This window comes from Impatiens glandulifera, chromosome 9, assembly GCF_907164915.1.
Source record: "Impatiens glandulifera chromosome 9, dImpGla2.1, whole genome shotgun sequence".
NCBI classification, from domain to species: Eukaryota; Viridiplantae; Streptophyta; class Magnoliopsida; order Ericales; family Balsaminaceae; genus Impatiens; species Impatiens glandulifera.
In genome coordinates this window covers 29,603,539-29,674,050 of record NC_061870.1, presented here as the reverse complement: position 1 = coordinate 29,674,050, position 70,512 = coordinate 29,603,539, and the positions used below count along the sequence as shown (strand labels likewise).

General features: G+C 32.9%; 8 protein-coding genes across 8 annotated transcripts; 5 read left to right on the top strand and 3 right to left on the bottom strand.

Moving 5' to 3' along the window:
• Positions 1–2,387: 2,387 nt before the first annotated feature.
• LOC124914340 lies at positions 2,388–10,119 on the top strand. Its single transcript, XM_047454865.1, has 11 exons — positions 2,388–2,542; positions 3,508–3,914; positions 3,992–4,128; positions 5,428–5,541; positions 5,647–5,730; positions 6,192–6,359; positions 7,462–7,594; positions 7,726–7,889; positions 7,968–8,094; positions 8,480–8,533; positions 8,617–10,119. Exons 2-11 carry the CDS (start codon positions 3,603–3,605, stop codon positions 9,790–9,792), a joined length of 2,469 nt encoding a protein of 822 aa, XP_047310821.1. The 5' UTR covers positions 2,388–2,542; positions 3,508–3,602; the 3' UTR covers positions 9,793–10,119.
• Positions 10,120–10,733: 614 nt separating this feature from the next.
• On the top strand, positions 10,734–16,120 carry LOC124915140. The gene is made up of 15 exons (XM_047455804.1): positions 10,734–11,020; positions 11,439–11,533; positions 11,638–11,751; positions 11,866–11,970; positions 12,093–12,167; positions 12,429–12,541; positions 12,691–12,819; positions 13,572–13,640; positions 13,828–13,915; positions 14,014–14,085; positions 14,175–14,275; positions 15,020–15,137; positions 15,394–15,453; positions 15,540–15,650; positions 15,738–16,120. Exons 1-15 carry the CDS (start codon positions 10,921–10,923, stop codon positions 15,846–15,848), a joined length of 1,461 nt encoding a protein of 486 aa, XP_047311760.1. The 5' UTR covers positions 10,734–10,920; the 3' UTR covers positions 15,849–16,120.
• Positions 16,121–17,064: 944 nt separating this feature from the next.
• Positions 17,065–20,870, top strand: LOC124913951 (potassium transporter 4). Its single transcript, XM_047454396.1, has 9 exons — positions 17,065–17,421; positions 17,498–17,738; positions 17,836–18,081; positions 18,369–18,419; positions 18,516–18,776; positions 18,910–18,962; positions 19,031–19,145; positions 19,245–19,499; positions 19,579–20,870. The coding sequence occupies exons 1-9, from the start codon at positions 17,365–17,367 to the stop codon at positions 20,664–20,666; spliced, it is 2,367 nt and encodes a 788-aa protein (XP_047310352.1). The 5' UTR covers positions 17,065–17,364; the 3' UTR covers positions 20,667–20,870.
• A 653-nt stretch (positions 20,871–21,523) lies between these two features.
• Positions 21,524–27,238, top strand: LOC124913813 (probable magnesium transporter NIPA8). The gene is made up of 14 exons (XM_047454231.1): positions 21,524–21,778; positions 22,113–22,387; positions 23,440–23,527; positions 23,653–23,714; positions 23,813–23,898; positions 24,007–24,080; positions 24,900–25,002; positions 25,149–25,277; positions 25,367–25,466; positions 25,550–25,669; positions 26,206–26,296; positions 26,373–26,442; positions 26,568–26,652; positions 26,729–27,238. The coding sequence occupies exons 2-14, from the start codon at positions 22,295–22,297 to the stop codon at positions 26,948–26,950; spliced, it is 1,323 nt and encodes a 440-aa protein (XP_047310187.1). The 5' UTR covers positions 21,524–21,778; positions 22,113–22,294; the 3' UTR covers positions 26,951–27,238.
• Positions 27,239–27,333: 95 nt separating this feature from the next.
• On the bottom strand, positions 27,334–28,575 carry LOC124913814 (WD repeat-containing protein LWD1). The gene has a single exon (XM_047454232.1). The coding sequence runs from the start codon at positions 28,509–28,511 to the stop codon at positions 27,477–27,479; it is 1,035 nt and encodes a 344-aa protein (XP_047310188.1). The 5' UTR covers positions 28,512–28,575; the 3' UTR covers positions 27,334–27,476.
• A 2,148-nt stretch (positions 28,576–30,723) lies between these two features.
• LOC124913689 (alpha-mannosidase At3g26720-like) lies at positions 30,724–42,891 on the top strand. Its single transcript, XM_047454102.1, has 30 exons — positions 30,724–31,106; positions 31,192–31,275; positions 31,355–31,443; positions 31,609–31,783; positions 31,965–32,084; positions 32,246–32,329; positions 32,460–32,531; positions 33,459–33,572; positions 33,715–33,815; positions 33,904–33,997; positions 34,080–34,247; positions 34,348–34,431; positions 34,516–34,581; positions 34,675–34,731; positions 35,217–35,436; positions 35,564–35,700; positions 35,973–36,041; positions 36,171–36,230; positions 36,328–36,399; positions 36,803–36,850; positions 36,923–37,042; positions 37,181–37,246; positions 37,328–37,440; positions 37,507–37,591; positions 37,673–37,786; positions 37,868–37,957; positions 38,078–38,125; positions 38,213–38,281; positions 38,363–38,589; positions 42,688–42,891. The coding sequence occupies exons 1-30, from the start codon at positions 30,903–30,905 to the stop codon at positions 42,701–42,703; spliced, it is 3,066 nt and encodes a 1,021-aa protein (XP_047310058.1). The 5' UTR covers positions 30,724–30,902; the 3' UTR covers positions 42,704–42,891.
• Positions 38,660–39,412, bottom strand: LOC124913688 (rRNA-processing protein CGR1). The gene has a single exon (XM_047454101.1). It carries the CDS (start codon positions 39,349–39,351, stop codon positions 38,770–38,772), a length of 582 nt encoding a protein of 193 aa, XP_047310057.1. The 5' UTR covers positions 39,352–39,412; the 3' UTR covers positions 38,660–38,769.
• A 14,473-nt stretch (positions 42,892–57,364) lies between the features above and the next one.
• On the bottom strand, positions 57,365–61,566 carry LOC124915139 (protein argonaute MEL1-like). Its single transcript, XM_047455802.1, has 21 exons — positions 61,400–61,566; positions 61,162–61,311; positions 60,938–61,071; positions 60,756–60,865; positions 60,564–60,667; positions 60,333–60,471; positions 60,123–60,239; positions 59,927–60,034; positions 59,799–59,858; positions 59,578–59,697; positions 59,312–59,483; positions 59,115–59,236; positions 58,855–58,992; positions 58,633–58,775; positions 58,483–58,545; positions 58,339–58,402; positions 58,108–58,243; positions 57,945–58,018; positions 57,760–57,854; positions 57,654–57,685; positions 57,365–57,564 (listed from the first exon to the last, which is right to left on the bottom strand). Exons 1-21 carry the CDS (start codon positions 61,549–61,551, stop codon positions 57,365–57,367), a joined length of 2,433 nt encoding a protein of 810 aa, XP_047311758.1. The 5' UTR covers positions 61,552–61,566.
• Between the last annotated feature and the right edge of the window lie 8,946 nt (positions 61,567–70,512).

The following is a 70,512-nucleotide window of genomic DNA, read 5'->3' as shown; positions in this document are numbered from 1 at the left end:
TATCATTGTTAATAATTAAATTATGGAATAACTAGAATATTGATGATTTTAATTATCAATTCTCTGAAATTTGATTATAAAAATATTTAATGACATATACAGTTAAATTATTGACATAGACCTTGTTTATTTATAAATCACACATAAATAATAAGTTAACTGAATTTGAAATGTTAAGATATAATCTCGTTTAAAATAATAAGAAATCCTAAATAGTAAGATTTGAAAGATGTCTCAAATTTCAATTGACCAAATAAAGAGTCTAAATTTAATGCTTTTAAATAATATGAATCCACCAATCATAAAAATGTGACATTACCTTTATTTAAGGAAAAAAAATAAGAATTTAAGAATTATGAGAAATACAAACTAGAAGATGAGATAAAAAAAATTGAAGATATATTAACATTTAATTAATAAATATATAAATTTAAAAATAAAAATTAACTAGATTATGGCTAAATGAACTATTTTTTTTTTATAGTGTTTAGGTTTAAATGATTTTTTATTAATACATACGTCTAAGTAATCTTTTCCTTTTGAGTTCATTTCATTTTTTTTAAACCCATTCAAATCTAATTTGTTTATGTTATCTATTATTGATGATTAATATGATAGACACTATTAAGACTATTAAAATTTTGAATTGAGTGTTAAAATTTCAAGATTTCACGATTTGATAAGGTTGACTAGTGTATATAAAAAAAATAATCTTTGACGCAAATATCATGCACAAAATGCTGAGGAAACAATTAACAAATATTTGCTATTTTGTTGTGATATCTGTGGTCAATCCATACATCTTATAATTTTATAATCCATATATACATAGTCAAAAGTTAAAACACTTTCTAATAAATATTAAAGACAATATTAATACGAAGGCCCAAATACCCCCACTATACATGATGTTGTTAGATTACTTCATAATATATGGGTATTTCAAAAGCCCATAATTGTCATTAAAAATGATAATATTTTTTATATTATATATTTGTTAGCTGTATTATTTTCTTTAATTTAATTGATTTAAAATATTTATAATTTGCAAAAAACAATAAGTTATTTTATTTTCTTATTCTTGTTATATCAAATCGAATATTAACATGTTATAATTTTTAAAATACACCATCTTTTTTTTATTAAAAAATGATAATACAATTAGACTATTGAGTTCACCAAATTAAGATAACTTAAATATATATATATAGACTTAATAAAATATTTTATTTTGAGTTAGATTCACCAGGTATAACTCTGAAATAGACCCGTATCTACTCATTTTATATATATATATAGAATCGGTCCTGAGATTTTTAGGCCTATTTAAATTTAAATTTTGGGCCCTTAAAATAGTATTTTTTTTTTAAATTTTAATTAATAAAATAAAATATAAATAATTAATATATTATAATACGAGACTAAAAAGGAGATAAAAAAATTATTTTTATAATATAAATTTAATATTATAGGAGAAAAAAGAAGAAAAAATAATATTAATAAAATAATATTATTAAATATAAAAAAATGGGGACCTATAAAAAAAATAAAAGTGAAACCATATGCAAGTGCATTTGTTGCATTACTTTAGGGCCGACCCTATATATATATTCATAATAATAATAATAATAATAATAATAATAATAATAATAATAATAAACTAAAATTTGGTATTATTATTTTACCAAATTTTAATATAAGAAACTAAAATTATAATCACCATTCTCACTTTAGTTTAAAACAATCTAAATAAAAAATTAAATATATAATATCTGGTCTCTTAATAACTGGACCATCTGACCATTAGAGGCCCAATTTAAATTAATATTTTGTGTTAATTTTTGAGATTGAATTAATCAACTCATAATATATTCTTATTACTTCTTAATTAATTAAACAACTAATATTATTATATCAGTTTTGGGCTAAATAAGTGGGCTTATCTAAATACATACTTTCCTCTAATCTATTTATGAACCATCATTTAAGTTATTTTAATATTGATTAAAATCACACATATTATCTATAATCTTTTACTTTATTTTCCAACTTTAATGGGGTATATATTAATATATTTTCAAAATAACATGCCTTATTAAATACTTTTTTCTGTTAAAAACCTTGGTTTTGGTAAAAATTGTTCGAAGTGATATCATGATCTGTTTTTATTTTTTCCATATTGAGCTAATTTTATTATTTTTTTTATTGTTTTATTGTTTAATAAATAAATAAATATTCTTACAATAACAATAATAATATAATTTACAATAATTATAAAAAATAAATATAAAATATAAATAAAATAAGTGGGTATTTTCTATTTTGGACCTTAATATTATATTAAAGAAACAGCCCTTGAAAACCCAAGTTAAACTGCCCTACGGAAGTACACGTAGCATATATCTTGGCATTCTTTCTACACCCGGTTCGAATCCTGTGTTCATAAAAGGAACCGGATAACAAGAAGCTGTTCAGTAGCGAAGCTTCATCTTCATCTTCTTGTTCAACGCCGCTGATATGCATTATCTCCAATCCTTCTCTGGTTCGTCAACTACACTTATATGCATTTTAACCTAATTACTTATTTCATCTCTATTTTTATATATCTAGGGCATTCTTTGCTTAACTCTCAGTTTCAGTTTCAGTTTCCTATATGTTTATCATTCTGTTGATTTTCGATATGATGTTTGCTTAACTTGATTCGACTTAATCATTCAACCGCTAGATTCTAGTTTTTGCATTATAAGGATAGTTGTTTTATGATTATATCGTTGTTTTCACTCTTATTGTTAGGTTCGTAATGATCCTGTTCATATATATGTTATTCTGTGCTTGGAAATTTCATGATTCAGAGATTTAGGTCACTGTACTATCTCTGTTACATGAGCTTTTTTGTTTTTTATATTTCTTTAGAAGAGTGTCACTGTTTCTTGCCCTGCTGATTTTTCAGAGAGTCGAAAAATACAAAAAAATGTTATAGCTGGTACACTTTCTTTTTTGGTTTATTGTATTTTCTCCACTGTTTCACTCCTCTTGTTTCAGAAATCCCTTATATCTTCCTTGTTTTCCTCTCCTCCAGGAAGAATTTATCACTTATTCCCCAGAATCAGAGTTCAATTAACCTTGTTAGTTATTTTAGGAAGAAAAAGAAGAAGCTATGGGTATTAATTCCACTTAATAGGTTAAATGGTGGTTATTTTGTCTTGCATACCATTCACTGATTCTTTGTATAGTGGCAATTGAAATCTCCTTACACTCTGTTAGAAGAGGATTGCAATTAGTTCTTATCTATTCATATTAATTAGTAAGAACCATGCAAATGTCATGCATCATAGTGTCATGCATCATGCTCCTGTCAAATGCAAATTAGGTTAATTCTATTACCTGTATAGGATGACAATTGAGTTTTCCAATGTTCTTATTCCTGAAACTCGGGGCATTATATTTCTTTTGATGCATGCCATGGATTTGATAATAAGCATGCTCTACTTCTTATAAATGTTACAGGTAATCGAATTTCAGTTTTGGGTTCAATATTTATACGGAAGATATTAGATAGCTCTGTCATGCTCAACTGTTGGCGGGTTTGATAATTTGTACGAATGGCAGCTGATCATCGAAAAAAGCGATTAGTTGCTGGGAGCATTGGAAGTTCACAAGAGCTGCGCCAAACAAATAAGAAGAAAGTGGGACTATTTAAACGTGGTTCAAATAAGAGATCTAATGTTTCTCTTGAGTGGGATGAAAATAATAAGAATGTTGTTGCCAAGAGGGAACAAATTGGGTTGTCAAGAAGAGACTTAGTTCCATTCCTTCATCTGGTCCCTAGCTGCAATTTTGTATTAGCGGATGTGCTATCCATTCCTCAAGAAATCTTTGAGTTGGAAAATCTTTCTGATGTTATGTCCTATGATGTAAGTTTGTTTTTCATCAGTTGTTTACATATCTAACAATCATGCATTTTTATGATTTTACTTGTTGATTGTTCTAGGTTTGGCAGAGACACTTGTCTGAAAGCGATAGAGATTATCTAAGACAGTTTCTTCCGCAAGGGGTTGAGACACAAGAGATTGTTAGAGGCTTACTAGGAGGCGACAACTTCCATTTTGGGAATCCTTTCATCAAATGGCAAGTTTTAACTGTTAGTGTTTTGATATGACTGCTAGTTTCTAGGTTGTCTAATTTCATTCTCCTTTCAGTTTGACATATTGATACTTTAAATTGGCCCTTTTGTGCATGCTCATTATTATTATTTTTGTTTTAGTGGTTGATATAATATTGAAGAGTTGAGATTCGGCGTTTTGTGATCAGCGATTAATATTAAGGAATTACTGACGAACCTTCATTATTCTGACCATAACTTCCTTATTGCTTGCGTATCCTGGTCATCCTGAACCTATATTGACTTTATTTTGATGTTTGACATCAGAATTTGTGATGTCATTTCTCATAGTATATACTCATCTCACATAAGTAGGAGTCCAAGGATGGAGGGTGAAAGATTGGTGTCAGCCTATTGACCTCACCAATGTTGGTTGTGGATATGGCATGCACCGAAATGCATTATTGAACAATAACACCTATATATATTTATCCTTGCTAGCTGGCTTGAGGAATAGTTTGAGTTGGGGCTCATCAAATGAATTTAGAATACTAGATTGTTTAGTTATCTTGTATTCATTTTTCAGGCAAACTTTAAAACAGGAATGTGGAAGAAACGACTGTGTTAATCCCCTGTGTGGTAAAGCCTTTTAGTTAATAGTCCACTGTTGAGTAGCAGGGAATTATCATTTAACTACTAAAACACACCCATGGTGCATCTCATGCTTCTACTACTACTCAAAATGCTATCTTATTTTCTTGGAGATCTTGCTTTGTCTTCACTTGCTACTTATTGCATGGGATTTCAATACTTGCAAGCTTTAAAAGGATCATTTCTTTTCCAATTTCTATGTTCTATCTTATTATCAATTTCATGCACATTATATATATATGCATATATTTTTTTTGGCGAAAGACATTGTCTTTTATTAAAAAAATGAACAATAATAAAAAAATGCTCTTTAGATATTTGCCTTGGCCTTGATGAGGTGTTAAAAGGCTAAAGTTACACTCCCTGTTTTATTTTAAGCCTTGATGTACTCTAGGAGACTTTGATTTATTAATTGACTTGAGTCATATAATCAAATTTGAGGTAGTAATATAAAGTCCTGGTAACAATTAACAATAGCAATTATGGGTATAGAAAGTTTTTTCCCATTGCTCAGTGTGTGCTGTGATTGTAAACTTAGTCTTTTCTATTTTTTGTTTTCTAATTTACTCATGGTTTTTAGATACAGGTTTGACTTTTGACTAGGTTCCAGGAGAACACTTGAATGAACTGCTATTTTCAGCATGGCTAATGATGTAACTTCTATATTTTTGCAGGGGCACTTCTGTTTGCCGGAATGATGTTCATCCTGATTCTGTTCTTCAGAAGGAACTCCACTTGAAGGAAAAGAAGAAGGTGTTTTACTCAGGTGTAGAGCAGTATCATAATAAGTATGTAAATATAAATTGATGACTTCCCCCCTTTTCTGTTGTTTATTTCAGTGTTTTTGGTTCTCAACAAACAAGTTTCATAATTACATCTTATTGTTGTGGCAGCATGATCCGTAATTTACTGACGTGGAAGGAAAGATGGCTTAGCTCCGAAGATTCTGAAAATCACTTTTTGCAGCAGATGTCGAGGTTTTAAACCTGCTTGACATTCATTTAGTTTCTGGATCAAGAAATTCATTGCTTAGTGTCATCTTAATTTGATTAATTGGCACTCTATTAAGAAAACATTGACTAGGGGGAGTTTTCTTTAATTCTTTTGGAGCTGAATGAGATATCAACAGTCAATTAATAATGGCTGAACTTGGATAAGATATAATTTCGAGTGAGGTGACTTTGTTGTGAAAGTCTTGTACATGAAAGTTTTCCTCAAAAATGAAATTTAAGAGTAAATAAAGTTAAGTATCAAAACTGTTCAAAAGTTATGACCTGCCTTATCATGTGTTCTCTTTAGTGCCTGCCCTTCTGTTATTTAGCTTCTTTGTTAGGCCCCATAATTTGATTCCTAGTTATTACTTTATTTGGATTGAGTTTCAAAGATGGTGTATAGAGAGATGGCTCATTTCACTGTAAGGCTCTTTTGAAATGTGCAGGCCAAGAAGGCATGCAATTACTTTTTCTCATGCCAATGAGATTCATTATCCGGATGCTGAGGAAGATGTTACAGCGACATCTGAGTCTAGCTCTTGGGGTGCTGATGATAAAGCATTTAGTAGTGATAATCAGAGCTTATTGGGGAGGCAAAGAGAGCTGCAAAACGGGTAAAGAACAAAAAGAGCTAGCTATTCATATATTTTTACAGCTTATACTTTGCTATATGCTCTAACATTTTCCTTATGCCATCTCTTACTAAATTCCGTGATATTTTGAAGGACAAGAAATGTTATATTTTTATTCTTTCTCATCAAAAATAGTTTGTAGTGTCTGGCATCTGAATTTCAGCCAATCAATGGAATTTTATTGGTGGATACTTATGTAATGAGGGCAAAACACAGATGTCTTATAATTACTTTAGAGGTCCAGATCACCAGTAACATTGTTTGTATAATATTTATTATTTTAATTATCACTGCCAGCAATTAGGCATGTTATTTGTTTCTCGCTTAATCATATTATTCTGCATTTAACTTGATAACTTTCTCCTATTTTGTCATTGCGATAAACAATTAGTCGCTTTCCTGCCTGAATTCAGGTATGTAGACACACTGACCTGGGCAACCTGCTAATAAGTCACTTCTACTTCTCTTGTATGTCTTAGCCACCTAAACACTTAAGATTTGGTCTCACGTCTTCATTCTGATGCACACATGCTCAAAACTGAAAAAAACAATAATGTTTTAGCTTTCTTCTATGCACACATCCATGAAGTCTGAGAAGCCATATAGAGGAATTTGATCAGTGACAAAAGTAATTAAGCTTGTCAAGCCATCTAATTGAGAAAAAAATCTAGTGTTTTATTCTCAACTATGAATGGCTAAATATTTAACACAAGGGTATGCTAGTTCACACGTTTGAAAAGAATATTGATTAGTGCTAAAAGGCCATTATAATGCTCATATATGTCCTTGAATTATTTTGGTTCCTCAGTAAGAATAATAGCATTTCAATTTATCAATGATCATTGCACTGTGTCTGCTTTTGGTTTCCTTTCAGTGGATCTCAAACCCTCTAGTTGAATATTAAAGTTGTTACATTTGCTCCATTTCATTGTTTCTCATTATCCTTGGGAGTAATTTGTTCATGTTTAGGATTTCCTCTCTCTTCCTGGATCCCATCTGAACGCTATTGAGGCATAGACATTTTTATAATTGATTCTCTTGCTGATGGATTGTTGATTTTGGTGTTTGCGTATGATATCCACAGAATAGGTTGGGCTACGACCTCTACAATGTTATCACCCGGACTAAATATGGTTGAGAAGCCTAGAAAAGAACAGAAGCTACAGAAACGAAATGTCCATTGTAGTGATGGTACCAAGTATATGTCTTATATTAAGGTGAAGTATAAATTTCCATGAACTTTTTTTTTCAGCGGTTGCTTGTATGGAATGCTGATGCTGGAACCAAGTTTACCTTTGATTGTTTGGTGAACCATGTTTAATCATTTACTGACTTTTGTTTCTTTCAGGTTAGCAAGGAGCAGCATCAACGTGTTGTGAGTACTATGAAGCAGTCAAGTAATAGTATTCAATCTAAGTCTCTTAGTCGTGTTTTAGGGGACTTGAATGCTTATCACGTGCAGCCATTTAAAGTTTTTGAAGAAGAAGAGCAGAAGAAATTGCAAATACACTGGTTTGTCATTTTTCAAAGTGACTAAAAACACAACCCTTTCCTTATTGCCATCTTTCCTAATTAAATATGTTTCTTCAGGATGCATTTGGTGAAAAAAGATCTTCCAATGGCATTTGCCAAATGGCGAAGGCAGCAACTAGAAAGATGTCAACTGATGCAATCACTGGAGCAAGAAATACTAGAAATGCCAAGATATGTCCAGGAGGTTTGAAACTTGCCCATTGTCCTGTTTCTTTCATATGTATATCTTGTCTAATGATGAAGTAATAATAGTCAGCAAGAAGTTGTTGTGTTATTACCAATTTTGATTTGTCATTGATAAGTTACAAGATGACCTAAAAAGCTTAATGGACCCAGAAATAATTCCATGCTAACACTCACCCTCTCATACATTCATAGGGTGGCCAACAATAATACCATGCACTTCTATTAAATTGTGTAGCAGGATCAATAAAACTGCTACTTATGAAACCTTTTGTACAGATGAAGTTGTACTAGTGTTTAGATTACAAAATCAAGATTAACAAAAAGTGCTTCATCTTTACACTTAAGTATTGGTCAAGTTAAGGAATTAAAACAGCTTGTTTCAGGAAAAGGTTGATGAAGAAGCCAGATGTCATGACCATGTGGATTTTGCATTGGAGGTTTGTCTCTTAAATCCATTTTTTTTCTAGAGCTTGAAATATGTTTGTCTAGCAAAAACTAATTATTTTCTCCATACAATCAGGATGAAACAATTAAGGTGAAAATGGACGGTGCAATAGGAACTCAAGAATGTCATAGACAAGATTTTTGTCAATCTGTTATGGTAGATAGCGGTTTGATTGCTACATCCACCCAGAATCACCATTCAGAGCAAATTGGTCCAATCAGTGATGAACATGAATTCCATAATGATGTTGACTTCGCTTCAAATAATAATTTAAAGTCAATGACTGGCGATATTCTTCATCACACACCTGAGTTCCCCGAGAGTTTCAGTACGGCTGATATTACTTCCAGCCAAGGCGGTTCCATCTCTCCTCCTGGCCATGATATCTGGGCAGACAATGTTCCGGAATCATTCTATAACCAGCCTCCTTTAAGCAGCAATAGATATGATTCTACTGAAGTGTTGTCTATGGATCACACACGGATGATTGAAGACCATCCTGCTCAGATGATGAATCTAGAATCTGGCATTGAAGAAGGATGTTACAGTAGAAAGATCCAATCAGATGGACAGACCCATGACAAATCATTCTTTAATCTATGCATGGCCCCACGAGTTGGAGATGGAAATGGAAATGAGCAATTACAACATTTCTTCACAGCAAAGGAGAGATTCCCTGCAAATTTCTCAATGCAAGTTAGTCAGTTCCCTGGCCACCACCAACAACAACACCACATTGGAGAGCAGAACATATTTAATGGCGATCCCATTGGGAATTGGGCAGCAAGTAGCTTTCAGATGCCAATAGCACTTCCTCCTCCTCCTCCCCAAACACTTATAAGTGAAGGAGGAATGTCGCAGAATTGTTTCTACGGTGACCATTGGTCTAACATGGATTGCGGTATTGGTCCAAGCCATTTAATTGGAAATGGAAATGGAAGTAACGTTCATTCAAGCCTATATTGTGGGGAGTTACAACAACAGCCTGGCATGAACCCTTATTGTCCAGTGATGACTTCCCCCGAACAGTTAATTCTCCCTTCAGTAGTAGGAGGTGCAGCCGCCTTTGGTGGTGGTCTGCTCGGAGGAGGAGGAATGTCTACAACAGGCAATATGTTGCCACAGTTGGTCCATCCGCCTGCAGACTGGCCCGAACCCACCGACAACCTTTCCCGATTAGGCATGTCACATCAAAACTTTCCTTTGCAAGACTCCATCGCGAAATCTTACTTCAGGTCCTGGAAAAGTTAGTGTATCCTGTTTTCACCTGAGGACGAGGAACTAGGCACATCCAAAGTGACATTCATGTAAATAAACATAGAGAGTCAGTCAACAAACCATGATGGGGCTTGTTTGTATGTATAGTCTTCTAATGTTTCTCTCTTTTTTTTCTTCTTCCATAAAATAATTTGGGCAAGTTAAGACATGAATAAATGTTCCATTTTTGTTTTTATTTGGTATATGGGGACATCTTGCATCCAATGATAGATGTTTTTTTTATGGAGTCAGTAGGACCCAATTGCTTCTGTCGGCAGCAAAAGCATATAATAATTGTTATAATAGTCAGTCTTCCTTTTATGCATCTTCTAACCATTTATTTATTACACTTTTCAGTACAATTATTCTAATTGAAATATTTACATTAAAATATTTATATAACAAGTATGTTTAGTTAAACTACATTATATAAACTGTTTCTAAATTCTGTAAAGATGGTTGAATTATTCCCAATTTTAAATACAAAAATTGATTGAGAATTTATAATATTTTTCTTATCAATTATTTCATTATCTATATGGTACCACTCAATTCAAATACTAGAATCTATTTAAGATTTATTACAAAAAAAAAATCTGCACTTTTTTAAAATTATCAAAAAACATTACTTTTTAAATAATAAATGTTATTTAAAAATTGTCCTAACTAAAATATCATTTATTTAAAATCAATGCCCCACAAAGCTTTTTTAAATATATCAAATTTGTTTAAATAAACCCAAACTAAGATAGTTTTTTTTCCCCTCTAAATCTCTACTAAAATTATAATTCTGAAAAATTGTTATTTATGATAATACTTTTGCTAAGAAAATTAAAAAATGAAACATCTTAAATAAACAAAAATAAATTCATACATTTAAGCTACTTTGCTTTAATGTTAGTTCTGAAATTTAATTTGCATTTACCATTTCTATAACTGCAGAGTTAACTTCTTCGGTGCGCTTTCTTTCTCTCTCTCTCTCTCTCTTCATTGTGCTGAACGCCAAGTTGTCGTCCAAATCAAACCTTCTTGTCCTGTTCGTTTTGAATCCTCATTCGTTATTCTACGTTTTCGCATTTCTGCCGCGCTGTGTAGAGAGAGAAACACATACACAGAGAGATAATGGCGAAGGAGAAGAAGAAAGAAGTCATCAAGTTGGAGCGAGAATCCGTAATTCCAGTTTTGAAGCCGAAACTGATCATGACCTTGGCTAATCTTATTGGTAATACCTTATCTCTACCGTTTTTCAATCTTCCATTGGTTGTTTCATGATCTCTTTAACCTATCACTCGAAATCGATAATTCCTGTTACTGTTAATTTATCATTCAGGACGTTTGCTTTAATTTATTTTCAATAGGCCAAAAAATGAGACGTCCTATTTGGTCCTTTTCACCTTATATGTTTATGTTCTATGACTTGGTTGGTATGAACTAGTTTACCATGACTTAATTCCAATGCCTAATGTGGTAGTTTCACTTGAGAATCATTTTACTAAAATTGGCTTGCTGTACTGACAAAAGTACAAAATTAGACACGTTTGTCATCATAGTACCACCTAGGTTGCAATTCACAAATTCTATCACATAGTTTCTGTATAATAGAGAGTTCAAATGGATCTCAATGCTTGAATTTTCTGCAGAACATGCTTCTGACCGGGCTGAATTTTTGAAGCTTTGCAAGAGAGTGGAGTACACAATTCGTGCTTGGTATCTACTCCAATTCGAAGATTTAATGGTAGTCTCATGTTACTTCCTACAGTTTTCATAATAGCTATTGCTTTTTTGGTTTAAAATAGCTACTTCCTCTGATTTCTTAACAAGCACTTGTTGTTATTGTAGCAATTATATTCTTTGTTTGATCCTGTCCATGGAGCTCAGAAATTAGAGCAGCAGAACCTATCTTCTGCTGAGATTGATATTCTAGAACAAAATTTCCTCACTTACTTATTTCAGGTATAGCATAACTGCTACCTTTCAGGTTTTCCGCACTTTCTTCCATGATATGTACACATGTCAGGAAAATGCTTCTGTTTATTTGGTTTTTGATGCTTGATTTTCTCATTGCAGGTGATGGAGAAGAGCAATTTCAAGATAGCCACTAATGAAGAGATTGAAGTTGCACAGTCAGGGCAATATCTTCTAAATCTTCCTATTTCAGTTGATGAATCTAAGGTCTGTTCATTTGCTTGTACCTATTACCTAGAATGAAAATTTGTTCCAATTTTGTGGTTGTAAATTCAAAATTTATATTCTTTGGTCATGTCTAATTTATTTGAATTATTTTACAAGTGCAGCTTGACAAAAAACTTTTGAAGAAGTACTTTGACGATCATCAACATCATAAAGATGTTCCAGATTTTGCGGATAAGGTATCTGTTTCGGTGTTTTTTTATATCTAAACAGGACCTGCTGTTTTAGTTCATGCTTGTTTCAAAGTATGAGAGTGGCATCAATTTTTTCATCTCTCTATTCGCTAAAATCTTCTTTGTTTTCACCTTAAAGTGGAATATGCATTTTAGTTCCTCATGTTTAACTTTCAGTTATGACATTGAATGATAGTCCGAATGAATGATGTTGGCGGGGGTATTTGATTAGCTAAGATGATGCTGAGTTCATCTATGTGTTTGCAGTATGTAATTTTCCGCCGTGGCATTGGACTTGACTGTACCGCTGATTTCTTCCCTTTGGAGAAAGTAGACATGCTTATAGGTCGTTTTTGGGGATGGCTTTTGAGAAAGACAAGGTGAGATAGTTACTTGATTTGTCAGAATTACTAGGCTAGTAGTAAAAGCTAGTACAACTCCTAAATGCTTGATTAAGTTTAGGTTCTCTCCACAAGCTTTTATCTAATTGCTTTGAAGCTGTCACTGCAAAATATTTTACTGTCTGCAGATTGGAAAGAGTATTTTGTAGAAAGCCAAGTGCAAGGCACGAGAAAGATCCAAAGAAAGACGATGACATCATTGAAGAGGAAGTTGAGATGCATGTTGAAAGAATACGTCTAGAAAATATGGAACTCAGGTTGTTAGTTATATTATATATTCCTATGAACATATATAATTCAAAATTTGTAACAAAATACATCATGGGGGGATTTTACCATGAATACATTCACTCTATCTAACTCTATAACCAAAACCCATTTTTACCATTGTATTCCTACATCTAGTCAAGGGGAATGGAATTAGGATTTCATTATCTCAATCGAAGTAATGAGCCTCCCATACTGTAATTACTGACTTTGAAACATTTGCTTTCAGACTTTTTAAGTATATGATAGCAGTTACTAATTATGCAATGGTCAGCACCCCATTATTCCTGCACCTCTCTTTCAATATAGCATCTTGTTGAGGAAATGCAAATTGACATCTAAAACAGTAAATGAAAGATTGCAATTTTAGTGTTTGATTCACCTAGTTTATTATGTTCCAACCTTTGCTGGAATGCCCATGAAATAGGTGTAGATCTTCTTATTCTACTTCACTTTTCCTCCCAGATTTTACCTTTGAAATTCTTAAGAAACAAAATAATTTTTATTGTGAATCATGTGAACTGTATTTAAGTGCATTGTCTGTCCCAAATATAATACGTCCTATTCATAAGGAAACTTTCCCTATACTGTCTTTTTTAAGACTTGTTGGAACTTTTAGTTTCATGATATTCATTATCCCAGTGCAACAATTCAAGAATGAGTTATATTTTCTTGGTTGCCAACCATCAGTTCTTGAAGTTCGTTTTGGCAGTTTGTGATTCCTTCAAAATACATTTTCCAGCTTTCACAATCTTCTGGGAAAGACTACCATCCAAGAACCAACCTTTGATAGGATAATCGTCATTTACAGGTAATCTTTTGAATCTTCTGTGGAAAAAACATCTTATGATTTGCACTTTTACTGCATGATTTGATATGATGTTAATTATAAGTTGAAGAAAGGCTTGGATTCTCTTGATAAGAACAACTCAAGAAAGGGATCACTGCACCCTAAATGCATATTGAGGTTTTTGTGGCATTTGATTTTGATCTTGTAGGCGAGCAGGTGACAAATCAAAGAAGGAAAGAGGAATATATGTAAAACATTTTAAAAATATCCCAATGGCCGATATGGAAATTGTTCTTGTGAGTTCATATGGCATTCTTTATTCCCTATCTTAAACCCATTTAGTCTCATTTTTGTTTTAAAAAACTGAAAAATACTAATTACTACCTACTTACAGCCGGAAAAGAAAAATCCAGGTCTAACCCCAATGGACTGGGTCAAGTTCCTTGCTTCTGCGGTTGTTGGTCTGGTCAGATAGCTTAAATTCGAATTTATTTTAATGATTAATGTCTTTTGGTCCATTTTGCCTAGATGCTTATGCCATGATTCTATTTGCAGGTTGCAGTAGCGGGGTCAATTGATATGCCTAAAAATGATCTCTGGGTCATTTTTGCCATCCTATCGACTGTGATCGGTTACTTTGCTAAAACATATTTTACGTAAGGAATTCTGTTGTTTAACTTGATTTGAGTTTACTACCTTCTTATTACTGGAGCTATGAGTCACCACAGATATGCTCCAAATTTCTCGTCATAGTTGATTTATTAGAAGTGGTTGTAGCCTTCCCTTCTTGTATTTTCTCTTTGTCAATAAGGTGAAAGCTGATCTATAGAATAAGACCTGAAGTTTGTCCATTGACTGTACATCCCTTGTGCTAGCCTCCTCTAGGGGCAAAAAGCTCTGGTCTAAACAAAAAACTCCCAACACATGTTATGTAAAGATTTGTGCTTTTGAACCTAGCCTGGTCCTTGTTTGATGAAGGGTTGTTTGGATTTTAATCTAATTAACCCGAATCCCATCATCAATCAAATCATTTGAATCTTGGACTAATATACCCTTGCTTTATATTTATAACATTTTAAAATATTAAATACAAATGATATTTTAGTCATTTAACCCTAATAATCCACTTTTTCATCAAACAAGATTTTTTTCCCAAAACAAATGTTTATTTTGGAAAGCCAACTTCATCAAACAAGCTCCTGGTCTATGTATCTTGCTTGGATAACTTCTCTTGCCAAATTGGATAGTCAAATTTTCTTTCAGTGATATATATATATACAAGAAAATAACCATTGCTATGATTTTAATAAACCTATGACACGGAGAACTTAGAGACTTAGTAGTAGTTCAACCTCATAGTCTGTTTGCAGCTAAAATGTTGCTAATATTTATGCCTGTAGATATCAACAAAACATGGCGTCATATCAGAATTTAATTACACAATCAATGTATGATAAGCAGCTGGATAGTGGAAGAGGAACTCTTTTGCATCTCTGTGATGATGTAATTCAACAAGAAGTAAGTTTCACCCAACTTTTGTCCAATCCCCTGGTTATTTTCAGGTGGTCTTTTATGATGGTGTTTCCTAATCAACATTCTCATGTTTACTAGAGAACTAATACACACTTGCAAAAATAATGAAATTAGAAACTTGTGTACAAATCTGTATACCCTGCTTTGCAACCATCCAGTCATCTCATACTTTGAAATTTTGTACAAATCTGCTGCTATCTAGTTTAAAAACTTAAAAAGCACCTATGAACATGATGTGCAGGTGAAAGAAGTAATTATTTCATTTTTCATATTGATGGAACAAGGCAAGGCTACTCTACAGGCATGTATTCTCATAACCTAATCTGATATAATTGACTCTTCTTTCACAGAATTGGCCTTTATAAAAGTTTGATATTTGTGTAATAGGAACTTGACCTTAAGTGTGAAGAGCTAATAGAAGAAGAGTTTGGTGAGAGATGTAATTTTGATGTGGATGATGCTGTTTACAAGCTTGAGAAATTGGGCATTGTTGCTCGAGTAAGATTCCTATTTTCATTTTATATTGCGTTGGTTATGGAGATTGTGCATTTCTGGTCTTTATTTTTAATTTTTTTGGGGGGACAGGATACAATTGGAAGGTGCTTCTGTGTTAGTCTTAAGCGTGCAAATGAAATTATTGGCACCACTACAGAAGAGCTAGTTCTTAAAGCTAAACAGAGCTCTGGTGCTGTTTGATGTGTCTGTAATGTATGGCTGCCCGCCGCCGCCTCTTTGACCAGAACAAGGTGGTGCCTAGTATTGTTGGTCTGACATTTATACTTGCCTTTTCTTGTTAGCCAAAGCTATATATCGATATAACAGTCCCAAACTTCATTAATCATGATACATAGTCCCATTTATTAAGTTGGGGTCATCTGTCTGAGGTAGTAATCCAATCTTTACAGTGTTTGGAAGAATAAAAATTGTTTGTGACAAATTCTCCAATTGTTGTTATTGAAAAGTTATTTATATTCAAAGCCACTTTAAAGAATTTCATTTTTATCAAAATGAGGAGGATATTATGCCTTTTTGATGATAAAGGGTTATTAGTTTTGAATGTAAAAAGTTAGTATTTCCCTCCATCACCACCTGTTGATCTCTTAGACATTGGACTCCCTGAGTTCCTCTTGTAGGTTCGATTTTATTTGTATTAGATATGATATTTAAGTTTTATTCAAAATTTAAATGGAATGATATGAAATAGAAATTCCGTCTTCTAGTCTCATGGTAATAAGAGGTGGATATCCAAACATCTCTGAGATCATGGATTCGAACCTTAAGATATTTTTTATTAATTTTAATATTAAATTATTATATATTTTTATATTATTTAATAAAAAAAATTACATTTCATGCATCATCTTTTATCTACAATTTTCTTTTAAATTATTTATTTTATTGCCATATTTTGTTTCATTAGTCAATGTAATTTTTTTTTTCAGGCCCGAAAATTAAGGACTTGTTTCATTAGAGGGTTTAAAAAAATTTAAATTATTTGAAAAATAATGATAAATGGTAATTTTGAGTGAGTTTTTTGATAAAAAATTTAAAAGGTATTAATATATATTGATAAAATAAAATTAATAATTAATAATAAAATATATTTTAGTATTTTAAATTGTATTTTAAATTGAATAATGTGACGAAAGTAGCGGGAACTCAATTTTTTTTTTTTTCAAATTTGAATTATTTAATAAATTTTAGTTAATAAATTATAAAAGATATTACTTAAACAAAATGGTAAATTATAAAAGATATTATTTAAACAAAATAGTAATTGTGACCAATTACAAAATTTAAATTTACAATAAGAGAAAAAAAATAAAAAATGTCTCGATGTCCGAACCGAAGTTTTGAGATGAGAGGATTGGCAGTAGTACATTTATTGCTACTACTATTGCAAAGGAAAGACCCCAAGAAAGAAGAAGTTCGTCCATTTTCACCAACCTTCAGTATCCAACACTTGTCCCCCGCTCTTCCCCCAACTCCCACTTCCTACCATTTAAGCTGCGATTGAAACTTTTTCATATTAACTTCGATCGAATTTTAAAATCCTTTATGGGTTTACAATAGATATGACAACAACCCAGGAACCGAAACAAACTTTACTTGAAGAGGAAGTGGAGAGAGGGGAGATGATGCTGATTCTATCATAAAGAAAAAAAGTTACTGGTTAATCCGATTGCTTCTTGTTTTATTTTCTCAGATTTCAATGGAACCCGAATCAGGACTTGCTTCTTCTTCTTCTTCCTCCAGAGAACCCCCACGGGTTTGTCCCCCCTCCTGATCTGTTTTGCTCTTAATTGATTCTTCTGGGTTCTAATCATTGTATGTTTTATTTGCAGTTTTCATGGGTAATCTTTTCCAGAAATCTTGTCCTAGCATACCAGAGCTTTGGTGTGGTTTATGGAGACTTGAGCACTTCACCTCTTTATGTCTACCGGAGCATATTTGTGGGCAAGTTAGATAAACATCAAAATGAGAATGCAATATTTGGTGCATTTTCGTTGATTTTCTGGACACTAACATTGGTTCCTTTACTGAAATATGTGTTTATTGTCATGAGTGCTGATGATAACGGTGAAGGTAAGTGAGCATAACCACTTATCTTTGAACAACAACTATATGTTGATGAGCTCTGTATTGTAAATATGTAATACTAAATATAACCTGATTGGTTCAGGTGGCACAATGGCTCTTTATTCGCTGCTTTGCAGGCATGCAAAGTTGAGTTTACTTCCCAACCAACAAGCAGCTGATGAGGAGCTGTCTGCATATAGATATGGATCTGCAAGACGGGCTGTATCATCTTCATCGTTAAAGTTATTTTTTGAAAAACATAAAAAGTTGCGCACGGTTCTGCTTATTGTGGTTCTGTTTGCTGCTTGCATGGTCATAGGTGATGGTGTCATTAATCCTGCAATTTCGGGTAATCATGCAACTAAATATGATGTCTGGGAGATTGTATGTATGGTTTAAGTTTATGTTTCTGGTGGAACATGAGTTGGGGGTTTGATTTGTATTACCATCCAACGAAGAACAACAACAGATAAAGTAGGTTTTTTAAAATGAGTATGTTACAAGATTAGAAAACAATAAAAACTCCTTTCTTTAATAGGTGCTGTCCTATCGCAGGCTTTGCCTAACTACTTGACAAGATTCACTTGCTTGTCATGCTTAGAAATTATAACATTGAGTTTGCATCTTCTATTGCAGTTCTTTCATCGGTGTCGGGGCTTCAAGTTTTGGAAGGGAAGCTGACAAATGGTGTTTAGTTTATCCATTCTGGTTAATCCACTCCTTTTTACGGGGAAATTCCATTTGCATCCTTTTAAATATGTTTGTTATTTTTACTGGGTGCAGATTTGGTGCTATTGATTGTCTGTGTTATATTAGTTGGCTTATTTACACTGCAGCACTATGGAACTCACAGGGTAGCTTTCCTGTTTGCACCTATCATTATCATCTGGTTGTTTTCTATTGCTGCAATTGGGCTCTATAATACCATACATTGGAACCCGAGCATTCTACGTGCACTCTCCCCATATTACATAATTAAGTTCTTCAAGGAGACCGGTAAAGATGGATGGATCTCTCTTGGTGGCGTTCTCCTCTGCATAACAGGTATTCAAGATAAAATCTGTTTGAGTTACAATTTAACTTGTGTGTCTGATACCCTAATATTTTCGTTCTTATCTAAATATCATTTTGACCTAGTGATGTCTTCCTCAGTTTCCATGTCTTTATCTGGTTGCAGGAACTGAAGCTATGTTTGCCGATCTTGGCCACTTCACCTGTTTGTCAGTAAGGGTAAGTTGCATTTCCTTTGACAATTAGCCTTCTTCCTGAAGCTGATTTTTCTTCTTCTTTTTTTGCAGCTAGCTTTTGCCTTTGGTGTGTATCCGTGTTTAGTATTGCAGTACATGGGTCAAGCTGCCTTTCTGTCTAAGAATATCTCATCTGTCTCTACCAGCTTCTATGATTCGATACCTGGTTTGTTCAATTCCATAATCCAAGAACATGCTCTTTTTTTTGTCATTGGCTCCTGAGGATTGTAATCTGTTGTCTTACCTACATGTTCCATTCTTGCAGATAAAATATTTTGGCCTGTCTTTGTCATTGCTACTTTAGCAGCTATTGTTGGAAGTCAAGCTGTAATCACTGCCACCTTCTCTATTGTAAAGCAATGCCATGCCTTTGGTTGCTTTCCACGGGTGAAAGTTGTTCATACTTCAAGGCACATTTATGGACAAATATATATTCCTGAAATAAACTGGATTCTCATGATCATCACTCTTGCTATAGCAATAGGGTTTCAAGACACAACCCTAATAGGAAATGCTTATGGTAAGTAGTACATTAATAGCTATTATCTGGTTGATGATTTAAAATAAGGATTTGTAATTGGAATGATTTGAATCCCCAGGGCTTGCCTGCATGACGGTTATGTTCATCACGACCTGTCTTATGGCACTTGTCATAATATTTGTTTGGGACAAGAATATTGTATTAGCTGCTGCATTCCTTCTGCTCTTCGGATCAATCGAAGGTGTTTATTTATCCTCTGCTATAATGAAAATTCCTCAAGGAGGATGGGTTTCCCTTGTGCTTGCTTCTGTCTTCATGTGCATCATGTTTATCTGGCATTATGGAACACGCAGAAAGTACAATTTCGATCTTCACAATAAAGTTCCACTGAGATGGCTTCTAGGATTAGGCCCCAACCTTGGTGTTGTTCGTGTACCTGGATTAGGGCTTGTATACTCCGAATTAGCAACCGGAGTGCCTGCCATCTTTTCCCACTTCGTCACAAACCTCCCCGCATTTCACTCGGTGCTGGTTTTCGTTTGCGTGAAGTCAGTTCCGGTTCCTTATGTTTCTCCAGAAGAGCGATTTCTTGTTGGTCGGGTTTGCCCAAGACCCTATAGGATGTACAGGTGCATTGTGAGGTATGGATATAAGGAAATCCAAAAAGAAGATGGTGATTTCGAGAACCAGCTGATACAAAGTATAGCAGAATTTATCCAGATGGAAGCAGTTGAACCGCGGTTATCGAACTCCGACAGTGCGACGTTTGATGGGAGAATGGCGGTTATAAGCAACAAGAAAGTGGGAAGTAGCAGAAGCCTGATGGTTTCAGAGGAAGTTGAGTCGGAGACTATGAATGCCAAGGTGAGTAGTAAATCGGCTACCCTTCAGAGCCTGGGGTCTGTTTTCGACGATGAAAACCCGCAGCTGAGGAGGCGCCGTGTTAGGTTTCATTTACCGGAGAGTCCTGGAATGGATCAGTCTGTTAAGGATGAGCTTTTGGAGTTGATTGAGGCTAAGGATGCTGGAGTGGCTTATATAATGGGACATTCTTATGTTAAAGCTAGGAGAAATTCGTCTTATTTTAAGAAGCTGGCTATTGACGTTGGTTACTCGTTCTTGCGAAAGAACTGTAGAGGCCCCGGTGTTGCACTTAACATTCCTCACATTAGTCTTATCGAGGTTGGAATGACATATTATGTTTAGGTATCTGCTTAAATCTGTTCGGAAATCTTACTGTTATATGCTAATATGTATTATGGTGTGTTTTATCGATTTCCCTTGTATTTTGGGCCGGTCTTTCTTTTACATCAATGTTGTTTTATGTATTAGGTTCTTGATGTTGATGGAAAATAGACATATTTGGTGAAGGCAAGGTAAAGTTACAAAACATCAATTAGTATTGCTTCAGTTGAGATGTGTAGACTGTAGTAGATGTTGTTGAAATGACTCCAGTTTTGTACTTAACCCTTCAATTAATAAAATAAACCTAACAAATGACATAATGTGTGTCGTGTCGTCTTTGAAGATTTAGGAGTTCGATAATTTGAAAGACGTGTTTGTAAAACTATTTCGATTATTTTCTGATTCATTATTTGATTCGAAAGAAATTATCGAATATTTAAGGATGATTGCATTCATTCGATGTGTATCATTCGTAATATTATTATTACTCCGTATTTGGAGGAATTTTCGTTTGGGGAACTAATTGTATTAAACGTCGCTCCCACACCTATATCAACCTCCTAAAACGAAAAAAATCATGTTAACAACGTTAAACAAAATATATATATTTCAATTTATTAAAAATTTCAAGAATAAACCGGCCAAAAAAAATACTAATAATTTTAAAAAAAAAGTTTGACTTTTTACCGTAAAAGTTTGACTTTTGTGTTAATTTTGCATTACCCATTTAAAGTCTTTAGAAGTAGTTTATTAACTAACTGCTATTAATTAATTGATTTTATAATTAATCTATTATTAAGCACTATTATTATTCTTATTATAAAAAAAAAAAAAAAAAATCTTGTACGTGAATGACGCCTGTCACCTGATTCCTTCAAAGTTGCTCGTTTCAGAAATCCTTTTGAGAAGCTCTTTCTTCTCTCTCATCATCTTCCTCCATTGCCGATCCTCTCTGCTCGCCTCCATCCATCTCACGATCCGGGGCAGTAGAGTTCCTAAAACCAACTCTCAATACTGAGCTAGGTACGAAACAATACATGTTTCAAGCTCCGGCTGCTGTTTGGTTGGTTCTCTGATTTCCTTTTTCCAATTTTGGGATTTTCTTTCTTCGCCTCAGATACTTACACAATAAGGTTCGTCTTTCAACCTCCCTTTTCTTCTTACTTTTACCAATTATCAACACTTTTGGAAGAATCTGAACAATGTAGGGATAAAAGGGTAGGTTTCAGAATCCGGATCAAGCTTTTTTCCCCCCGATTCATGCAATTTTCATGTAGCTCAATGATTGATGCCCTTGATTTAATGTCTATATTCTCGATTATATGGAAAATATTTCACCGATCTTTAATGTCTTTTACCATAGCCCTCCCTCCCTCTATAGATCCAAAGCCTTAATTGTACTGTCCCTAGTGCTTATAGAGATTAGAGATATTACCCATTTCCACCACTCTTTCTTTTCGATGGCAGGTGAATAATATAATGATTTCTCAACCCAAAGAAAACTGCTGTCTTCCTTGTCAGTGATTGTGATGGATGCAAGAAACCTTTCCATCTTTGCAGCTGTTTGTTGCTGTGCTATAATAAGTGACTTTCCAAGGGCATCATTGCATTATAGCAACATTTAAGGGTTTAAAGAACATCTTTGGTCAATGGGGGAGTGGGTAATTGGAGCTATTATTAATGTATTTGGTAGCATTGCCATAAATTTCGGTACTAATCTTCTCAAATTGGGACATGATGAGGTAACATAATTCTTTCACTTTATAGACTGAACGTACATAATTCTTTATTATCGTATTTTACATTCTACAATGTGCATCTACATCGTCTCCATGCAACTTTATATAGTTTTTTTGTTTGAATTTAGGAAGCTAGCACGCCTCCCCACAATTATGACCCTTACTTCAAATCTTAAAGCGTTCTAAGTCCATGCAACTTTATGTAGTCTCAATACTAGTTTGTACAAACAAGTAAATGGTGAGAAAGAGAGCAGTCATTGTTCCAACTCCATTTTCATGTGTTAATACGATATTGCTTAGTGCACATTTTCCAGTAATTTGCACTTATGCAACTAAAGGATAATTACTTCTGTGATCTGTTGTGCATATGGAAGTTTGTATCCCAATTCCCATAGCATATATGGAAAGAACGAAATAGGAGAAATTTTGAAGGAAAGAGTTATGGGCCGGTAGGATTAAAGGTTTTCTTCTTCAAACTTTCGCATCAATCAAGAAGGGGATGTGCACCGGATGGGACTATCTCGATCTTATCATAATCTAACTTTATTGTATTTTTAGTTTTTTCTTTTCTTCACCCACTTTTTTCTGCAAACTGTTTAGGAACATTTCTTGCGTTCCAGTCTCGTTTACAATAAAAAGTTGACCTTTTAAAAAAAAAATTAATATAACAAATAAAAACTAATTGATGGATCAATTGCAGAACAATAAAATGAAAGAATGAAAGAGCTGACATACTGATAGAATACATGATAATACTGAGGCTACATAATGTGTTATGCACAGACAGTTACTAGGATTAAATGGACTTTGATGATCCAATACATTTAAACCTATGGATTGCATTTAAATCGGTAGGGTTAGAACTCCACCCATACTAATTATAGATTGGATTGGATTAACTCATTTGCTCACCCCTAAATTAGAGCATGTATTCTGAAGCTTTGGTTGTTTTGCATAAGCTGTGTGCCTCCAGTAATGGGTGTGATTCATTAATGGTACATTTTTTTCTTTAAACTGTCTCACATTCAATAATTTGTTTGCCATATTAACTGCAGAGAGAGAAGCATTCCACGACTAGTCTTGATGGATTAAACAGAAAGATGGTAATGAAGCCCATCATATATTTCCACACTTGGAGAATAGGTACTGTTCATTTTGTTATTATCTTCTTCTTCTTTTTATTTTTTTTTCCTTTGCATTATTTATTATTTATTATTTATTAATCTTCATGTCTGAATAACTTATTGAGCTATATCTTGGGCATGCAGGAATTTTATTCTTTGCTCTTGGAAATTGTCTCAATTTCATTTCATTTGGATATGCTGCTCAGGTCTGCACGAAATGCTATACTTGTCTCACTCTTCCTTCTTTTTACCTTTGGTCATTAGCTGCTTTTTCTTGATCAGTTCTTATCTACACATATTGCAGTCACTTCTTGCGGCTTTGGGATCGGTTCAGTTTGTTTCCAACATTGCCTTTGCTTATTTTGTATTGAATAAGATGGTTACTGTCAAGTATGTTGCTTCTGCAGTTGGTACATCTTCTTAGTTGAAGTTCGCTAGGAGTTCTCTTTTTTTTTTTCCTTTCTAAGTTTAGTATGAACAACATTGCTTGTTTGACAGAGTGCTTGTCGCCACAGCTTTTATTGTCCTTGGAAATATCTTTCTTGTTGCTTTTGGAAACCACCAGTCCCCTGGTATGTCAGTTATTTTGAGGATGAAGTTTTTTAATTCAATGCTGGTTTATTTTTGTTTTTTCTGGAAATTAAACTGCTAGTTCATTTCTTGATAACATTGCTATCCTGAGGATGAAGTTCTTTAATTCAATTGCTAATTAACTTGTAGATAACATTCTTCCTGATTCATTCCATTTGTATTGAATTTAGGTTGAATGCTACTTAATACTATGCATGTACATCGCCAAGATCTTCTTATGGCTTTTGTTGCAACTTCATGCATAAGTCATGATCTAATTGGTAAAAGAAAATTATAAGTGCACAAGGTTCCTTGGTGTAGGGAGTCTAAATTTTGCCAAATAAAATGGGATTGATGCAATAATGTTTTAGAAAATTCTTGATTATCCTATTATAGGGGTTTTGAAGTACAAGAAGTCCAGCACATTGGCTTATAATTATAATCTGATGAAGATGCAAGTTCCTTTTGTGATTGTACTAGTGTGACATAGTAGTAGCTTTCAGAAACCCTTGGTACCCACCCATGTCTGATTATACTTTTTTTTTGTGTGTTTCATATTTGAATACAATCTCTAGTATTTAGAATATGTTCATTAGACTCTCACCTTCACTATATCCACTTTGATCAAATTTCTAGGTAATTTACTTTTCTTCTAGATGTAAAAATGACTATGCTCCCTGCTCAAACAGTTTACTCCCTATTGTAGCCCATAGATTGTATACTATGTAACATTGCTTTATTGTTAAATTCTTTTTGGTTAGATTGCTGTATGTTTGTTGGTCAAGTAAAATAACATGTCCATTTTTTTTTATTTTTTTCAGTTTTCACACCAGAGGAGTTGACGGAGAAGTATAGCAACATCAATTTCCTTCTTTACTGTGTCATTTTGCTTTTCATTGTTCTGTTGCATCACTTGGTGTACAGGTGAGAGCCGATGCATAAGTTTATGATAATGTGAAGTTTGCACATGGTGATAGAAAAGCTTGATACTGTACATCTTAGATCCAGCTGAGATCTTTCTTGTACAACTTATCTGATTTATTGTCCATGTTCAAAAATGAATAATTCAGGAGAGGAGAAATACTGGTGGCAAATCCTTCATATGAACTTAAACCTTATTGGAAAATGCTGTTTCCTTTCTCATATGCTGTGGTGTCTGGTGCTGTTGGATCATGCTCTGTTCTTTTTGCAAAATCTCTGTGAGCTCCAGTGTCGTACATATGTTCAAGTTTAAGTATATTATAAGGTAGTAGTCACCCTCATGATCAAACAATTTTGTTTGCTGCAGCTCTAATATGCTAAGGCTTTCCATGTCTAGCAGCTATCATTTACATAGCTGGTTCACATATTCCATGATTCTATTATTTCTTAGCACAGCTGGATTTTGGGTAAGCGCTAAATAGCCTGATCTATTTTGAGACCACTAAGGGACCTTAAAGATTTCCTACTTCATCCCTGAACCTTTTTGCAGATGGCTAGATTAAATGAAGGCTTATCATTGTTTGATGCAATACTTATTGTACCCATGTTCCAGATCGCCTGGACATTTTTCTCCATTTGTACAGGATTTGTTTACTTTCAGGAATATCAGGTTCTCCCTCTATCATTATTTATTCCTACATTTGAAAACATTAACAAGGATGGCATTCCGACGGGTACCAGAAGTAACTGTGAAATTTCACAGGCTAACCCGTCCCGACAATCAATGGGAAATTATGTTGGTGTTCTAGAATTGCTTGAGATACTTTATGTCATATTCTTCATTCTTCACAGTTATATTATACATAGCTTTATTCTTCTAGTGTGACGTGAAAGAAAATAATTTAATATGTAGTTTGGAAAGTTTCTAAATAGTAAAATAAATAGATGAACTTGTTGCCTATTTGATACTAATTTGTGAAATTGGAGGGTAATGTTGGGATTTTCAATGTCCAAAGGTGGATAATGCTTGACATAAATAACATACGAATCTGTGTGCCAACACTAGCTGGCACAATACAAAGGCGTTTTCGGCATATTTTTTGTTCTAATGATTGTTAATCATTTCTGATAAGTTGTTGGCAGAACAGTTTTTATTAGTTGTAGCATACCAACTTTTTTTGTACTCACAGATTGTTATGTAAGCAGGTATTAGATAATTTAAGGTCAACAATGTTCATAATAGGAATGATATCAGTATTCGTTGGAATTTCCTTATTGGCGCCAGATGATGCAAAAGGTAATTAGATAGTCCTAACAATGCCTCAAATTGAGGGGATGATATTGTATAGTCCTTAACTTATGGATATCTTCAGGAGGTGAAGTGAAGGATAGTTCTCCATTGGTTACAATTGCATCTTCAAGTAGTCCTGCTGATACAGACAGGTGAAGCTGATATATTTGTGTCGCTTGAAGTTGTCCCACGTCTTTCTCTTCGTCATATATTTGTCCGGTATCATCATCATCATGTATATATAACATCAGCTTGTTATTCATGGTATTGATTGTAGGCTTTTGATGAGAGAAGAAAAAGGTACATATACACTCCGGCAAGTAATGCATATGAAAGCTGTTGATATAGCAGTCAAGGCAAAGGTCCTCACATTAATGAACCCTGCAAGTATTTTTTTTCTTTTTAAGTGATTAATTCTTATGAGTTTTTTCTTTGTAGGCTGTTTGCTCATTGTCCTTGGGTCTAGGAGAGGACTCCATCAATGCATCTTCTGTTCTGGTGATGCCTATGGTTTCGTCAAAGATAACTGGATTTAGAGGTAATGGTTTTGACCAAGTCAAGCTTTTATCGACTAAAGGAAACGGATGGGGTAAGATCTCAGAAGAGGAGGATGATGATGATAGCATAGAATTGCTGGAAACGAATTCAATGCTTTCTTAGACCATTGATTGAGATCTGAAAGTGATGATGATATAAATACATATACCACTACTATGGGCTTTATTTTAACAGCACTTTGGAAACAAATTCTTTTTCTCCTGTAATTATTATTTACCACGAGGAATCAGACATTGGAAAGAACAGATCAGTATCTGGGTTTGGGTTTGGGTTTGGATGCGATCGACATTGTTTCTGGTTTAGTGAGTGCCAACCAACCAACCGTCTGTTCAGTTATGTTAGTCAATGGATTTCCCCTATTGTGTGATATATGATTGAAATATTTGTGCTTAATAACTTCTATTGTGCTCTGATTTGAATCTCCAATAATGCGAGAACTAGGTATTTGTTTGTAATGAAAAACCTTAACATTTGGTAATTTAATTGATAGATGTTCATTGACAAAAAGAACTCAGTTGAAATCAACATAAAAAAGGTTTCAGAAAAAGCTACAAGTTCTCTAAGGCAACAGATTGAAAGGTCTCATATCCCCAAAATACAGGAATTAGATTAATAAGATGATTGAAAGTCATACCCTCAGGATTTGAAGCTTACTAGAGAATGCTATAGCAACCCAATCAGGTTGCGAAGATGACCACTGAAGTTGCTCGACTTCTGCACCTGCAGTATAAGCAAGAATTGGATCCAAACCGCCCTCAATAGGTTGACCCATGGAAGACAAATCCCAAATTAGCGCCTGAGAATCGTCTCCGGCAGTACATATGTGGCAGGAGCTATGAGGAGCCCATGCAATGGCGTTCACACTAGCCTGATGCCTCTGTAGTTCCACGACAGGGAGAGTTGGAAAGCGGATATCAAGCACAACTACCTTAGCACTATCCATAATAATGGTAGCCATATACCTAGGATCCTGCTTGTTCCAGCCGAGGCGGACCAAGGGGGTTTCCGGCTCTGAACTCTCATAGATGATGGTAGAATGCTCCTTATCTCTAAGATCGAAAACCCTGACGGATCCATCGGCAGAGACGGATGCAAAAACGCCGACCCCGCCCCAGGCAATGTCATAAACCTCCTTATCATGAGCGATTAATTGAGTATCCACAGTCTCGCGTTCAATATCCCAAATCGTGCAGGTAGTATCGATGCTGGAAGTACCGACGCGTCTAGGTTCTGCTTCATTCCAATCGAAGGAAGTAATAGGACCGCAAAACTCACTGTTACGGTTAGTATTGAGTAGGCTTTTGAGTTCGACTCGATCTTCGTTGATTTTCCAAATGCGGAGGAAATCGCTGGATGTAGCGAGAAGGTCAGGCTTCTGGCATTCTTTATCTGGAATGAAGATAGCCTTAGTAGGAGGATAAGGATGCTCGAAGGAGAGTGTTGGATCGGAACGTATCTCTCCGTTGGAATCGTCTAGCTGTACAATCTCAACCCTATTTGAATACTGCTCAAGTAAACTAGCGATGGCTAAACGATACTTCTTGTCTCGACGGACGCTCCAATTCATAGCGTATATATGCCATGGAGCTTCGTATGTGTATATCTCCGATCGCCTCTGTTGCTCGTCTGATCCATCTTGGTTCGGGTCACTGTTCGCCACCATTTCTTCTAGAATAGATCGATCGATGATGACGAAGACGATGACTGCTAATTTTCTTGACCTTCTCTCTCTATATATATTATCTACGCGTTTACCCTTGGATATATATTAATATATTTTTTAATTCAAGAAATTCTATTTTATTTAAATAAATAAGTTGTTTATAAATTGGTTAGATATTTATAAATCTAAAAGTTTTGATGATGTTTGTTATTATTATTATTTGGGTAATTACTAATTAACTTTTTAAGTCAAATAAGGGTTAAGTAAATTTGACTTTTATTTAAAATTTATAATTTATAATAATGAGTTGAATTGTTTAACTTACTATTTTGTTAGACTCATTGGGGGATCTAGAATTTGGATTACAAATTTAGTTTAATCTAAACTAATAGAGCATGTGTAAACTAGTTTAAAAATGAGAACTTTAAATATATATATATATATATATATGTCTAATTAAATTGTATTTAAATTACTTCACAAAAAAAATAGGGCTCTACAAAATTTATCATATTTTTTTTTTCAAATCCAGTTTTAAATCTGAAAAAGTTTTTCCCTTAAATCATCTTTTTAATAAATTATTATGTGTGCTTGTCTTTTGTCTAACAATAATGATTATGCAAAATTTAAATTTTGATTCTAGACAATTATTATGTTGGTGTTTTCAAATGGTTGCTTGAGTTGATTATTTTAGATTAGTTATAATTATTTAAAGCAATTAACATATCATCAATATTGTTATTAATTTAGATTTAATCTGTTAAAATATCAAAATTTATTTTTGTTTTAAGTATTTTTTAGAAAAGAGAGATATAAATACAATTATTGTACCTCAATTTTTGTTGTTTTAGAGCAATTTCCTTGTCCAACTCAAATAATTTAGTTATCTGTACAAGACATAAAGATGATTATAATAATTTAATTCAAATAGTTAATTATTTCACTTCTTTCAAAATCAAAGATGTTGTTTCTTTGGATAAAATGTTATACATGGATGATAATTCCATAAAAAATTATATTATAATTAGTCGTTGTTGTATGTGTCACGAGCAGGTTGAATTGACAACCCACTTTTATATTGTCGAGTGGTGACTAGTATTTAGAAAATTTAGAGTATTTGTGGAGATTACTAGGATTTATTGGGTGGTACCTCAGTCTTTAGATAGTTGTTGAAAAATTTAGATTGATGCAGCTAACATGACAGACCTACATAATTGGGTAAACATCCCAATAATTTTTTGATAAACTATCTGGTTGGAAATAAATCGTAAAATTTTCATTGATCGTAGTCGTTCAATATGTATAATTCATTAATGCTATTATGATTATACTTTCTGTGATTTATTCCGAAAAGCCAAAAGTTAATTGTTTTTCTCAATAACTTACGGGCTCGATAACATATTTAGTAATGTTTTTTACTTTTTACATTTTGGTTTTAATTTTTTATTTTTATTTATTTTGTCTAAAGTAATGATTTTATGTGTTCAAACAATTATTATTATTTTTAATTTATATAACTTAAAATTTTTTTTTTTACTTAATTGTAAATTGTCAACTGTTTTCATTTGTCTATTAGGGCCAGTTTGTACTTATAATTAAGCTCCCGCATATGTTTGATTGAATTGAATCCAATTCATTGATAGAATTATAACAAATAAACAAAGTTCTTAAATAGAGTCAAATAAATAGGCGTAACTATGATTGCTTAAGTTTTTAAAACTAATAAAAAAAAATTCAATATATGAATTCATTTTGTAAAAATGTTTGAGCGTTCAAAATTCTTCACAAAAATTCATATATAAATTATTAATTCAATATAATATTAAATATAAACTAAATTATTTGTTATTAAGAATGTCAATGAGAGGTGAGAATATGTTTACCATCCTCCCCTACTTAAAAATCACTTGTTAGAATGGATGTCAATATGTTTATTTTTTCCAGTTCTTTATATTTTTTTGAAAAATTGTTAATAGTAAAAATGTTAATTTAAAAGACTAAAAAATCACAAATTTATTCTATTTAAAAGCATTTTGAATTTGAACGAATACATTATACCGATCCAAATATATTCTAATACGTTAATATTGTACATCAATTACCGTAAAACCGTTGTAAGTGACCTCGGATATATCAAAAAAATTTATTTTACCATTAAAAAAAAGGGACATAGAGGAGAACACATGTTCGTCATCGCACAGGAATTTTTCTTCCATTTGGTAGAACTGTAGAAGGTTCACTCAGGCAGCGAATTTGAACTGTATTTCTTCCTTGCGATCAAAGCGATTATTTCTTTGCGTATACGATTTTACCGATCGTCGTTAGGCTTAGACCTACCACAGCTGCTCACTGGTTAATTTAACCCCGCTGAAGACTGAACTAGCTGCTTCAATGGCGTTCTGGACGTTCTTTGCAGCTCTATTGGCGCTGGCGGGAGTACTTGTTCTAACAGAATCCAACTACATACAGTACAACACTTCTCAACGTTTAGTCCCAGACAAGATCAACGTCCATTTGGTTCCTCACTCTCACGACGATGTTGGATGGTTGAAGACCGTCGATCAGTATTACACCGGTTCGAATAATAGTATTCGGGTTTGTTAACAGTTTAGTTAGTTCCCTCTTTATTTCTTCATTTCCTATTTTGGACTAGTGGAAGTGAAAATTGGCTCTTGTTCAGGGAGCTTGCGTTCAGAATGTTTTGGACTCAACAATCTCCGCGTTATTGGAGGACAAGAATCGAAAATTCATTTATGTTGAAATGGTACGCCAGTAGTAATATTCATATTTCACTCTATATTGCTTCCATAATGAGTCATATTTACCAGTTACCACATTTTCAGGCATTCTTCCAACGATGGTGGAGGCAGCAGAGTGAAACACTTAAGACTAAAGTCAAGGAACTTGTCAAATCTGGTCAACTGGAGTTCATGTAATGTGGATCAACATCTCGTCCATATCATTTGCTATATAATTTTCATCTTCTTACTTCATTTAGGGATTCCTTTACATACAATCAGCTGCATTTGTCATTGTATTTGAGTTTAGGGATTTTTCATCTACTGATTTCCTTCTACATTCTGCGTTTTGTAACTAGAAATGGAGCCATGTGTATGCATGATGAGGCAACCACACATTACATAGATCTAATTGATCAGACGACTCTGGGGCATCAGTTTATCGAAAAAGAATTTGGGCAGAGGCCCAGAGTTGGTTGGCAGATTGATCCATTCGGTCATTCTGCTGTTCAAGCCTATTTGCTTGGTGCGGAGGTAATTATGTAGTTTCTGTTAAGATTATTTGAACTTTATATTGTACATCTAATATACTTTTATGCTAATGTGATGACTGATGAGTTATCCTCTGGCCATTCAAATAACAAACTAAATTTTATTTGATTGAATAAGAGGTCATTAAAATGAGGTGTTGTTCTTAATCATATATTTCTTGCAGCTAGGTTTCGATTCCCTTTTTTTTGCACGAATTGATTACCAAGACAGAGCTAAGAGGCTGGATGAAAAGACTCTTGAATTTATGTGGCAGGGATCTAAGTCACTTGGAAAATCCTCTGAGGTAAAGGGATATGGAGCTTTCTCCTCTTTGACATAAATTTTGCAACAGATCTGCTTGTCTTTGAAACTCTTCAAATAGATATAGATTCACCTATTCACTCTTGACTATCTTTCAAGGCCGCAGATTAGACTTAGTTGTTGTGCCTTTAAATATGTGTGCAGATCTTTACAGGGATTTTCCCCAGGCATTATGATCCCCCTGATGGTTTCACATTTGAAATAAATGACATTTCTCAGCCTATTCAGGTAAACCATGAATATTCTGGACGGCACCCTAAACTTCTATTGGGTACACCGTACACTTCCTTGTTTTATGTTTAGCCTCTTCTTGTTTCTTTACATTTTTATGCTGTTTGACATGATTCTGTGCATGAAGGATGATCCACTTCTGTTTGACTCTAATGTTCAAGAGAGAGTCAATGATTTTGTTGCTGCTGCAGTGGCACAGGTGAGATACAGAGATATGATTGTTATAGCAATAGAAATCTATGGTAATAAAGGGATGAGAAGCTAAGACTTATTCCCTTTCATAAGTCTAGTAACATGTTGTTTAATTGGCATTCAATGTATATATAGTAATAGGTAGTATAAATGTAATAAAAACTGATTAATGTAAGTTATCTCTACTAAACTATTAATTCTATCAGATAACTATTTATTCAACTAATTATAATTATTTACTAACAATAAAATAAAAAAATTGAGAAAAGGATGAACATTTTATTAATAAAGGAAAAAATGTTATGAACAAAGAAATATAAAAACTATTTCTGGTTTCTCAAAAACATGACATAGTAATCCTAGTCTAATTGTGTAAATATTTTTGCCAAGGCATGTGATCTAATTAGGAAACACCTTTTTCGTCAGATTTCTATCCGGATGTGAATCCAGTGGGATCACATTTGGAATTTGAACATAATCAGAGACATATTGAGAAATTGATTGCGGCTTCTCATCCTGATAAACATAAGTGTTTCCATATAGGCTAATTCTCGTACAATTTCCCTTCAATACCGTAATACTTATCTCGTATCAGTTTGCTCTGAATAACTCTCTGCCAATAGGGATATTCTTTACACTTAATATGATCTCGTATCAGTTTTCTGATTTTTGTTTTTCCCTCCCCCTCGACCCCTTCTTTGTAATGTTCAACCGCTCAATGCGATTCTTTTCTCAATAAAAAATTGACATTTTCAAAAAAAGAAAAGATGATTAGACGGAAATAGTTAAGGCTATTTGTATTGTGATGACAAAGTAATGAATCATTCTTCAGTTTCGGATTTATTTTGGTTCTCATTTGTCCTTTTCAAGACTGGCGATACATAAAGTTCCTCTCCTCATTACACTTAATGCGAACATCTGTCCCTTTTTCTAGGCTAATGTAACAAGGACCAACCATCTCATGTGGGCTATGGGGACAGACTTCCGTTATCAATATGCTAATTCATGGTTCAGACAGATGGATAAGTTCATTCATTATGTCAATTTGGTAAATATCATAGAACAACAGTTCTTTCTCATTTTTTGTTCAAATATATAGTGTAGTTTGTAATTAGTTTTTATAAGATGATACCTTTATTCTATGTTTATGGACACTATATTTAGAACTTCTGAACATGAGATGCTTTCAGGATGGGCGTGTTAATGCTCTATATTCAACACCATCTATCTACACTGATGCAAAACACGCCACAAACAACTCATGGCCACTTAAAACTGGCGACTTTTTCCCGTAAGTGAAATTGTGGAGTTTTAATTACTCGAAACCAACTTCTGCTTGTATTCATCGCCAACTTCTCATATGGGATATTAAATTTCAGATATGCAGATCGTGCAAATGCATATTGGACAGGTTACTTTACTAGCAGGCCTGCCTTTAAGGGTTATGTTAGAGCTATGAGTGGTTACTACTTGGTAACATCTTCAGACATTGAGAGAACTAAGTACACAACTCTCGGAAATTTTAACATCTCATTCAATTATTTTTCATAACCAGGCAGCCAGGCAACTAGAGTTCTTTAAAGGACGAAGCGAGTCTGGGTCAAATACTGATACATTAGCCGACGCTTTAGCTATTGCTCAGCATCATGATGCTGTTAGCGGGACACAACGACAACATGTCGCTTCTGACTATGCAAAGCGACTCTCTATGGGCTATTTTGAGGTACAAGCCACTTGCCTAATTGTCGTGATATCTTTTTAGCATTTTTCTGTGACAAACTTCTAATCTATTTGCTATTTTTTGCAATTAATGATGTCTTTAGGCTGAGAAGGTGGTGGCGTCCTCATTGGCTCTTTTGGCTGAATCCAATTCAAGTCTTGAAGATTCTTCCACCAAGTTTCAGCAGGCAATAATAATTACCAAAAATTTTCTTGTTTGATTCTGTTATTTATTTTCAACAAATCCCATTTATGTATTTTAATCTTCTCAGTGTCCTCTACTGAATATAAGTTACTGTCCTCCATCAGAAGCTGCTTTGTCCGATGGGAAAAACCTGGTGGGTTCCTGGGAAACCTGGCATTTTTAACTGCAAAACTACAACTTTGGTTTATTAATAATGAGTCATTTATGTTTCTTTTTTCTTTTATAGGTGGTAGTTGTTTATAATCCCCTGGGATGGAAAAGGAAGGAAGTTATCAGAATCCCTGTAAGTGTTCCTTATCTTTTCTTGCTCAAGTTTTTGTATTCATTATCTTTTCTTTTAAGCCAACAACAATTTTTATGTGTAAAGCTTGTTTACTATTGGTAGTGATATAATTCGAACATATGTAGAACAATGCAAAGATTGCCAAGAAACTGTTGCTTCAGGATCTAAACCTGCACTTGTAAAGGCTTGCATATTGTTTCTTGCTAAATTTGTTTTTTCTCCACAAGTTAGATGGAATAGGAAGGATATCATTTATGCCTATTTCTCCTGTGAGCAATTTGACACTTTTTAATACCTCTTTTACAAGGAGGATAGGATCTCATATATCTGTTTTGCTGGAGTGTTTTATGTGCTCTTTTTCAAGACCTCTGACTGATCACAGCCATGCATGCACGTGATTGAACCACTGTTTCTTCATATCAATCACGGACCTAGCAATTGTTTTTACTAAGAACCATAACAATTACAAATGAAACGTGTTGCAGGTTTCTACTGAGAGTATAGTTGTTCTCGATTCTTCTGGAAGAGAAGTGACTTCACAAATTGTTCCCTTGTCCAATGTCTCTTTGAGGATTAGAGACTATAATGTGAAATCCTATATAGGTAGATTTCCAGATAATACACCAAAGTATTGGCTTGCTTTCTCAGTCTCTGTGCCGCCACTTGGTTTCAGCACTTACATTGTTTCAAGTCCCAAACAAACAGGTGTGCTGCATTATTATACTGTCTGCTATTTGTGATACCTCTGATGGTATTGAAAGATATCTTTATTTGACCAAAAGAAGATTTTTTTTTTCTTTTTCTTTTTCTTTTTCTTTTTCTTTTGTGACAGGGAGTTCAGTCATCTCAGAAGTATATGCAACAGAAGGAAACCGAGTTTCTAGCGAGGAAGTTGGCCAAGGAAATTTGAAGCTACTATATGGTACAGACAATGGGAAACTAACTCACTATGTCAACAAGAAGAATTTGGTATGTTGTGTACTTTTTTATTCTCTGGCAGCAATTTATATACTTTAATGGTTTTCCCCAATGTTGTTCCTCTAAAGCTTGAACAGTGTGATCTTATGTCAAGAACGTTGAAGAAATATTTGATCAATTCCTATTATTTTTTTTTCAATTTCTTTTATCTTCCCATTGTAGTTTGTCATCATTTTATACTATTAAAGGAAGATTTATAGATAAAGTTGCTGGACTGTGAAATTAACATTTCCATTTCATTGTTACTTTTTTCTTTGATAAAGGTTGAGATGTCCACTGACCAATCATATAGTTACTACTTGGGCTATAATGGAACCGACAGAGAAAATCAGGTATGCATATATCTAATGGACCTTTTTTCTGTGAATGTAGCCTTATTGATTCTCAACTCTACTGGACCTTTTCCCTTTCTCGTGATTGATGGTAAGGCTTGAAACTAATCATTTCTTCTAAATTTGAAGGCCTCTGGGGCATATATCTTCCGTCCAAATGGGACACTCCCAATAAATTATGAAGGGAAGGTACTACGATCTACTTCGTACGTGCCTTAGACTAATTAATTTGTTGTTTGCCCAAAATGTAATCTTTAGAAGAAATGGGGTTTGATGTTAATTTCAGGTTGACTTAACTATTATAAAGGGCCCTCTTGTGGATGAAGTACACCAAAAGCTGAGCCCATGGATACACCAGGTATCTTATATGCGGTCTATTTGATTGAATTTTGAACGTATTTTAAAGTTCGAATCAATTATATTTTTGTTGAAAAGAACTGTTAATCGTTTTCTTTCAAATTATGAATTATAAACTTTATATTATTTTATCTCTTTTGATGGTTTCCTTCATGTTTTGAAAGTAAGAAGTTTCTTGCATCATACAGTTTCTTAAAAGGCAGTATAACAACAAAAAGAAGAGACTAGAAAAAAATATTAGATTATAACAAACAAAAGATCAAGAGAAACATAATCATGTGCAAAATGAGACGAAATGGTTGCATAAAACAATAAGATGCTCCGCTTAGTGTGCAAAATAATATGCTATACATTGAATTTATTCTGATTTATTGCTTACATAGATGAAAACCGTATGTGTGCAGATCACAAGGGTCTATAAAGAGAAGGAACATGTAGAAGTGGAGTTCAATGTTGGTTCATCCCTAACTTAATTATCTTTCATATGTATGCCAAAGTTTACTAACAGGAGAATCAAAATTTAGGTTGGGCCTATACCTGTGGATGATGGATACGGCAAAGAGGTTACAACTAAAATTACGACCGGGATGAAGACAAATGCAACTTTCTATACGGATTCTAATGGGCGAGACTTCATAAGAAGGGTATATTGATGATGGATTCAGTGCTCATTTGGAAAAATATGTTAACTTGACAAAGCTTAAAGATTTTAATCTGCGATGAAGCATTCTGAAGTATGATGTTTAATGTCTTACTTTCTTTGGTTGTAATTCTTTTTGCAGGTTAGGGATTATAGAGATGATTGGGATCTCCAAGTTAATCAGAGAATTGCAGGAAATTACTATCCAGTATGTTCAACTGATATTCTATATATATGACAATTTTCCCTATTTCTTTCTTCACCACTCCTATTCATATTTTCTTCTCAGATTAACCTTGGAATTTATACTCAAGATGAGAACACAGAACTATCAGTTTTGGTTGACCGAGCTGTTGGTGGATCTAGCTTGGAGGATGGTCAGATAGAGCTTATGTTACACAGGTTGTCATCATCTCTTTTACTACAACAATTTATATAATATCTCTCATATATCTCTTGGTTGTGAAGGAGGTTGCTTAATGATGATACTAGAGGTGTTGGTGAAGCTTTAAATGAAGAAACTTGTGCACATAATGACTGTCAGGGCTTGGAGGTAAGCATAAACATAAATGTTTTAGATACAAATAACAAAGTATTCCCAAACGGGGCAATATGAACCTACTTGTTTATGCAGATCCAGGGGAAGTTTTACTTTAGAATCGACCGATTAGGAGAAGGTGGTGCTAAGTGGCGCAGGACATTTGGACAAGAGATATACTCTCCCCTTCTGATGGCATTTGCTGAGCAGGTGGAGGAAAAAAAATAATTCCAAGTTCGACATAAATTAAATAAATGCCTCTCAACTTATTGATTCATTTGTTCTCAATAGGAAGGAAATGATTGGACAGACTCTCATGTTTCAACTTTCTCTGGGATTGAAGATAGTTTACCTGGTAATGTTGCTCTCATAACTCTTCAGGTAAAACACCTAACTAAACTTGTTATCTTTAAAGTCCCTAAGACCTAACTAAACTTGTTATCTTTACAGTCCCTAAATCAAATCAATAAACATATATCTTTCTTGTGTGTCCTCCTCCAGGAACTTGAAACTGGAGAAGTGCTTGTTCGGTTGGCCCATCTGTATGAGGTATTACTTTCTTGATTTGAATATTTTTAAAATTAATTTGTGAATTCAATTTAGAGCCTTTTGATTGATATATATACATTGAAAAAGGTTGGAGAGGACAAAGATTTTTCAGGCATGGCTAAGGTTGAACTGAAGAAGTTGTTTCCTGGGAAGAAGGTAATAAAAAGTAGTTTAATTTAACACACTAAAGTGATGGGTATGTCCAATTTCATCACTGAATGGTTTGTGGATTTGCAGATCCAGAAAGTAAGAGAAATGAACCTTTCTGGCAATCAGGAGAGAACAGAAATGATTAAGAAGAAACTTGTTTGGAAATCAGAAAAATCATCATCAAGAGATGTTTCAAGTAGGAAGGGAGCATCTGTAGTAGATCCCATTGAAATGGTGGTTGAACTTGCTCCCATGGAAATCCGCACCTTCCATATTCAACTTGATCACACTTCTGATTTACCATCATCATATATGTAAGTCATACTACCACTGTCTACAACTAAACTAAACGTTTCTTTCAAATAAATTAAGAAGTAGAATTATCAAAACTTGGATAATATATAATAGTTCAGAATTCACTTAAAAAGTATACGATAATTGAACAGAAAAATTCTTGAAAACAACTGAAATTAGATAGAGAGAAGAATACTCTTCTAGTTCTTCTTGCGGAGCAAATCATCAGGAAGGACCTTAAGAAGCTTCTTCTTCTTTGATTTCGCAAGCTTCTGTAGAGTCTTTGGATTTGTGATCTTCTGGAACTTGGTTCCAGATCTTAGGATATTCTCCTGCTTTCTTTTCTCACCTTCCTCTCTCCTCCTCCTCTTCTCCGCCTTGTTATTCTTTATCTCATCCTTCAACTCGGTCATCCTCTCCTTGTAAGCCTTCTTTATCTCCTTCTGCCTGTTCCTCTCTTCAACAGTCGTTCCCTTGATGCTCACCTTGCAAGCAGACGCTCGGCGAGTTCGCGGCTGTTTCCACTTTCGACCAGAGACCTTACCGGCGATCACGCCATTGTAGGTAGGGTTAGCAAATACAGGCTTGTTAGGGTTATCGGAAGAAGATACGGCCTGTCTCTTGGAAGAAGGAGCGGCGGCTGAGACGTCGACGTCCATGGAAGTATCAACTGCATCTTGTTCAACGGCATTACCGAGGAGAGTATGCTCAGATCTCTTCCTCTTGTAGGTCTTGCCACCGAAACCTTCATCCAAATTCCTGAAGTCGACGGTGCAAGCCATTTGTTGTTTGTTCTGTTTACAAGCTAGGAAAGACTTCTCTCTAACCCTGCAATGGCATCGGCGGCGGGTTATATATATTCTCCCTCCTTATTTTTACCTAGAAATGCATGCGGCCCAATTAGAAGTCGCTCGTTTTCGGTCCATAAAGTCTAAGCCCAATGCTGAACTGGTCACTGCAAAATTACTTCATTTTTAAAAACATATAAACTTTTATTTTTTATTTTTTATGAGATTTTACGATTTTATATCATTTTAAATTATTTTTTTATAATATTTTTTACTTATTATTAATTTATATTTAAATATATAAATTTTTAAAAATGGTTAATATATAAAATACTTAATTATATATATATAAATAATAATATAATTAATATTTTTTCAAATAAATTCTTACTTAGTTTAAATGTTTTAAATGTCTTACAATTGTAAGTATTTAAATGATTTATACTGAACTATTCTTATTTTATTATATTTAAGATTTGAATTTTCAATAAAAAAATTCAAGACATTTATTTATATTTAAATAATAATATTTCATTCATATCATATTTTTTTTCTTCCTTGTCTATCTATGGAAGGTGGTAGGTCGGACTGAAAGTTGGGAGTCCATGTAAATTCAAATTTTAAAATTAAAATAATTTAATAATTATACCTTTTATAAAAAAATATTAAATATATAAATTAAATGTATAACAATAATATTAATTAATATAAAAAAACATTTCAAAATATATATAAAAAAATATATTAATATAATAAATTGTAAACAAACAAATATATCATAATAATTTATCAACTAACTAGTATTCCATTTAACAAAAATACTCCTTTCATGTATTTTTGAACCAAAATTTTCATTTCATTTAAGTCATGATACTTTAACTGTCTAAACATTTTTTTTTTCCAGTTGATATCATAGCTAATCTGTTTAAACACTTTTTTCCAGTTATATCATAGCTAATCCATTCGTGATAGATTGTATTGTATATGATGTTTCTATAATGAAAAAAATAAATATTTTAAAATGAGAAGAAATGACAAAGATAAACATAAACATAAGAATAAAAACAAATAAAAAATAATAATTTAATAGCATTAAAATACAACTCGAGAAATGATTTTCACGATTAGGGTTAAATTTATAATAAAAATTTTAAATTATTAAAGATGAGAAGTGACTAAAATATAATATTAGGATTAGTGATATAAAAGGGTTATCATAAGAATAAATAAAAAATGAGCCTATAAAAAATAATAAAATATTTACCAAAGAGAAAAAATTAATATATTATTATATTATATATAATATAGAGAAAAAATTATTATATTATATGGAGAGAAAAAAAAAATATATTATTATATATAATATATAGAAAGAAAATTAATGTATTAATAGGAAATAAATATAAAAAGAATAAATAAAAATATAAAGGAATATGATATTATAATGTAAAATAGATATTTTATAATATATAATTAATAATAGAAATAATAGTATTATATACTAAGAATTTAAAAATTTTGAGTCCTAAAAGTGGGTACAATTGTATTGGTTGCGGGGCTTGGAAGGTGGTGGGTGATTTTTATTTTATTTTTTTCCTTAATATTCTCTAACTCTACAGTAAAAGTATTTGTTTATAATTTTAACAATTTAGTCCTATTTGCTGCATTTGGTAAAGGTAAATGGTAAGAAAGTATAAATTATATATATTATTAAAATATAAGACATTATATAAATGATATAATTTGTGTTTTTTAAATAATATAAAATTCAGTAAAAGAATAAATATTATTTTGATTATTGTAATTTATTTTTATCTTTGTTAATTATTTCTTTAATATTATTTTTAATTAAATTTATTGATATTTTAATTAGTTTAAATATCATATCAAATGAATAAATAATATAATTATGTTATTATTTTAAATTAATAATATTATATAAAAATAAATAATTAGTATTAATTTAGTTTAAAATCTGAGATAATATATTTTTTAAATTATTGAACTAATAATTATTTATTAGGAGAGATAATAATTATAATATTTTTATTTTTGTATTACTAATTATAAAATAGACGTTAATTTTCTTATTAAAATTAAATTCATTTTTTAATTATTAAATTCTTAAATAATAAAATTTATAAAATAAATTTATATTCCAAAGAAAATAAGTAATATTGAAATTAAAAAATAATTAAAATTTATTGATAGATCAAATAAATGTTAATATTAAAAAAATAGATAAAAAAATTAACAAAAAATAATTAAAATTTTAATACTTTCGTATGGAAGTTACTAATTTGTACATTTATACTCCTTAAGGTATAAGTTATATAATTGGTTTTACAGTATATAAAATATTCAACCAAAAACTTTATAATTTTACTATTAGTATAGTTACTATCATAATATTGTAATAGCTTTTATCAATAACCACCTAAACATATTCAAACCTAAACATATTCAAACATGATACTAAAAGTAATTTAGTATATGATAAAAAGAAATATCTGCTTTGATAAGCTATATTTGGGAGAAAGAGACGTTTGAATAAAAAAAGATTAAGAACACGTTACAAGATTAAGAACACGTTACGATATTTAATGAAAAACATTCGAGTTGTTTATATTTAAAAAAGAAGATTTGGGAGAAGGAGAGTCGTCATAGAATAAGTTTGTCAAAAAGATAGTCATTTTAAAAAATAATCTTAATAATATACTTTTTTACATCAGACAATAATTAAAAAACACATTGATCAAACAAACTCCAAATACAAGTACCATAAATACAATGCAAAAATAACAAACCTCATATTATGTATATTATGTAAGATGACTTGGTTATATGTTGTTCGTTCCTCTTCATAGAACCCGTTGCAAATCTTTGAATGAAAATTAAATGGCTATCAAGATTGGTGGTAATTGGTAACAAATGAGACCCGCAGAACATAGAGAGCAAACTCCTTCCTAACCAAATTTGAACCACTAAAAAAAGACAAGACCAAGGATTGTAAAAAATATTAAAGAGTCACATTTCTCAAAATTCAAACATATAAAAAAAAGTCTATCAAAAGAGAGTATGTACGGTACCTAATATTCAAATTTGACCTATGCAATGTTGTTTTCAAACTATTTGACATATTTGACATATCTATTAGGTCTATATCAATAGTGACAATCTTTAAGTGGTTGCAAACTCTTAACTTCCTAATAATTTTCTCCCATATAATTGGATTCTACACTAAAAATAAAGCTTTCAAATTATGATGTTCTTATATTATCCTAATTGTAACAAATTATTAACTATTTATATATTGATGGTTTCAGTCAGGTATGTTGATGGTTAGTTATGGGATCAATTAGAATGAGTGACTCACTAAATTATGTCTAAATCTAGTTAGAAAATGTTCCAGGAGTCCAACAATTGCATGAGAGCATGTGTACTGTGCAAACTTCAAAACTACTCTTTATTCATAAGGCAGGCAGAACAGATTGAACAATGATGTCCTGATGGTTCTCAATTGCAACAATTACCTTAGTAAACATAAGAATCTTCTTCCATATCTTTTCAAGTTTGATAATATAGATACCTAATAATAGAACAAATGTAATTGTATATTCTATATTATTTCGAATTGAAACCTTCAGAAAAAATGGATACTCTTCTTCTGTCTTTCAAAGTTTGATAATATAGATACCTAATAATAGAACAAATGTAATTGTATATTCTATATTATTTCGAATTGAAACCTTTAGAAAAAATGAATACTTTTCTATTTTCATAATCTTGAGCTATAAACAATAAAATTAGAGATAAATAACATAGCTATCTAGACTTGCAAACATAAAATAATCTACATCATCAACAAGTAAATACTTAAGCTACTATGTAAAGATAGATGATTGAAGACAATTACTGTCGTTGCAGCGCTTGACCACGTATCGCCCCATTTTAAATCGCATTTATTCGTTTCAAGATGGACTTCAGCTGCCAACATAGAATAAGTCAGACCAAAAAGATGTGTAGGACAATGGAGGCTTTGAAGCAAGAAGTCAAATCAGGGACTAATAATCTAAGGCTTTGAAGCAAGAAGTCAAATCAGGGACTAATAATCTAAGTTAGGATCCCTATCTCACAACATTTTTTAAATTAAACAAATCAGTCAGATCAGAAAGTTAGACAATCTGGTCATTATTACACTACCACAATAAATACTTGAACCGGCCGATAAATAAAACAATCTTGCTATCATTTGAGAGTTGATATTACTTGTAACAGCCGGTAAATAAAATAATCTGGCTATCATTTGAGAGTTGATATTACTTGTAACAACCATTTTTATCATTAGATGGAACAAGAAGATGGATAAGAGAAGACAAACTTTGAAGCTAGTAGTCAAATTAGAAACTGAGAGTCTAAATTAGAATCCCTAGGTCACAACACTCTCAAAATCAAATAAATCAGTCAGACCAGAAATTTAACAATTTGGTCATCAGTACCAGTCAGATCAGAAAAAATTAGACAATCATATCGGTAAATAAAAAAATCTGGCCTTAATTTGGGAGCTGAGATTACTACTGTAACCGCCAATTTGCAATTATCAAACAAAAACTCTGTATTTGAGTACATAGAGAATCATAAATTAATAAAAGTAATTGAGTTGAGAGAAAAAAAGGACCTTAAGAACTCTATGTCATGCTTCACGTGTCTGGATTGAGGACATTCGCTGGAGAACAATTTGGGGAAGAAGCAGCCATTGTTGTTTTTCTCTCTCAAGATAATCAAACCCTAGCTTGCATCTAAGAATATTGAGAAATAAAATAAATTAAATTTGTTAGGATCTAGATCGAGGCTGGGAGACCGGAGTTGGCCGGTTATCGCGTTTCACTCAAAGAGTGGTGATTAATCCGGTTAAAGATTAATACCGGAGTTTCAATACTACACAAACTGTCACAAATCCTTGAACAAAGTTCAAACGCAGAAGTGGTTTGTTTCAGGTTGAAGCAGCACACACACGAGATAGACAAAACCAGATTTGAATAAGACAAGTTTGGAGATTGCTGGATCGGTTTTGGAACTTAGTAATTCGGTTGGAGCGGTATTAGTAGGTTAATGTAGATCGGTTATAAAGTAAAGCAGACGGAAAGTAAATAACAAGACAAGTTTTTATGGATATTCGGAGATAAAACTCCTACGTCACCCCTTCCTCTCGAAACCGCGAGAAGGATATTCACTAAGGAATACAAACACAATCCGATCGAGATTTATTTCCTGCTCGATAACACCCGTACAATTTTAACCGAAATTGTAGAATTACACTTCAAATAAGCGCTTTTTGCTTTCTAGAGATAGAACACAATATTGAAAATTCAGAACTTGTAACCCGCATTTATTCCTCTTCAGCTCCTTCTTTTATAGGTGAAATGTGCCAACGGTCACATTTCATTTCCTTGAATCTGATTGGTTGAGCAGATGTTCAGTGATTCAGACATGGCGGTCTAGTCTTCCAGTATGTAGGTCAAACTGGCTAGGTTTGTCTTTTACTCAATATGGCAACTGTCGGTTGGACAGTTGTCTGTACCTGGAAGATTGCCTTTCTGATTTATCCTGAAGTAGAAAGATCTTGTAGGACGGTCTTCTGCAGCCTGCAGACTTTCCTCAGACTTGTATGAATATGGCAATGTTCAGTCTGTTCCTTCGGTATCATTCTCAATAGATACTCGAAGTATCTTTTTATGCTGGTCGGTTATGTATGTTAACCGGATGACTTCCGGTTTTTCCTTGGCTTCTGAATGTCCGGCTGTTTAATCGATTTTGGCCTTCTGATTTGACCGATCTTGACTTTCTTGTGCGGTCATGTTTCTGGTCGGTTTAATTGCTTGACCGGTTGAGTTTCTTAACCGGTTGAGTAATTTGACCGGTTCGGTTCTTTGCCTGTTCCTGCACAAGAGTTTTGTTTTTGTTAAGTTTTATTTAACCGATCTAATTTTATCTAACAAAATTATACCGAGATACAAATGGAGCCCCTAAACTCACGAGAATACCCGAGCGATTGTAGAAAGCGCATACATGCCACCTCCAAAATCTTGTATTAATCGAATATCCACCATCGAAACCTGTAAATGCCCCCCAATTGTCTCTTTATGCTTAATCAAAGCATGTATATATCAAGTCCATGTTCATTCTTCAATGCTCTAGTTATGTCACTAATTGCAACCACCTTCCCTCCTCTATCTGGATAAGCCTTGCAACCTAAGACCCAACATTTATAAATTACTGAAATTCATTTTCCCCAACTCCATTAACTAATTAATTATTTCAAACAAAATAAATCACAATTCATAATATATAACATCGATCTTCAATGCTCTGTTGCATAAACCACTACTCATCTTGTCGTAGCCTCCCTGCCCAATGACCCCCAAAATCCTAATAACAATATCATATCGGAACCACTCCTCCTCAGAATACCTTATTTTTGTATGATGACAAATGAAGATAAACACAATCATAAATACTTCATCAACAGAAAACCCTCCAGCAATTGGTAACATTAAAAGAAAAAAGAATGTCGTTGTTTATCACAAACCTCTTGTCTGAAGGAGTGTACGACATCATCTGATAATTCCTATTTGGAAAATACTTTAGCTACATCTTGTCTGAGGAGGATGAATGGGAGAATTTGTGAAAATTGAATGACCCTTTACTTTTAACATTGGAAGAGAGAGAATGTTTAATGAAGATAAAGGAGGATTGGAGTGGCTGCTGAGGGGCCGGGGACGGCTAAAGCTTGTGCTTGTGTCTAAATTCTCAGTGCATTAGAATGAAGGCCTCGTTTCTTGGTATGTGCGTGAATCATTTGATGCACATATAATACCTATAAAGTGTCGTCGTCATCGTAGAAAGGTGTGTTGGTTGCGACAACTACGAATCTATCTCTGTTTTTGTGCTTGATAGGAAAATGTCCAGTCCAGTTCTCACCCGTTGCACGATATTGTTGACTACAACAAGATCTAGGTCATCGATCAGAAGCTCAATAGACTTTTGACCTAAAGCTTCAGCTGCAGAATAATCATAAAAGGTGATCGATTCCTGCGGAATTAAGGTAAAGCAGATTAAAATCAATGTTGTAAGTAAAAAGCTGAATAGTACTAAAAGCTTGTTCTAAGAATGAATGATAATTTTCCATCAAAAAGATTTTACGACTCACCAGTAAATTATACAACCATTCAGATCAAATATATGAACATACGGCCCAATGACTGTAGTATATTCAAGTACCGTCTATTAGTAAACTTCACAATCGCCGGTCAATGCAGCTAATAGACAGTGCTTAACCAATATGGCATATCCACTACAGTAGGTAATCAACCAAGGGATTTTAACGACAGATGCATAATCAAGCTTTCAATAAACAAATGGCATCAGTGTACAGAACCGATGCCTCAAACAGATTGTAACGAGCTACATTGGATTGGCGACTCACCTGAATGAAGAAAGAAAGCAGACAAAAAAGAAGAACTGAATTCGTCGATAGCGTAGGAAGTTCAGGTAGACGTTCTGCTGTTCTTCGCGTTTATTTCTTTGTTTCTTCTCAGTTGAATCCTTCTTCTTCGACGGAACGGAGCCTCCAAGAATGAGATTCGTTTAAGCAATCACCGATGGAACTGCCCTTTTCTCTCTCAAGAACTGGATTGAAACCTCCCTCCAGAAAACTCAAACTCTAATATGAAAAACCGCCCCCTTCTCTTCTTTCTCCACTCATGCCCTTTAAGAACTGATTTTTTTTACCTTTCTCTTCAGCTGAAAACAGCCCCTCTTAACTTCAAGGGTTAAATTGGAAATACGCCCTAATATCAAGGGCACGCTTGAAAAAAAAATATATATTTCAGCTTTTAAAATCAAGGGCACGCTTGGAAAAAAATATATATTTCAGCTTTGTTTTTATTCCCGTTTTTTCCAATCCTTTATTGACACTATCATCCCAAATAAATCTCCCTAGCCTCGTTTCTATTCAGAAAATTATGAAAAGTTTATGGTCAATTCTTGACATCACGAACGTGGATCTCCTTTTTGAATTAACCCAAACGGACATTCATACCCAAAGTTACGATGTTTTAAAGTCACCCCTCCATTTCAATCTTTTCAATCCCGTGATTTTCACTTTCATAACTTTAATAGCCCATAACTTTGTACACAACTTTTACCACAATGAGGTTGGTACATTGGAAAGGCAAGACTCTTGCCTACATCCCCATGTTCTCATTTGCTCACGAAATGGTCTGTGTTGGTCAGGAGACTAGCCTCACAGAAACGTGCCAGTTCACACATCACCTTCGCTGCAGGCGACTTGGACTGAGCTTTAGGGATAACTGGGTGAACTATTTAGTGTTGTTGGAAAGAAATTTCAAAGGGCTTTCCAAAGGTAGCTCATACACTGAAGATGGATCATTGGTTCAAAAGATATGATTTTTAGAAATGCAGCATAACTTCAGTTAGCTCCCAGAATTTGCATTTGTAGCATTGCCTCTCTTGTACTGATCGTGAGAGGGCCTTAAATGTCGAACTACGGTTCGAGAACGATGCCATTGGAAAGGTAAATGAGTCATATTTCCAAACCAACTTGAATCACCCAAAATCATCGACCACAACTCAAGTTACGAATTTTAAAGTGAAAGGGTGTTTGGTTTAAACCTTTCTGGAACACCTTCCACTCATGACCGGATTTTGTCTAGATATAGGGAACCAATGAAAGATTGGGCTACAACATATGAAAGAGGAATAATTTCTCTTTTCTAAACATCCAAGATCATTGAATTTCATCCAGTATTGAAGCCGGGATAAATTCATGAAGTTTAGGGTTCCAATGGAAGCTCCATGGGGACTTCAAACTTAAGGATTCTTGATTTTCTTTTCCAATAATCCCCTTTTCAAATAACCCACTTTTCAAATAATCCAATTTTCCCATTTTAGAAGACCAGTCTACTCTTTTCCACTTCTTCTTGACACGTGCTTGATCCCTCTTTGCCCCGGGTTGACTCGTCGGTTGGCTGGTTGACTCGGGTTGACCGGTTCTCTTGTTTTCCCTCTTTTCGAGCAATTTCTGCACAAATTTGCAAATAGTAATATTATACTCAAAATTCAAGATTTTTCAAAACGTACAACATGAACGTGTCACGGGTTGGGAAAACAGAGTCGTTATTAAATTCGACCTTTGGATCGTTATCTTTTAAGCTTTTCTAGGTCGGTTTTCCACGAGGTGTTTCTTTTGTTTTCCCAGTTCAGTAAACAAACATGAGTATTATTTTGGGCCGGGTTTTCTTATTAGGTATCTTGGGTATAAAAATGTGGTGTCTACAGTCAATACAAATCAAATGAAGGCAAATGGTAGTTGCAGGCTCTAACCAAATTGTATATTTTTGAGGCAATGACAACTTAGAGTGGTTGCTGATGGAGTCGGGGACGGCTAAAGCTCGTGCTTGTGTATAAATTCTCATTATATTGAAATGAAGGCCTCGTTTCTTGGTATGGGCGTAAATCATTCGATGCGCATGTATGTTATGATAGTTGATTAAATCTTGATCGAAAGGCCCACGAGCAACCATGTGGAAGCATCAGGAGATTACATCTGTTCTATTTTAATTGTTTATCTTAATTTCGTTTAGTCCTTGAACTTTTTATTTTATTATTTTGGACATTATATTATTAGGCCATGTCATTAGTACCCTAACAGAATTAGGGCAGTATTCTAAGAGGATTGTTATTTAACTTATGCTGTTTAGGATTTTGGGATATGTAATGAATGAGCAATAACTCTCTTTGTATTTTTCTCATCTATCTCAATCAATTTCTCAGGTTAAATTCGTCTTTTCAGGCAAATAGTGACTCTTCTCTTTTCAACTTACTTCTTATTGTATCAAATGGTATCAGAGCCGACGATTCTCACGATGGTCGAAACTAGACATCAGTCGGATAATGACTTTCTGCATACATCGCTAGTTTCGATTGCTCAAAAGTTTGAAGAAATGCGAAAATGGATGGAAAATTAAATAGCTTCGATTGAAGAACAGGTACACATAATGGCAAATAGAGATGGAGTTGGTCTTCCAGATGAGTTAACAGATTCGCCCCGAAATACACCACTAATGGATAAAACTGATGTTCCACTGATTTGTTTGACGAAAATAGATTTTCCCAAGTTCGATGGAACAAAATGTTGAAGGCTAGCTGATTTCAGCAGAACAGTTCTTCTATATGGATAAAACTGCAAAAGTGACAAAGGTAGAGATCTGTCGTGACCGTCCAACAACTCTAACCAATTCACTTCATATCTTGGAGGATAATACGGGAACCAGTTTAGAAGCTATAAATGAAACATGTTCAAAAACAGAAAAGGTTCTTTAGATTTAATATCATTTAAAAAGCCAAATGTTAAATGGGCCTTTAAAGAAGTTAATTGGGCTTTTAATAATAATAATCCCTGTAATAATAATCAAAATACATATTAGTATAAATAAAGGATAGAATGGCTATAAATGATTATGACTTTAAACATTCAACTTTTCATCTCTTTTAATATATCTTCTTTTTTATTATCAAGATCTTCTTTACTTTCTGTCTTATTCTTTTCAACCCATTCTCATCTTACACAATTCTGGATATAAGATATAACATTCACTTACCAAAGAAAGTTGTTCAAGATCATGATCAAACGGGTCACGACAATTGGTATCAGAGCCATCTATCCTCGGCAACACTTCCGCTGATAATATGACGAGATCACAAGCTACAGAAGAAAATTTTCAAAAATTAGGCGAGCGAGTTAACGAGGCAACCTTCACAAGCAAAGTCGAAGAGATACATCAAGTAATTCAAGAACAGCAAAGAACAACATAATCAAAGATTATTTCTCAATTCACTCTACTACAATAAGAGAACGCGAAACAGTTCGAGTTCATGCAACAAGAATCCGCAAGACACCAACAAGAAATCGCAAGACAACAACAAGATGCGAATAGACGACTGGAAACAATGCAATCACAGTTTTTGGAGAATTTAAAAGCAAAATGTGAATCAATACCAAAATCTACCAATCAACCAGATGAAAGAGCAAAATGGACCAATTCTTCAAACGCAAGAAGGAAAGACACACCTCTAGAAGATGGCATTTTCCAACGACCGAATGGAAACCTGTTAGACAATAATTATGTTAAAACAGCATACGACCCACATACAACAAAAGGGATGGGGTTACAATCAATTGGGAATTTATCATTAAGAAATCCTAGAATCGATCTTGATAAGTTTGATGGAACAAATCCAAGGGGTTGGGTACGAAGGACAAACCAATTCTTCAGAAATTTCATAATGGAGAATTACGAAAAAGTGAATTATGCTATATATTTTTTTACGGGACGAGCTGATATTTGGATCACAGATTATTTAGTAGATCATACAATTCAATCGTGGGATGAATTTACTAATGAAGTTCTGGTAGCATTTCAAGAAGTGGGCCACCAAAATGTTATCATTGAATTTCATCAACTGAGACAAACCAGGACACTAACTGATTACATTGACCAGTGGAGAGAGTTACAATCATTGGTCATTTCCAAGAATTCCTCAAAGTGAAGGATATTATATTCAAAGTTTCTTGGGTGGTTTAGGTGATGAATTAAAAGAGGCATTGAAACTGCTGGAACCTGAAACATTAGACAAAGCAATTCGACTAGCAAATGCTAAAGATGAATTCTTAGCTCCGTTACCAAAGAATGTTAAACAGCCGAGTAGAACTGCAGAGAGACCATAAAGACGAATCATCCAAAACCAACATGGACGAATACCACTAGGGATTAGGGAATAACCTCAAGTTCAGAACAACATGCTCGATCTGTAAACTGGGCATCGATACAAGAAAAGAAACAGAAAGGGCTTTGTTTTAAATGTGATGAAAAATATACTAGAGGTCATATATGTGCAAATCGACAATTATTAATGATTGAATTAGATGATGAGTTGGAAGAAAAACTAAGATTGGAAAAAGTAACAGATGATGATACAATGGGGGATGGAGGAGAACTGTCTGTTCAAACCATAAACGGTACTGCAAGTAACTCTACTCTAAAGATCGTGGGACAAATCAAGAAGAGAAAAGTAACAATACTTATCGACAGTGGCAGTACTCTGTCCTTTATTGATGAAGGGACCGCTCGACAATTTGGATGTGAACTTATAGAAGATAATCCACTAACGGTAACAATTGCAGGGGGTGGAGTTCTGTACAGTCGACACATTCTCCCAAATCTTAAATGGCGAATGCAAGAATATGAGTTCGTATTTAACGTAAGGACAATCAAGCTCGGAGGTTGTGATATGATTTTAGGAGTCGACTAGATGACAAAGTTTGAACCAGTAAGTCTGAATTATTCGGAAAGATGTATAAAAGCCAGACTCAACGGATCAAAAATACGTTTATACGGGACTAAAGAAAAAAAAAGTACTTTTAAACTAATCAGTGGAGAAACAATGAGCAAGAATATCAAGAAAGGATTGGGATGCTTTATAGGTCAGATATATCATATGGAAGTTAAAGATACAGAGAAATTGGACCAATATAAAATAATACAGGCAGAAGAAATACCTGATACAAATATCCAGAGGTTGATCAACAAATATAAGACGGTTTTTGAAATTCCAAAAAATCTTCCACCTGTACGAATAACAGACCATGCCATCAATCTCAAATCTGGTTCGGATCCACCTAATCAAAAACCTTACCGTTATCCTTTTATTCAGAAAGGTGAAATTGAATCATTAGTAGCTGAAATGAAAACAGCAGGTTTTATAAGAAACATCACAAGTTCGTTTGCCTCTCCGGTGATCCTGGTCAAAAAGAAAGATGGAACTTGGAGGTTTTGTGTGGATTATAGACAATTGAATGAAATAACAATTAAAGACAAATATCCAATATCTGCAATAGATGAGTTGTTGGATGAACTACATGGAGCAACCATCTTCACAAAGCTGGATTTATGGGCAGGTTACCATCAGATACGAGTTCGCGAGGAGGATGTACATAAAACTGCTTTCAGGACGCATTTAGGGTTGTATGAATTCCGAGTTATGCCTTTTGGATTATCTAATGCACCTGCAACTTTTCAAGCACTGATGAACGAAATTTTCTGAAAATGGCTAAGAAAGGGAGTATTAGTTTTTTTTGATGATATTCTCATTTACAGTACTACTTTAGAATTACATTTATCCCATCTTGAAGAAGTGTTAAGAATTTTGCAGGCCAATAGTTTATTCGTTAAACTGTCCAAATGTTCTTTTGGATTAAAGAAGTTGGAATATCTAGGACATTTTGTTAGTGGTCAAGGTGTTGAGGTCGATCCACAAAAGATCAGTTGCATACAAGAGTGGCCAGTTCCCAAAAATATAAAGGCTGTAAGAGGATTCCTAGGGCTAGCTGTATACTATATGCGGTTTGTATGTAACTTTGGTATTATTAGCAAACCTCTACACGGGCTTTTGAAGAAAGGGATGTTTAAATGGTCAGAGGATGCAGAAAAGGCATTTACAGATTTGAAAAATTCACTCGTTACTACTCCTGTATTAGCATTACCCGATTTCAACATTGATTTAGAAGTTGAAATAGATGCGTGTTACTATGGAATTAGGGCAGTTCTAATGCAGAAGGGACGACCTATTGCATATTTAAACAAAGCCCTAAACCCTAAATCCTATCTAAGGCTCATTTAGGGTTCTCTACTTATGAAAAGGAACTACTAGCGGTATTGATGGCAATTACAAAGTGGAGACATTACTTATATGGGCGACACTTTATTATTAGAACAGATCATCAAAGTTTGAAATTTTTAATGGAACAAAAAATTACTACAGTTTTACAGCAAAGATGGCTATCTAAACTACTTGGGTTTAATTACACAATAATGTATAAACAGGGAAAAACCAACCTGGCTACAGATGCCTTATCGAGACGAGAATCGTCTTCATTATCTATGTTATCCACTGTTACGTCAACCTGGCAGAAAGAGGTGGAGGAATCCTACAATGAGGACCAAGAAATATAGAGAATCATAGTTTTGTTGGCTTCACAACCTGATCAATGTCCATTATACAAAAATGAGGGCAATATCATCAAGTATAAAAACAGAATATGTGTGGGCAGTAAATGAACTCTAAGAGAAGAAATTCTAAATGTTCTGCATAACACAAGTTTAGGAGGTCACTCAGGCATACATGCTACATATCAAAGGGATTTGTTAAAGGTTATTGGCATCAAATCTCAATTAAGTACATCATATCATCTAGAAACTGATGGACAAACTGAACGTGTAAATCAATGTTTAGAATCTTACCTGAGGTGTATGAGCGGCTACAAACCAAAACAATGGAGCAAATGGGTGGCTTTAGCAGAGTGGTGGTATAATACCACTTTCCACACGTCATTAAAACTAACACCATACCAGGCTTTGTACGGATTAGCTCCACTTCCACTACCATTGGGAACAATGACCAAAACTTCAGTAGGAGCAGTAGAAGACTTTATGCTCGAAAGAACTCGAATATTCTAAATAATGAAGGACAATCTAACCATTGCCCAAAACCGGATGAAGCAGTATGCTGATCGGAATCGACAAGATCAACAATTTGTAGTGGGAGATTGGGTTTTCCTAAAACTCCAGCCATACCGACAAACAACATCAGCTACACAAAGAAACATCAAACTATTATAAGCAAGAATGTGTTCAATTTTGTAAGAAATTTATTCGAATTTGTCGAGGTCGCCGAATGTCCGAAGGGGGAGGCATTGTTATGATAGCTGATTAAATCTTGATTGAAAGGCCCACGAGCAACCACGTGGAAGCATCAGGAGATTACATTTGTTCTATTTTAATTGTTTATCTTAATTTCGTTTAATCCTTGAACTTTTTATTTTGTTATTTTGGCCATTATATTATTAGGCAATGTCATTAGTACCTAACAGAATGAGGGTAGTATTTTGAGAGGATTGTTATTTAACTCAAGTTGCTCAGGATTTTGGGATATGTAATGAATGAGCAATAGCTCTCTTTGTTTTTCTCTCATCTATCTCAATCAATTTCACAAGTTACTTTCGTCTTTTCAAGCGAATAATGACTCTTCTCTTCTCAACTTACTTCTTATTGTATCAAGCGTGTATAATACATATTAAAGTGTCGTCATCATTGTAGAAAGGTGTGTTGGTTACGACAACTACAAATCTATCTCCGGTTTTATGCTTGACAGAAAATTGGCCAGAGCAGTTCTCACCCGTCGTCACACGTTGCACGATATTGTTGGCTACAAATAGATTTAGGTCATCGATCAGAAGCTCAATATACTTTTGACCTAGAGCTTCAGCTGCATAATAACCATAAAGGTGTTCAGTTGTTCGATTACTGCGGAATTAAGGTAAAGTAAAATAGAATTAATGTTGGAATTTCCAGAATGAATCAATAGGTAAAAAGTTGTATAGTACTAAAATCTTATTCAAAGATTTGATCACTCACTAGTAAATTATACAGCCACTAAGATCAAATATATGAACAGACAGTCCAATGACCGCACTATATTCAAGTACCTATTAGTAAACTTCCCAGTCGTCTGTAAATTAACGGTGTCGGCGAGAGATTCGACTGTAAGAGGTTGATCCTTGACACGACTTTCTCTCTCTCTACAAAGGCGAGCATTCAATTCCTCATTTAGCTTCACCATCAGTTGGGCTACAACACTTAACATTTACACGTCTCCAGTCCCAATAGGGATGAGCAAATGGATAAACCCAACCCGTATTACCCAACTCATATTCAACCCAAATTAAATTTACCCAACCCATATTAGTAATTATAGGTTTAATATGGGTTGGGTAACCCAAATTAATTTTTTATTTTTTCATTTAATATGTATTTGACTCATTTAATACATTTTTATTCGTTTAATACATTTTTGACATATTTTAACACGTTTTTCATGTTTTTGGCACGTTAAACACGTTTTGACACGATTAACACATTTTTGACACATTTAATACATTTTTCACATGTTTAACACATTTTTGACACGTTTAACACGTTTTTTACATGTTTAACATGTTTTTGACACATTTAATACATTTTTGACACGTTTAACACATTATTGATACATTTAACATGTTTTTCACGTTTAACACGTTTTTGACATGTTTAACAAGTTTTTGGCACCTTTAACAAGTTCTAACACATTTAAACGTGCCAAAAACGTGTTAAACGTATAAAAAATGTAAAAAACGTGTTAAGTGTCAAAACGTGTTAAACATGTCAAAAACATGCCAAAAACGTAAAAATGTGTTAAATGTGTCAAGACGTGTTAAACATATCAATAATATATTAAACGTGTCAACAACGTGAAAAACTTGTTAAACATGTCAAAAACATGTAAAAAAATGTGATAAATGTGTTATAAACGTGCCAAAATGTGTCAAACGTGCCAAAACGTGTTAAGTTTGCAAAAAAAATGTTAAACATGACAAAAAATTGTCAAAACGTGTTAAACATGTTAAAAGGTCAAAAATGTGTTAAATGTGGCAAACATGTAAAAAAAACGTGAAAACGTGTTAAATGTGCTAAAATTGTGTGAAATGTGCCAATAACGTGTTAAACTTGTCAAAACGTGTTAAACTATTTAAACATGTTAAACGTGTCAAAAATGTGTTAAACGTGTCAAAAATATGTTAAACATGCCAAAACATGTTAGATTTATTAAAACGTGTTAAACATGTCAAAATTGTGTTAAACGTGTGAAAACATATAAAAACGTGTCAAAACGTGTCAAAACGTGTTAAAGGTGTCAAAAATGTGTGAAAATGTGTTATAAGTGTGAAAACATATTAAACGTGTTAAACATGTCAAAAACGTGTTCGACAGTAATGAAGATCAACGTAGTAAAAAAATTAAGAAAATATATTAAAGTTGGAAGATGGTTAGTTTATATTGAATTAATAAGAGAGAATTAAATTAAATTTATATAATTCGGGTAATTTGGCCCTAACCCAACCCAAATTAAACTCAGCTCTTACTCAACAAACCCAACTCAAATCAACTTACCCAAATTAATATTTTGGGTTTGAGTTAGGGTTGGAGATTGGGTCAACCCATAATATGTTGTTCACCCTCAAAACAGACAGCTATAACCCAAAACCCTAGCAGAAAAAAGGAAATGAGCAATAGCTATCGTACAAAAAGCGATGGCATTACCGTTAGTCTTTATCTTGAAGCCAATCAAATTCTTATTAGTAAGAGTGACAGTTACAACCCAAAACTCGAGCCGAAAATTGGAATAAGCGAGAGATTATAAACTATAAAAAATAAAGTTGGTCTTATCGCCGATTTTTCATCTTCCGAAGCCGTCACCCAGTGTTTGCCGATCGAGGATCGCTAATCCAGTATAGATGTGAGATGACTTACTGAATTCGACAATCCAAAACCTTAGTGGAAAAGGCGGTGACACATCCAAATTAAATATTAAAGCATATAGATACCATCAAAATGTAATGTAATTGATAAATATTTTGATGTAAAGCCTGATGAATGATCATGAGTTAAAACTTAATAAAAGTAAAGAAGAAAATGCAAAACAAAAAACAAGTAAAAATTAACTGTAAACACAACTTTTATAACAATATTTATCCTTAAAAGGGGTCATGAAATTGTTACAATCTTTCTAGAAAACCCTCATAAAAATTACAAAACTATTAACACCTACATCCTATTTCATATCTAAACTACCCACCATTTAATACTTTAACAACAACAATAAAAAAACTAATATTACAACAAAAATCTTATTACAATGTTGAAAACCCCATAAAAATTACAAAACTATTAACACCTACATCCTATTTCATATCTAAACTACCCACCATTTAATACTATAACAACAACAATAAAAAACTAATATTACAAAAAAATTCTTATTACAATGTTGTTCAGCAGTAAAACATAAATTGCTTTACATTATCCATAACATTAGGTAAAGGCCGAACAACTGCATCTCCTTCCCTTGTGTTCACTCTAACACTAGTGGATTCAGCATCAGCTCCATCTCCTTCCACGTCACCTTCCACGTAACCTTCCACATAATAGCGTGCCCTCCACGCAGCAAGATGAGCATAGTAAGCAGGAGGAACTGCACATCAAATAAACCAAACCATAAGAAGAATGATTAATTGATCATAAAACATAAATTTAGTTGTTGAGTTAGCTAGAAGGACAAACCTATAGACACCGATCTAGTGCATCTCGCATAGCTGAAAAGAAACACCCGATTAATTAGTATTACGTAATTACAACAATATAGGTTAAAGATTAAGTCACTACTTACGTGTAACACAAGCTGTTAGTGAGTCCTTGCAATGCATCTGCACTGAAGTCATTCTCATCAAACAACACATGGTAATGTGTTGGCCGGCTTGTTCCCTGTTTCAGTTTGTTACCAAATATCTTAGTGCTTGCTTCATATATATTCAACCAATAAAAAATATCTAATCAATTTTTTTTAGTAGTTACCTGGATACCCGAATGACTGCATAGATAGAAGTCAAACTCCCTTACATGACAAATCTTTGTATCAACAACCGTACCTACATATGAAGATCCAATCAATCAGATTTAGTATTTACATCAATCAACCAACCCATTGCCAATTACAAACCACAACCAATAATATTACCTGGCAAAACATTTCCACTCCGGTCGGTTGAATGTCTGTCGCCATGAGTCATTGGGAAGAGGCGAGTGTGATGCCCCTTCTGCACAACCACAAATGTGATCCTTGGTAGGTAATTTTCTTCTAGAGAAGAACATGCCTGCACCAAACATGTATTTTTCAACTCACAATACCAATATAAAACAAAACAACAATCATATATATATATATAGCCATATTAAAAGTAAAAACTACCTTCCGAATTGCATCAACCTCATAGAGCAAAACATGACTGAATTGTCCATCGCTAACACCATTTCTGCATTTAAACAACATATATTATTAGTAACTTAATTTAAGCACAAAAATGCACAATACAAGAGCAGATACAATTTTTACCTATAGAATATTATTCTATCTGGTTTATGACCAGTGGACTGCTTAAACGAAATCAATAGCTCCCTACAAAGTCCCCAAAAATCAAACAAGATATTTTTTACTTCCACAAAAAAAAGGGAAAAAAAATATGTATGTAATATTTGTTTTTACCTGATCATCCCACTTTTAACTCTCCCCCTTATAGGATCATCAACCTCTTTATAGAGGTTACTGATGATTTCCTCTCTGTGCCTTTGAGCAGAGACCAGTCCTTTGTAAGTGGTTACCTCAGGCCAGTCCATCGAAGCAACCACCTGAAAATATAAACCAACATTTTAACAACCCAATAATAGTAGATAGAAACAAAATCAAACTATTTTCAACACATCTTACCGCTGCAATTGAACAGCTTGAATCCTCTCCTGGAGCAGGATGAGTGACATCAGCGCCAAAGATGATGGTGGGCATATCCGAGACAAAATCCAATTTTCTCTCGAACGCACTCGCAAGCACGGTGTTGCGTCCTCCAGCCTGACATTTAACAAACATTCAATTAGCTAGATAAATGAATGACTGACTGACATAATATTATCAACTCAATTGAGAACTTGTAGTCTTTCTTTTCTAACAGCATTATAAAAGTTAAAACATACCTTGACGTTAATCTTCAGGGTGACATTTTCAAGATACGACAAAGTCCTCTTAAGAACTTGCCTAGGTTGGCAGCATTGAGAGACAATGCCCAGTTCTGTCTCACAAACCTTCTTAATCGTCCCTGCAAGAACCGCAATATTATTAGGAGGTTTGCACAACATATACACTGAACAAAAATAATTCTTCGAAATGTTACCATATGAACCAGAAATTTCTGGCAATATGACGAGCAGCAACTGAAGATGTCTGCCTTTTGCCTTCATCTTTGTGAGCTGCTCATTACATCGCGAGTGGATGCTGGTTAGTGCCCTTCCAATGTGTTTAGGATTGGCTGAATGGATGGGAATCAGCGGTTCCGTGTTGAATTTCTGCAAGAGAGAGTTCATGCACATTAAGGATAGGTTCTCATAAGATATATAAGATGGATGCACAAGCTCGAGGTGAGATGGAAAGAATACATACCAGCCCTTTACTTATGCATGTTTGCACCAAGTCCCAACAGAACTGGCCGACCTGATTTTGGTTCATTTTTGAGAAGTTGACACAAGTCCAGAAATCTATCTTGGCCCCGTTAAACATTCTCTGCCACAAAAAGAACATATTAAACATAAAGAAGACAAATGATTACGCTACAATATAAAATGGGAGGTGGTATGCGCGCACACATCCAAGTAAAACAATACCTTGTTCAACATATTCCATTGCCCCACACTTGGAGCCTCTTGTGACCCACCATATTTGAGCTGCAATAATTTTATTAAAGATTAGTAATGTAAACGTAAACCAAATAATTACAAGACTAAAGAATTACCATGGGAGGTGGAAGAAGTCTTGCTTCAACCACTGTAGGTTCAGGCTGTATATGCAACCCAAATTCGTTCACGAACTTGTCATTGTTGTAATCGTTTTGCCTGACCATCTGGAGAAGAAAATTATCAATAAAAGGACTAAATAACTAACAAATAAAAAAAACATTGAAAGATTAGGTTCAATGGATACAAAAGTACCTGTCTAATGTTCTGTTCCCTATGCACGGGTCTTTGACAGGTAGCCATCAAAAGAGAGGTTACCTGCCTCTCATTCAACTTCTTCGTATACCTCTGCCCCTCCACGATTTTGCACAGCTATAGCGTCATCAAAATAAAGGAAATGAGTTTTTGAAAAATGATAAACAAAGGTAATTAAGGCAAATAAAGATCAGTTCAAGTATTAAGTACCTCCAATGGCAGATAAATAGGCTTGGAATCACTTCCATACTGCATTGCAGGTAAGGAAGGATACCTAAGTGTGATACGGTACCTTTCTAAGTAGTATTGGACCACATACTTCTTTTGAACACCGTCATCACACGTGAACCTATACAAGAGCAAGATTGAAAAGTTAGAACAGACAGTTGGAAAGAGAAAATAGATTTAAACAAGATATGATCGTATGCAAAAATAGCTTACATCAGTTCACCAATTGGTTGTTGAGATAGACGAACTATCTTTTTGCTCATGACATTCTTCAGGTGAGTCGTTTTCACAGTCACACCTTTCAAGACCTTCAGAATCTGAAAAAAGAATATTAACACATTTAAGTAAGTTATGATCCTAGTTAAGTTTACATTCATACAAATCTAAGAGAAAGTTGAAACTTACTTTCTTACAGTCTTGGTCAGTTAATGGCCTGGACAGATCTCCAATATGAAGATACTGTTGAATAAACTCTGTTACTAGGATGGGGTCAAAGAATGCCCTTGCTGATATATCTATAAAATAAAAATTAGATGATGAGTTAGTAAAAATGTAAAACATGTTTATAGGCTACTAAAGATACATACCAATATTCAGCGAGAGCCCAATTTGAGTTGGTCGTAGGCTTTGGTAGAACCCTTGCCAATACTCCAGGCCACCATCCAGTTTCCCCTTTGCACCAAGTCTTGGTGAAAAGAATGACCTTTCAACAGCAGTGTACCTGCAAAAAAAATGTATTTCAATTTGGTAAACAAAGAAAAAGCACATTGTGATAAAGGAAACGAATTGAAGCATAAAATGATGTTCTTACATAACCGAAGGAGTTGCTCGGAGAACTATCTCAAGAGCTTGCAATGTCTCATGAGGAAGATTCCCTTGCTTCCTATGTAAGAATGCTTGAAGTTGATACAGATCAACTTTAGCAGCAAACTTAATTGCCACATTGAAGTGACTCTCCTTCCTGCGTCGAGAAAGATCAATTGTTAATTTCAAGTCAAATCAAATAAGTAAAGTGAAACATTAAGCAATTTTAAACACTAAAAAGTCACCTTCTATTTCCATCCTTTTTAAGCAGTTTCACTGGGAAGTCCTTGGACTGAAAGGGAAGTGGCCCCAAGCTGTAAATGTTTTTGCTGCCATCATATGCAGGCAACCGATTCCCCAGATACAACTCCATGTTAGAGTCGATCAAAGTATTCATGACGTCCCTGCATACTTTCTTCAATGTCACCTCTGGAGTGAATGTGACCTGTACATTTTATTTGTAAAGATTATATGAAAAAAAGAAACACATGAACAGCAAATGATAAGAGCCGATCAAATAATATGCACTCACATCGTAATGAAATACATCACGTCCAGTTGATTGAACTGGAAAATGGTTGGTTCGGACCGAGATCTTCTTACCGGCTCTACCGAAACCAGGTCTATCCGGCAGTCTGGTTGTCGCGGTCAAAAGTGTAAGAGACCGAGTCTCAAAAGCAGGGGACAGCTTTTGCAGAGTCTCAACCGCTCTTGAAGGTGAAGCTAAGTTAAGCTTCATTTCCACATCTGCAGCTAAGGAATCTGCAGATGAAGAAGAGGCAGAGGACAGTACAGGTACGTAGGAGCGGTATGGACCTCTTCCTCCTCCGACGCGTTCAAGTCCACGCCCGGATTGTGGTAAAGGTTGATCGGTGCGGTCTGATTGACCTCTTCCTCCTCCAAAGCATCCACGTCCACGTCTGGCTTGCGGTAAAGGCTGATCAGTGCGGTCAGATTGACCTCTTAGACCTCCGCGTCCTCCAATTCTTCCAGACATTTTCGCAAAAAAACGTGAAAAGGCAATTCGATTGAACTGTGAAGGAGAGAAAGAAAACAGAGAATGAGTTGTGCTTGAAAATTCAGGTACGAAATGAAGGAGAATGGAAGGAAATTTATATACAACTAAATTATAAAAAAAAATCAAAATCAAATTATGTTTTTATCCATATTTAGAAAAAAATCTTTAGATTTCTTTCTGGAAAACTAAGATTTTCTTTGTAATACTTATCAACATAATTAATTTGGAGATTTGTTTGAATTTATTATAAAATCTAAATAAAAAATAAATAAATGAATAAAAATAACTTTTTTTTATCAAATTTATAAATTATGTTATATTACAATATTCTTTTTGAATTTTTTATCAATACCAAGATTTTTACCATTCTAAAAAAAAATCATATTAATATATTAACGGTTACAAAAACTGTGAATTTAAATCACAAAAATAGTAAATTAATTTTTATTTTTATTTATTAAAAAAGTATAATTAGTAAAAATTATATGAGAAGATAAAAAGAAATAATTTTTTTATTAATTAAATTTGTAAATCATGTTACATCAATTCTTTCTAATTATAAAATTTTATTAATTTATATAATTTACCATTATAAGAATAATATTGTTATAATATTATTAAAGTAAAAATTAAAATAGATTTTGTTTATATTTAACTAAAATAATTTTTAAAATGTTTGAAAAATAAATAATAAAAAAAGGATAAAAATGATTTTTTTATTAATTAAATTTGTAAATCATATTACATAAATTTTTTCAATTTATAAAATTTTGTTAACTTAGATAATTTACCATTTTAAGAATAATATTGTCATAATATTATCACAATAGTTTTTAAAATTTATTAAAGTAAAAAATAAAATAGATTATGCTTATATTTAATAAAAATAATTGTAATTAAAATATTTTTTAAATGTTTGAAAAATAAATAAGTAAAAGGTGGATAAAAATTATTTTTTTATTAATTAAATTTGTAAATCATATTACATAAATGTTTTTAAATTATAAAATTTTGTTAACTTAAATAATTTACCATTTTAAGAATAATATTGTCATAATATTATCAAAATAATTTTTAAAATTTATTAAAGTAAAAAATAAAATAGATTATGTTTATATTTAATAAAAATAATTGTAATTAAAATAATTTTTTAAATGTTTGAAAAATAAATAATTAAAAGGTGGATAAAAATAATTTTTTTATTATTTAAATTTGTAAATCATATTACATAAATTCTTTCAAATTATAAATTTTTGTTAACTTAAATAATTTCCATTTTAAGAATAACATTGTCATTATTATTATCACAATATTTTTTTTAATTTATTAAAATAAAAAATAAAATAGATTATGTTTATATTTAATAAAAATAATTATAATTAAAATAATTTTTAAAATGAATGAAAAACAAAAAGTAAAAATGGATAAAAATGATTTTTTATTAATTAAATTTGTAAATTCTCATATTACATAAATTCTTTCAAATTATAAAATTTTGTTAACTTAGATTTTTTACAATTTTAAAATTAATTTGTCATGGTTATCATCATAATAATTTTTAAAATTTATTAAAGTAAAATATAAAATATACTCTATTTATATTTAATAAAAATAATTTTATTTAAAATAATTTTTAAAATATTTGAAAAATAAATAATAAAAAAGTAAAAAGTGAATAAAAAAATATTTTTTTTATCAAAATTTTAAATTACATAAAATCTTTCATATTACAATTTTTTTATATATTTTCTTTTTTTTTTTTTTTTTTGTTAAATAACAAGATGAATATAAAAAAAATAGTACTTTATATAAAAAAAAAACTATAATGTATTATTTTTATAAAGACAAGAATAATTAATTCACCAATAAGTTTATCAACTATTCCCAAAATCTCTCTCCTCCCTTATTCCTCCATGTGAGAAGCAAAACAGTAAATATGGAAAGTAAGAAAATAGGGAGCACACAACCCTCATATATATTAAGTTAAACTAAATGTGAATGATATCTACCTGAAAAACAAGAACATATATATTAATTTAAACTAAATGTGAATGATATCTACTTAACAACAAGAAGAGATTTTATTGTGCTCATCCACAGGGACCTCCATATTATCCATAGGGACCTGCATATTGATTCACTTGTAACTAGATCAATGAAAACAATTAATGTACCATAGAATAATAAATATGGTAGACCTATGAGGAAGAAAATCAATTTCATATCAAGGAAATTGAACATTTCAATGTAATCTATAGAAGATCTTTAACTTGTAATTATAATGCGAAAATTTTGATTTGATTTGATTTAATTTCAAGACCCAAAGTTTTATCGAATATAGAAAATGTATTGTTCCTGCAATAATAAATTTTTGAAAATTAAATGAAATATATTCAAGAAAACTATATAATAAATATATTAAAACTATTATGATATGATCAAATTAACAAATATTACCGCACAGTTCGATTCTTAAGAGACCAGTGTCGTTGATCGATTCTTAATTAAAACGCTTTAAGTTGAAGTAAATGTTATGGTCTCCTGCATTCAAAACAAAAAAAAACTATTATGATAGAATCAAATTAATAAAGATTACATCACAAGCTCGCATAAGAAGAAAATTGTGTTTATCCATCTGATCAAACTCGATATGAATATGACTAAAAAGATCAACGCAAAGAGCTCATGACAAATCATTTTTATCAAAGAGTGATTTGGTTCAGATTCTGGTCTTAAAAGTAGGAGAAGAGAATATCAAAATTACCTTTAACATGAACATATTATTAATTAAAGAAGAAATGAGATAAGACCGTAACCTAGATAGAGGGAGAGTCGAGGGACCGAAGATTTGTTAAAGAAAAAATGAGATAAGACCGCCTCCCAGATGAAAGAGGGAGAGAGAAAGAAGAAATGAGATAAGACCGCCTCCCAAACGAAAGAGTGAGAGAGTTGAAGGAAAGAAGAAATAGATAAGACAGTCTCCCAGAAGAAAGAGAAAGAGACGAGGGACGGAATGTCTGTTAAAGAAAAAATGAGATAAGAGCGCCTCCGAGATGAAAGAGGGAGATGGTCGAGGGACTAAATATATAGGTTAGGTGTCAGATGAAATAGGGTTTACAAATAGAAGGCGAGAATGGATTATGTTAAGATCGGGGACGCCCTTGGAGGACCGGGGTGTTTCCGGTTTCTGGAAGGGTGGCTGCTTACAACAACACACAACACACCTTGGTGATAGTCCGGTTAAAGACTACAACCGCTCTCAGCACTACGCAAACTGTCACAGACTCTTGAACCGAGTTCAAGAGCGGAAATGTCTGTTTCAGTCTGAAGCAACGTATGCGACTTAGTTTTGATGAGATTAACTGGAAATCGGTTAGATGGAATATATGGACCGATTTGGTTAAGGATTGTGTTTAGGTTGGTGACAGTTCGGTTTTTAGATTAAGTGAGCTGGAAATAAAAGAAATGACATGAGACAAGATTTTTTATGGATGTTCGGAGCAAACCCTCCTACGTCACCCCTTCCTCTCAGGTTATGAGAAGGATCTCCACTAACTTTCAAAGTTCCAACAATTACACTGTCGGTCGAGCCTAACTCGCTACTCGTCGGTTACACCAACTTACTCTTGATGTAATACAATAATATAACACAAATTAAGCTTTCGGTAAGTGACACAACAGTTTTAGATCGCGCATGAGATTTCTTTCTCTCTATTAAGATATTTGTGGCTGCTTTTAATGAGGTCGCTTCGTCTTCCTTTTATAGTGAAGAGCATTCTAACGGTCACTTTCTTCTCTCACCGTGGGATTGGTCGGTTCAGAGTCACGCCGGTTTAGAGAGGTTGCTTGCAAGTTTCAACTTCCTGACATTTGGCAAACATGCAGATACCTCTCAGGTATAAATGACGTATCTGGCTTGCAAATTTGGACACGTATCAGGCATGCACCTTCCGGCTGTCTGAGTCGGATCTGCAGATCATCATTGTTTTGCTCGCATGCTTCTGATTCGGATCTTATCTTCTTTTATTTTCCCAAGATACGTCTATTTCGTCACATTACGTCATCTTTGTAGCTTTTAGTTTCCGGTTGACTTTTTCATAGTTTGATCCGGCTTGGAATGTAAACTTTTCTTTGATAGTCGGTCTGTTGAGAATGTTGAGGTAAGTTGATACCGGTTTCTCTTAATCATGGATTGATCATCTGGAGCCGAATTGCTTTTATATGTTCCTCAGCCGGTTTATGCAGTTCCAGTCGGTTTATACGAGTCGATCTGTTCATGCAGATAAGATTTAATAAAAGTTTAGTTTTCTGGCCGGTTTCGAAAATTAACTTACTTAATTTTTCTATCAATTTCTCCCTTTTTGATTATTTAGAATAAATATTCAAAAATTGTAATGTTTGGCCGGTTTGAAAATTAACTTACTTAATTTTTCTATCAATTTCTCCCTTTTTGATTATTTAGAATAAATATTCAAAAATCGTAATGTCTGGCCGGTTTCGAAAATTAACTTACTTAATTTTTCTATCAGTTTACGCGTTTTTTTTTTCTTAGGCCCAATTTGTTTTTATATGTTGGACATTTTACGAGCTCAAATTATTTAATAAAAGTTTAGTTTTCTGGCCGGTTTCGAAAATTAACTTACTTAATTTTTCTATCAATTTCTCCCTTTTTAATTATTTAGAATAAATATTCAAAAATTGTAATGTTTGGCCGGTTTCGAAAATTAACTTACTTAATTTTTTTATCAATTTCTCCCTTTTTGATTATTTAGAATAAATATTCAAAAATTGTAATGTTTGGCCGGTTTGAAAATTAACTTACTTATTTTTTCTATCAATTTCTCCCTTTTTGATTATTTAGAATAAATATTCAAAAATCGTAATGTCTGGCCGGTTTCGAAAATTAAACTTACTTAATTTTTCTATCAGATTACGCGTTTTTTTTTCTTAGGCCCAATTTGTTTTTATATGTTGGACATTTTACGGGCTCAAATTATTTTTAGATAAAAAATGACAAAAAAGACCTTGTCAACTTTCTCGAAGCCCAAAAAATTAAACTTAGGCTTTTTGTAACCCTAAATTTTTATTAATTTTGGGCTCATTTTGCGCCGTCAACAATTCTTGTTAAGTGATTGCTTATAATATATAAGGCTTATCAAGGTTATTTGTATCCATTGTCAAGTATGTTGGTATGTTTAATTAGTCTTAGATTGAAACTCCCTTAGGCTCTTGCACTATTTCATTGTCTTGGTATAATTGAAGCTCGAGTTCTTGATCTTTTAGTTTTGTTTTATCCCAAACTTAAAAGAGAAATAAACCTGGATAAAAATTCCATGTATGATTGATAATGGACTCGTAGTCAAATATGCTTAGTTGTTTCACATTCATTCATATGATTTGTTATCTTCTATTAATGTTTACCTTTTACAAGACAATCTAGATACTAGTGATAAAATAAAATGATTACAAAATCTCTAAGGTTATGTTTTAGTGATTGAAATTGGAATTGACATTGAAATTTTACTCCATAAAAAATTACGATAAATTATAATTCAACTCTTATATTTAAAAAAATTATAATAAAAACAATTTAAATATATTATCTATATTATTAAAATATTAATTTGACGCGACCTATTATAATAGTTTTGTTTAGGATTTAATTTTAATAAGAAAAAAATATGGGTTTAACCGGTTAAAAGAAACAAAATGTTAACTTCCTATTTTTTTTAAATAATATTGATTAAAAATATTAGTTTATTAAATGAAAAGAAAGTTATAGATGAGATATCTTAGCTTTTTAAATTAAATATATATTTTTTTATTCAACACGTTAACCATGTTATAAATATAAAATAATAAGATATTTTGTTTAAAAATATATTAAAAAAATATTCAAATTATAATTTTGAACTAAAAAGAGTAGAATTTAAAATTATAAAATTATATTTATTTGAATTTCATTATAATTTAAATTTATTATTATATTTGGTACTACTTTAAGCTATCAAATTTGTTTCATGAGAGTTGGTGATATCTATTTTTTACTTTTTTTTTTGAATTATTTAAATAATTTTAATATTATTTAATATTATTTCATTATTTTCCTTTAATTATATTAATAAAATTATAAAATAAAATATTAAAATATTTTTTTTTTAAAAAAGATTTACGTATATTAAAAATTATAAAATCATTTGAGTACAACTATAAAAGCATGACATGAAAAAATAAAACAAAAATATAATATAAAATATAAAAAACGTTAGTCAATACATCGAGTTCGTAAATTCTCGGGAAGAACGATTCGCTCCCCGATGGACTCTACCGAATTTCTAAAATATCTAAAAAAAACATCATAATAATAACATTATGAATAATACACATTAGATTAGTGAAAGTTCGACGAATTTTATCCAACTTATTAAAGTTCACCAAAAAATAATTGGGATGGTAACCCAAATTTAGGTATGTCATATTAGTCGCATCAATCCAAATTTCTCAACAACCGCCCAAACATCACCCAATGAATCCCAATGATAGTTTACAAAAGACTCCAAATACTAGTCACCCATCGACAATACAAAAGTAAGTGAGTTGTTGATTCAACATCCTCGTGACATATACGATAACGACTAACCATAATACAACTTTTTTCATGCACATATCATCCGTAAAAATTCTACCATGAATAACGCTTCATCCAAAGAACGAGATCTTAGATACAAATTTTGACTCCCAAAGTTTTTCCCAACAAAAATTATCTTAGCGAACAACTTGTAAAATGTTCTACATGAAAACTATTCATGTCTTGCCAACGCATAACATCTTGTTCAAACGGGAACTTGTTTGCGTCTTACTAAAAGTATAATTCTATTATGAGACAAACTCTCAATAATGTTTAATCTCGTTCTATATCTAATTCAACTAGCACAACCACTAGATCGAAGATCAAGCATGTCCTTAATTGTAACATTTCTACATATAACAATGGAAACAAGGTCGGATACGCTGTAACTAGGCTTTTGACACTACACCAACTGTCGTCCCAAAAGTTGATTAAAGAACCATCCTCACAATAAATATAGATTTCTCACGAAAACTTTTCTACTTAGAATAAATTTCTCTCAAAATGCTATACATTTTTATGAACCAAATAGACCAAAAAATATTTTTTAGTTTTAAAAATATATATTTTATCATTATATATTAATACATTTTATTTTTATTTTTTACTAAAATAATATCCTATTTTTTCAAAATAATCAACCATCTTTAATTTTAAAATAATTTATCGATTATTTAAACAAATTCATTACCAAACAAAAATTTAATTTATTTTTGAAGAGTTTTGGAGATTTTTGAAAAATATAATTTAATTAAATAAAATTATTTGGAATTATTATAAAATTAATTATCAAAATATCTTTTTATATTTAAATTTTAAATTTAATAAAAGTAAAGAAAGAATAGTTTAATTAATAAATTAAATAATTTAATATTTAAAACAATAATAATGTGACATAAAAATATTTTAAAAAACAATAAAAATCCAATAGCAAACAACCTTTAACCGTGTGTACGAAATATATATATATATATATATATATATATATATATATAATATAATGATACTTACTTTTTAAAGTGTCCGGATTGTCGAGTCGAAAGTTGTGGTTAATTTGGATATATATGTTGGTTGGTTGATGAAAGTGACTTGATAAGTAGGTGGGGATAAAATTTCTATTTTGTTTTTAATCGTACAAATGTACGGAAATTTCACTAATGGCTATAATGCCCCTTTAAAATATATTTCTTTAATATTTTTGTTTGAAATTGTTCATTGTACATTTATTTTTGTGATATAATTAGACTCTTTCAAGTCGTACAAATGAATAACCTAACTTTAAGTATGATTTTTTTTTATCGAAATTTGAATTCTCTTGTTAACTAATTTAAACTTGTCGACCGCCTAAGGTTCTACTATGTTTTTATTAAATAGATTATTAAGTAATCTATATGTATGTTTCGAACTTGCAACCTAACCAAAAACAAGTACAACCCTTTAACTAAGTGTGATTGTGATATGGTTTATCGAGGAATAATAGGCCGATATCAATTGAAAGTGGTTAAAAAAATATAAATCAAGTATTTGATTGACCAAAGTGTGAGGTCACGGTGTTAAATATTAAAAAATATGAATCAAATATTTGATTGACAAAGTAAAAGTGTAAGGTCACGAAAAGAGATGTTCATTCGGAAAAAATATGTGATGAGATATATGAAAATATAAGTTGTTTTACCAAAATGAATAAAATGTTAAATGAGAGCATTCTATTT

Coding starts and splice junctions, on each gene's coding strand:
- LOC124915140 (XM_047455804.1), top strand. CDS start 10,921: ATGGCGAAGGAGAAGAAGAAAGAAGTCATCAAGTTGGAGCGAGAATCC. Junction 11,021..11,438: donor GACCTTGGCTAATCTTATTG/GTAATACCTTAT, acceptor AATTTTCTGCAG/AACATGCTTCTGACCGGGCT. Junction 15,651..15,737: donor AATTGGGCATTGTTGCTCGA/GTAAGATTCCTA, acceptor TTGGGGGGACAG/GATACAATTGGAAGGTGCTT.
- LOC124914340 (XM_047454865.1), top strand. CDS start 3,603: ATGGCAGCTGATCATCGAAAAAAGCGATTAGTTGCTGGGAGCATTGGA. Junction 6,360..7,461: donor CAAAGAGAGCTGCAAAACGG/GTAAAGAACAAA, acceptor TGATATCCACAG/AATAGGTTGGGCTACGACCT. Junction 7,595..7,725: donor AGTATATGTCTTATATTAAG/GTGAAGTATAAA, acceptor TGTTTCTTTCAG/GTTAGCAAGGAGCAGCATCA.
- LOC124913951 (XM_047454396.1), top strand. CDS start 17,365: ATGGAACCCGAATCAGGACTTGCTTCTTCTTCTTCTTCCTCCAGAGAA. Junction 17,422..17,497: donor CCTCCAGAGAACCCCCACGG/GTTTGTCCCCCC, acceptor TTTTATTTGCAG/TTTTCATGGGTAATCTTTTC. Junction 18,082..18,368: donor CATTAATCCTGCAATTTCGG/GTAATCATGCAA, acceptor CTTCTATTGCAG/TTCTTTCATCGGTGTCGGGG.
- LOC124915139 (XM_047455802.1), bottom strand. CDS start 61,551: ATGAATACTTTGATCGACTCTAACATGGAGTTGTATCTGGGGAATCGG. Junction 60,472..60,563: donor CAACCAATTGGTGAACTGAT/GTAAGCTATTTT, acceptor GCTCTTGTATAG/GTTCACGTGTGATGACGGTG. Junction 59,859..59,926: donor GACTTCTTCCACCTCCCATG/GTAATTCTTTAG, acceptor AAATTATTGCAG/CTCAAATATGGTGGGTCACA.
- LOC124913689 (XM_047454102.1), top strand. CDS start 30,903: ATGGCGTTCTGGACGTTCTTTGCAGCTCTATTGGCGCTGGCGGGAGTA. Junction 31,107..31,191: donor GTTCGAATAATAGTATTCGG/GTTTGTTAACAG, acceptor GCTCTTGTTCAG/GGAGCTTGCGTTCAGAATGT. Junction 38,126..38,212: donor GGTTGGCCCATCTGTATGAG/GTATTACTTTCT, acceptor ACATTGAAAAAG/GTTGGAGAGGACAAAGATTT.
- LOC124913813 (XM_047454231.1), top strand. CDS start 22,295: ATGGGGGAGTGGGTAATTGGAGCTATTATTAATGTATTTGGTAGCATT. Junction 23,715..23,812: donor CATTTGGATATGCTGCTCAG/GTCTGCACGAAA, acceptor CACATATTGCAG/TCACTTCTTGCGGCTTTGGG. Junction 25,278..25,366: donor GTTCTTTTTGCAAAATCTCT/GTGAGCTCCAGT, acceptor TGTTTGCTGCAG/CTCTAATATGCTAAGGCTTT.
- LOC124913688 (XM_047454101.1), bottom strand. CDS start 39,351: ATGGCTTGCACCGTCGACTTCAGGAATTTGGATGAAGGTTTCGGTGGC.
- LOC124913814 (XM_047454232.1), bottom strand. CDS start 28,511: ATGGTGGCGAACAGTGACCCGAACCAAGATGGATCAGACGAGCAACAG.